The sequence below is a fragment of the Gobius niger genome (assembly GCF_951799975.1).
Source record: "Gobius niger genome assembly, chromosome: 2".
Classification (NCBI taxonomy): domain Eukaryota; kingdom Metazoa; phylum Chordata; class Actinopteri; order Gobiiformes; family Gobiidae; genus Gobius; species Gobius niger.
The window spans coordinates 28,584,941-28,656,266 of NC_136853.1; the positions used below are offsets into that span (position 1 = coordinate 28,584,941).

A 71,326-nucleotide genomic window follows, 5' to 3' on the forward strand; every position below is an offset into this window, starting at 1 on the left:
GCTTCTCAAAAGTCTTGACTCTTTACATGAAATCAAGGTATGTTTAAGTGTCACCGTCTGTTGTCTCAAATCGTTCTCTTCCCTGTTCGTTGTTCCATGGGTCAGATCATGTGTTTGATGCTAATTGCACTGGGCTATTGATTTGTCGGACCTTTGTTTAACCAGGAAAGTCCCACTGAGATTAGAATCTCTTTTAGAGGGGAGTTCTGGCTCCAGAGGGACCCTAATGTACATGTTTAGGTCTATAGATGGTCTCGAATAGACCTGCAGTACAGTGGTGGACTGCATGATGTCTCCACTGGACACAAACTGTGTAAACCAGAAAAAACAATTACTAAGTAATTACTCAAACATATGAAAATGATCTATAATTACCATAAATAAAGTCTAAAATTGTACATGCACTTGAGGAAATGTCAGTAAATGTACTCCTCGCCTGAGCAGTTCTTCAGAGCAGTGTATGAGCTCCTCTGAACATGAACTAAAGTTTTCAATCTTCTTTCTTATCCCTAGACTGGCGACTTGGTCATCCAGAGCAAAGCATTATGGGAGCTACCACGGCTGTATGAAGAAGCCAGCTCTCTGGTGAAGAACAGCAGGAAGAGACGACGGCGACAAACCCAGAGATATAAAAAACAAGCCAAAGCTGCGATGAAGTAAACCCTGAAACCAGGAAAAAACTGCAATGCAACAAAACATCACTTTATTATTAAGAGTGTATTTATTTGGACTTTTCCATGCCAATGAGGAGAAAGCTATTGGGCGACCAGTGTATCATTCTTTGACCTGTGAATGTTTACAGTGCAATAGTGAAGCTTAATGGGCGGCATTGCACATGTTTTAATTTTTATATTTTATTATTTATTTCCTACGTTTCTACGTTTTTGTTTAATTTATGAATTAACGCTGAATCGTACTGTGTTTACTTGCAGCTGATTATTTATTCATATATTGTATTTATTACACCAAGTATCAAATTTTGTAATAAATTAGAACTGTATTTTAACCTGCTCCATGTTTTCAGTCCTAAAATGTTGACTTTACCGTTAGCTTTTGGGTTTTCAAGGCTCTATCTCTTTTTACCAACCATAGGCATGGGTTGGATAAGTTATGATTAAAGGTGCATTATGAAATTATGCAAATTATGCAGTGGCCTTTAAGACCTTCTAGACGTTCTTTTTTGGAAGGTTTGACTAAGAAGCTAAAGGAGTTGTTCCATGGTTTTCCCCCCACCCTTTATACTGTTTTAGCTAATGTTAGTCTATGGAAAATAATTGCAAGTACCCGCAAACATCAGATCAGATTTCCATGGTAACGGTGAATTAACGCTCAATAGATCCTGGAGCGTTACAGAGGTCACTGTGACAATACCACCCAAACAGCCGCTCGGCCACTGAAAGGTCAAATACGCATCAATATAATGTTCTATATCATAATTATTTCCCCCCGCAGAAAAAGTTCCACAAGTACAGCCGCCTTCAGCTAATCCATTTTCTGGCCCGGAATTGCTGCAGTTCCACATAGCATTGCTAGATGCGCCATCTTTGAAACAGAGTGCTAACTTTGTCCCACAGTGGGAGAGACTAGCTCCACTCACCCCATGGAACAAACATTTACCATGACAGCCATATTAAATGAAAAGAATTTTCCCTAAGTAATTTATTTAGATTGGTCATATTTACAAGTGAAGCCTTTTCCACTGCCAATGAAATCCTATTCGGTCACCTCACATTACTACTGTCTATTTCATGATCAAATATCTATATGACGGTGTAATGGCATGTCGGGCTCCTGCATCGAGGCTGCCTCACTGTGAAGGAGCTTTTCATCTGAGTGAAGCTGGCCCTTTAAACGTAAATTCATATTCAAAACATGTCAATAGTTTGTGCCACATTTGTGCTGTTATTGTTTTTGAGATATTGATGATTCTTTTTCAGTCAGTGGTGTCCATGCAGAGGAGGACGTGCGTGAATCCTTCAAGGCTCTAACATTTGTCATAGTTTTAAAACAGAACCGGCACAAACGAGATGGGTCTGAACGCAGCCGATGGAGGGGCACTTTTCCATGGGAAATGTCACCTCAGCAGGACAACACAAGCTTAAACTAATCCAAACTTAAGATAGCCCTAACCTTAAGGATAGTGGAGTTTACAAAAGGCATTTTATTGAAATGAATTTAAATAAATGTGACGCCATTTCATGTGGAGGTCTGGAGCTCCACTGATCACATGACTCTCCATCAGCTGCGTTTAGACTCTCTTGGCACAAATGTAAATCTGTACAGCACAAAACAGCACACATGTAGACCAAACGGTTGACTCAATTTTTAGCGGTTTTGGAGCTTGATAAGGGGCACGGTGACCTCAGATCTGATAAAATAATCATTAATATCTCAAAAACGATAACAGAACAAACGTAACAGCACATAACAGCACACACGCATCATATGCAAAATGAGTGTTGTTGGGTGCAGAGAAGGAAATGATTTCAGAAAGGCCCACCAATAACATTCCTTATACGTAAAACTGATAAACATCTAACCGACCTGCTGGTAAGGTGTTTAAGTGTTGCAGAAAATAAAACCTCAGTGTAAATTTAGTTCTATGGAAGTGTTATGTTCTAAATGCCAAAAAAAAACCACAGACTTATAATAGCAAATAACTATATGCATCAAAATGTTTACTTTCCACATAGCAGGGGTGGGCCGAGATACAAATCCCACAAGATTTCGACAAGATTTCGACATAATTAGATAACAGATTTTGTTCATACTATATGTTTCCCTTTGTATTATCAGTAACAAAATGAACAAGCTAATAAGGATGAGGATAATAAGGATTTTCACAATATCAGTGTCATTGACAATCCCTCATATTTCTGTTCTTTATCAATTCTCTAATTGTTTCTTAAGAAAGAAAAGAATAGGCTGTTATATTTGAACAGGGCTAATAATGGTGCAAATTAGTGATATAATCGCTTTGGGAAAATAGCATCAGATTTGATGCCTAAAGGTCAGAACACACTACACGGTTTGAGTGCCCTATGTTTTCTCGAGCCGTGACTATAGTCGAAGGCCGGCGTGTCTCGTAGTGTGAGGGGGTCACAACTGGACTCGGCAGAAAGACGCAACTACACTCCAGCTGGAGGAAATCAAATATGTTTGATTTTTAAGGCTGATTTTGGACGCACAGGAGAAACGTGGCTGATTTTACCGTCCCAAACGTAACACACAGACTGCAGCGGCCAATGACAGAGTGGAATAAAGGCAGAAAAACACCTGCCTTTTCATGTCTCTGTCATAAACAACTATTTTCAAGGCCACAGTTAGCCCCACATGAAACGGCACATTCTATCACCAAAAGAACGAGAGCCACCTTTTCCAGCTACAATTCAACTGCAAACAGAGTTTAGCTGCGGCATCGAGTTTGGAGATGAACTATTCATCTACTTCCCTCCACTAGCCTCTCTATGCTGTCTCTGTCCATCTCCTTTTCTTGTTAAATTTACTGAAATATGCTGCTTCGTGTCGGCGACTTCTATCTTCTATAGACAAGTTGAAGGCTCGTAGCCTGCAGCACTGAACTGTGTTGTGCCAACAGTGATCACATGACACTGTTGACCAATCGGGACACGCACGTGTTTCCCATGCTCACCAACAGAGGCTGATCTGAGGTCAGTTTTTTGAAGCCAGGAGGAGGACAGACACTACTGACAGCTACAGGATAGCTTAAAGCTACACTAAGCTATGTCTTTTTGATGTTTTTGTCAGTAGGTGTCAGTAGTGAACCCTGCTCTGAGGCCGGTCTACTTCTGCAGTACAAAGTTAACTCTCTGTTTGTGACAGTGGTGCATCTAGCGATGCAATGTGGGAATGCAACCATGCCGGTCAGCGAAAGGGGATCGTTTAGAGTAGCTTTAAGGCAGCTTAAAGTAAGCTATGTGTAGTGAGTTGGGGTTTAGCGCCCTGCAGTTAACCAATCAGATGTAGGGGGAGCCCTTCACCCGTGCCTGACCTCTCCATGCAGCACTCGGGCTAGGCATGCAGTGGACGAGTTGTTTACATGTTGTTCATGTTGTGTTGGAGCGTCAAGCCGGCGGCTGGAGCGTAAAGCCAGCCACTGAGTTGTAGTCAACTTCCATGGTGCATTGTGGGTAAGCTAGTGCAATGGCGTTTGTGCTGAAAGTATTGGGTGGTTGCTAATAGGACAGATGCTCGAGGTCCCGGAATGGCTCACCAGAGCAACATGTCATCTGGTATAGCAGTAGTCTGTGCTATAGTCGCCTTCCCGTCATATAGCTTCTGTTTTACATTTAATGTACTGTTTTAGGGTCCTAATAGTGTGCCCACCTCCCCTTTGATTGTACCTTTTTGTTTCTGCTGTGATAACTTTTACTCCTTTTACAACTCATGTTTCTACAACAATGTTTCTACAAACTGTCATCTGGACCGTTGGACTGTCTAGAAATGACTGAACCTATGAACTGAAAGCCTCCTAAATATGAATTTAACTAAATCTAACTTAACTTAAGGAGAATAAATCTCTGTTTCTTAACTTGCCTTTGTCCTGTTAATTTTAGACGTGTGTGTAATAGCACACTAAATATGTCACAATTACATGAAAAGGGGCCCATTCACAGAATAGAGTTCCTCTTAAGTATAGGAAGTAGGATATTCTGCCATGTTCACTATTACATATTTACTTTTAAACTCAATCACTGACTGTTAGACTGAGTCTGATGTCATGAATTTCTTTTCAACTCTTTCAGGACAAGTTTCACACATACATGCTCGCACACACACACACACACACACACACACACACACATACATGCTCGCACACACACACACACACACACACACACACACACACACACACACACACACACACACACACACACACACACACACACACACACACACACACACACACACACACACACACACACACACTGAGCCTTTGTCTCATTATCTGCAGTGCATTTGTGTTTACAATTAATTGCTTTTGTTGAGAGATAATTAAATATTTCTTTGCTTCAATTGGACCTTTATGTAATAAGATACTGTTGTGTGAGAATTCTAATTTTCACAGAGGTAACCCATCTGCAGTTACTTGTTGTACGATGCTCCAAAGCTACATCTTCACAAAACCAGCCCCCCGCCCCCTCCTCAACCACAGGCTGATGTGATGTCACATCCTGTCATGTCTTCTGGTAAATGCTATAGAGCCCACTTTACAGTAACGTCGAGCCGTACCCACACCCATAGGTCTACAACTCAGCTTGAACTTCTTAGAAAGTGCTCTGTGCTTTCCAACTGCCACTGCAGGTCACAGCTCATTAAAGACTTGGCTTAAAACTGAGTGAGAAAATAAAATAACATTTAAACATTTAAACAACAACTTTAAACAACAACATTTAAAGTTCAATATATTGAGGCAGGAAAATAATATTGAAGACCACTTTATGCCAGTTAAACTATAACAATGGAAATCACTGTAATCTCTTGTTTTATCATATTTCACATGTCACATATAATGAGATCAAACCCAATCGACTTTGATAAATGTGTTCATGTATCACAATAGGATAAAAATAAGAAAAATGAGAATGAATGTACTGAAATAAAAAGGGGGAATAAGAGTCTAAAAAATGTTTATCTTTTGAATGAAAAGTCGATATAGTAATAATAGTGACCGGCCAAGAGGATCATATAAACACCCCAACATGGCAACCAATCATTTTAGTAGATCATATAATGCAGAGATCCTGCATAGAATATGAAAATGAAACCCTCTCATGGTGTGCAGCAGTTGCACTTCTGCAGAACAACGATGGAAAGTATGATAACATGCAGCTCTGTGACCGTCACCCACCGCCTCCTTTGTGCTCAGTGTGATTAGGCAGGTTTCAGGCTGAGTCAGCATGTTGCACGCTGCACAGAGGGGAAATATAATGTGCTAATGCAAAATTAATACATTCTATATGCAAATGGTTGGCTTATAGATGATATCATTTTTAAAGTTCCCTATTGACCACATGAAATTATCAATAGCTCAGGCGGCTCTTCAGCACAGCCCTGCACGTTTTACACAAACAAAATGGAAAATTACAAAGTAGAGAATTTGTCTGGTTAGGGTTAACTCCGGACTAAACAAGAATAGGTCAAAATTATAGGAATATAATTAAACTCAGATAAAATTAAGCCAATAGAGGACATACAGGTGACTATATGCGAATAATTTTGTCTTATCTTTTTGAAAAAACTGTAATCATTGCTTGCATATTTATGGCTGAAAATTAGTTTTCATCATCATCATCATCATCATCATCATCATCATCATCATCATCATCATCATCATCATAATCCCACCACCATCACCACATCTTTTAGAGTCAATCTTGGATGTTGATCTTGGCTACAGCCAGGACATGGCACAATAACTCTCTGCTGTCATCTTGTGGACACTAAATGACAACAGCCAGGCGAGCCAGGTAGAAAATGCTCTGAGGAACAAAGTGAGAACCCCAAACTTTTTTTTTTTTTTACTGTTTACTGTTTATATCATCTGATAAAAAGAAATAATTTAATCATGATCTGATTCATCCCATTATGATCTGTCTAGGGAGACTGTCGTATATTGTGATTCAGTGCGTCTCTGTTTAATGCAGCTGTATGACCGGGCTCAGGACTGCCTTATCGTGCAAGGCGGAACGTCAAAAAGACCTCACTAAGCTTCAAGCAGTTTTTCACTCAATCTGCTTTTTATCTCACTTGATTTTCATTATGTTTCTTGGCACATTGTATGTCCCTTTGTTCATAAACATGTGTGTTCTTACAAAACACATCTGATTATCATGAAAAGTGCATCACTTCAAGGTTTCTTCAGCTGGCTCAGTTAGTTCATTTGTTTCCCCTCATTGCTGTATATTTTACTCTACACTATTAAACCTGGAGGATATTTCCTACATGTTGTGTCTTGTTCTATATGTAGTTCTAGGGAGAGAGACAAAAAACATTAGTAAACATTTTATTTAAAACAACAATTATTTTTGCAGCAGATCAAAAGTTAATGACCCTTCAAAAAGTCAAACCTGTGCAAAAATGTGGATTCAATGTCATTTAGTCAAACAATAAGGCCACTTGTTGTTGTATCATGTGTGTTGGTCTAGCTTTGCACATTCTTGAGTTATCCTTATAGGATATTGTAGGTTTCAGTATTTGATAGCATTAACTTTATAACTGTATAACTTGGGTCAAACGTTTTGGATATTCGTCCACAATGGTCTCACAATAGTTGGCAGGAATTTTGGTCCATTCCTCCAAACAGAACTGGTGGTCATTGTCCATTTAGAAGACCCATCTGTGCCCAGCTTTCACTTCCTGGCTGATATCTTGAAAAATGCGACACCGCCACCTTTCTTATTTTTTCTGTTACTATAATAAAAATCCAAGCCTTTGGTTTGTTCAAAATTTGTCTTGAGACTTGTCTTGAGATTTCAGGATCAATGCCAAACTCTTTGCTATCAGTACATTCATTCTAAATTAATTCCATGCAGTTTGTTCACTATTTTCAGCATTGCAATTCTGATCAAAAGTATTGAAAGAGAAATCCTCATTCATTATCTAAACGGAAATCAAAAACAAGAAAATCAATCATATGAATTACGTTGACATTTTCCCCATAACTACCATTAATTTGTTGTGAAGCCTAGGCGTTAATTCAACCTGGCAGACCAATTTCAGCATCATCTACCTCCAGCCAATGATCGCTTCCGTGAGGGCCACACCTCCACCTCAGCCCATCAGCGTAAAAGAGCTGCCGCACCTCCGTGGCAGCCAATCATCTACCTCGGTCCTGCTTTTAAGCCTCTAGCAATCATGGTTCGTTCGCTTCCCAGCTGTGCTGCGACCCGCCTCCACCCCATCTTCCATTTTTTATTTCATGTTTTCCATGTCCACATAGATTGAATTTTGTGTTGCTAGTTAGATGTTAATTTAGATAAATCCCTTTACCCCCCAGTTTGTTGGATTTGGGGTCCTTTTGCTCATTTTTAAATTATTTTTGGTCTGACTCCCATATCTTCTTGTTGCATGTGACTGTAGTTCTACTTTTTGCCATCTTTCAACTGGTTTAAAACGTTTGATCGGGACTGTATCAATGCAGAGCAGTAAATGACAGATTGGAGTGCGTGAGAAAGACAGTTGCCTGATGAAGAGCGGTGCTGGAAATAAACTGACCTCTGACCTGCCAAATCTGACACCATCTGAACACACACTTTTTTCCGCTTGCCCTGAACCCAGAGACTCCCAGCTCCAGATCCGAGACACAATGCCACGGCTCGTTTTTTAAGTGAGATCTCGTATCCTTTGTGTGACTGCTGTGATTTAGTTTGTTTGGTTTGTGTAAAATACAATAGTGGCACAATGATTAGCATATGTGGCATTAACATAAAATATATATAGAAAAATAAATAATCATATGCCAACGCCCTGTTCAAGAAGGGCCAAAGTCACCTCCACCCTCTGAGGAGGCTGAGGTACTTTGGAGCGAGCCGGCCTCTGCTCAGGACTTTTTATGATTCTGTGGTAGCCTCTCCACTACGCTGTCGTGTGCTGGGCCCCGAGCAGCACAGAGCGGGACAAGAACAGACTGAGGAAGCTGGTCAGGAGGGCCAGCTCCGTCCTAGGCTGCCCCCTGGACTCTGTGGAGGAGGGTATTAGTCAAGCTCACCTCCATCATGGACAACACCTCCCACCCACTGCATGGAACTGTAGAGGAGCTGAGCAGCTCTTTCAGTGGCAGACTGAGGCACTGTCAAACTGAACCCTGCTGTAAAGTAATAACCTCTTTGCAAAACTGTATGTGCAATAATCTCTGTATCTGTGTCACTTTATCAACCACTTGCACTATGACTGTAAACCTGCAGTGCTAATACGGACCTTTTTTTATTTATTTTTTTATCGTTGACATTTTTTGCCCCCTAAAGTTTTTGTTACTCATTGTATATAAGAGACCTCTATTTACAATGTCATTGTTTGCACATTTCCTGTCTATCCTACAGTGTGTTTTTTTTTTAGAGCTGAATGAAACAAGTGAATTTCTCCATTGATATGATTATTTATATTTTCTATTCTATATATATTTTTATGAAGGTCTAATGGACTAGTTTTCTTTCAGGGGGCACACTCCCTTGATTCTCCTCAGTTTTGCCCCTGCAGCTCTCAGATTCAGTCTATAAGAATTCACCCTGACTGCTCTGTGCCAGGTGAGAGAGAGAGAGAGTTCATCAGCAACAGTAAAGTCATAAGAACTCATGCAAATTAGCCATGTGGTAATGTTTTGTTTCTGAACGAAAACAAAAGTTTGCAAAGCTGTCTGCTCCCACTCTATCCTGTTTAATCTGCGCCTCTGCTGTCAATGAGCAGAGGCGCAGGTTAAACAGTGTGGGTTGGGTAAGAGAGGACATTCCCGTCCCTGGACTTCACAGGAGGAAACACAGGCTGCCACATTTGTGCTGGTTTCTGAAAGAAGAGAAAACGGAAAACACTGTGCAAATGCTCAATTTGTAGTGGTGGTGGTGGGCGTATGACAATCCGGCACGCTTTCTAGCGGTAATAACAATGATTAAACACACAAATGACAAAAGGCAATTAGCTACGATCATATAAAGTAAACTATAATGATATTTTTTAATATATATTTAATAAAAATATAATAGGTTCTTCTGTAAAACTGACAGGAGTGTGGTCTGACCTGGGTCCAACAGCCCTCGTCACTCCTTGTTTTGTTTTTCAGCTGAAACTAGAAGTGCCTCCATATTCAGAAAACCTAACTGTATAAATATAAAAACATCATAAATAACAATTTACTGTTAATACAATATTAAAGTCTGTCCCTCGTTTGATGTGAATTCCTCCCATCTCTTTGTCTTCATCAGGGTAGCAGCTGCAGTTTATAGCTTTCGCCTCTATAATTAGCAGACCTGTCCTTCCTGCTAATCTGACAAAGCCTAATATGGAACTCATCTAATCCAATCATACAATGGCTTTAGTTACTGTGGGTGTTCCGTTTATTTAATATATTTTCAATATTAATCTGGATAGTGAATCTGTTCTGTAGCAGACAGACAGACAGCGAGACAGATCACCAACAACCACCAACAAGATGAAATGAAATGCAGATTAAATCATCTGCATAAATGAAATGAAGGTTTTACATGTCACAGATTGGGGATGCTCATCCGCACATATAAACCAGTGCCGTCATGGTAACTGCTTGTGTGAGCCCTGAGCAGGTGCCGCTTTCAAAATCAAATTTACATTTCAGTGGAATTTAATCAGGTTGCACAACCAAATCTGAAACTCAGAGGAACAGACGCATGAGAGCACACGGACACATCGGTTTAATCAAGTCATTAAAAATTACAAAACATTTTAGTTAAACAATAAAAAACGTTTTTATTGTTAATGTTTCACCACAATAAAATTTAACAAAGGTTCACTATAAAAAGTGTCAACTTGGGTTCTGTACAATAAATACAGTACAATGTAAAACGGGTGCATTTATCCATCAAATCATGAATGCAACTTTTCTACATTATATACAACGAAATTCACAATAAAAAAACATCTGGCAAGTTTTACAGAAACACAGCATAGCAGCTATGTTCTGTAAGAAAAACTCCTTGGGGATATTGATCTAACAAAACCTGCAGAGTTAACAAGGCCGGCTGCCTTGATACAGCTGTTTGCAAAATAGCAAATATGTACTGTTTGAGTCTGTTGACATCATTAAGTTAAATTAAAAAGAAATAACACATTTCCTCTTCATTTCGATGACAGCAAATGCTTTCCTTATGTGTTAAACATCTACTTGAGCCTATGTCTACATTTTAAGCAGCTTGCTGTGGGCAAGCACTGTGTAGGAATGCACTTTGGTAGTGTCAACCAAATGCCCTTGGTGTTGGGTCACAACAATAGTGCAGTAAAAAAAAAAAAAAAGAACATGGTAACTGCAATCTGAGGTACAAACATGAAAATGAACATCTACATTTATGCTAACACGAGCTAGAGCACTTCTGCAAAGAGCTTCTTGCAACCTGCAGTTGTGATTACTGCTATAGCTTCTCTGTGGACAGGACAGTGCAGCAGGCAGCTAGCGCTTCAACGCCAGTGGTCAATTGGCTTGTGCCAAACCCAGTCGTCATCATAATCCTCCTTCCGTCTAGAAGGGACAAGTGGCGACGAATGCCTGATATGTTGTCTATACATTGTGCAGCCATGTGACACAACCCTTCTCAGCACACAACACAGGATGAAGAGATTACACCGATTATCGGTGACGCTAAAATCAGGGGTTACTTCTCTGATACAACCTGATTTCCACTTTCAGCTTTGTAAACACTCAGGGTGGCCATTTACAATGAGGGAAAATTGGTTTACAATTGCATGTATTACATCAGAATTGTAAGACATTATAAGACGTTATGAGCTTTCACTGGTTGACTTTTGGGCACAGTTATTTTAGATTCAGATCAGTTTTTAATTACTGTCATTTACCTGAAAGCCATTTTTCTTTTGACTGTTTTATCAGTTTGTTTGTGTGTATGAGAGGGTCAAGTGTACCATAGCCACAAGATACTGAAGGCACAGTTACAACTCAGCACTCTGTCTCTCTTAAAAAAATACAAAAGTAAAAAACAAATAAAAACACACACACGCACACAAACACACACACAAGTTACTTCATAAGAAAACATACACTCAAAAAGAGAAAAGCCCTCCTCCAGAACAGGGCGGAGCTTTCCCTGAGTTGGGCGGAGCAGGTAGTGTTGGTGACAGTTTCCTCTGTGCAGCTCACCTACTGTATATCCTCCATTGTCTGTTTGCTACATTACAATGTTGGCTGAGAATGGCAGACAAAGACTCTTATCTTTCTCCTCGTCTTCATTATGCTGTGTTTGAGGCCAAACTGAGAGCTGTTCACAAAGCTGAACAGCACACGTTCAAGTTAATACTATGGACTACATTAGTCAATATATATTAGATTAATAAATAATAAAATGTTGCAAATAAATACCACTCGCCAACCTCTTCCCAATCACATCAATAAATCCTTATATTTGAGTGATTGCATCGTTCTAGTCCTCATTGAGTTTTTAAATTAAGGTTCTTCTTCAACCTCAGCTCTATTGCTCATATCATCTAGATATTGTAGGTCCAGCTGGTAGAGGCAGTATCTTATAAAACAACAGCATTTACTTAAGATTCTTATTTTTAAAGATGCAATGCCGCACACATATGATTCAACGATTTGTTTCAAATTATATGAAGAAATTCACTTGATTAAAATGTTAATTCTGCATTTTACACATGGACCGAGTAGAGAAAAGGAGAGGATTCTAGAAAACATAAAGTGCAGACAAAACCTAAAGTGTTCTTGGAACCAACATACAGTAGTTCTGTAATTGTGACTACGGCTTGGATTTTAGTACTTCACTTCAATAAATACAGAAATACCTTCTTGCTTAGACAGCTACAGCTCCATTAAATTTGCACATGCACGTGTGACTAAATAGTTAGTGTTGCTACTTACAGTAACCAAATATGTGGATATAAAAATAAACTATAATGATTCAGTAGTCATTTTAGTTCTGCGTGATAATAATGCCCTTGTTTATGTTCAAGTTTAGCAACAATCCAAATGTCATTTCTTGCATTTTTTTCTGGTCGACTTTTAAAATTGTCAAACCATGCCCAAGTTGTTTCCTCACTCGTACTTCGTAATCACATGATTCAATTAGACGTGCTTGGCTTACCAAAAAGCTAACAGTCAATTAATTCTCGCAACAGCAGACTAAATATGGTCAAAGAGGTAAACTGGGTACTAAATTGTGAGTACCACGTAATCAGTAATCTGACTGTTAATTACTATCTCTGTCGATAGTAACCAGGAGTCAGTAATTATCAGCTCATTTTAAAATCCTACCGGAACATGATAGTTTGACTTTAAAATTGCTCCTTTCTAAAAATGGTTTCTGAAAGTCAAAGGTCTGTCCATCCTTGTGCTACAAAGCTAAATGTTACTACAATGTGTTTTCTGTTTAACCAACATTTTTGTGAATTATTGTTGGTCTTTTGAGTGTTTGGTGAAGGTACAAATGTTATGATTTTGGTTTCTATTATTGAAAAATCTTAAAAAAAAAAAAAAAAACTATATAAAAAAAACAACTGTAAGCACCATGTGGTTTAAGCGTCTCTGTGACCTGTAGCTACAGAGTGGTGAGTTGATTGTCTGAGCAGCCGCATAGTTATATTTATCGTTTTTGCTGCTCATCTTCATCACACCTGACGTTAAATTTAGTCTATATGGACCCCATAGTTTCAGGAATACATGTATTCCCAGAAATATAACTATTCAAATATAGTTTCCTTGAATGCACCCCAATGCTGTGCAAACCATTGTAAAATGCTCTTTAAAATTGGCCAAGCCAGATTTACATAGTTCCATCTGGTTGCTCTTAGCCAATTATAAAACTGTATCCCACCACAGCAAGTGGGGTGCAGTCAGTCTCAGCTGACCAGTTTAGGCAGAACAGTCCTGGGTTGGATGTTCCCATTGGCATCTGTAATGGCGGCGAGGTTAGTCCTGGTTTTGGAGGAGGAGGATGTGGCATTGAGTTTAGAGATCGAGGTGACACTCCCGTCAGTGGTTGTTGTCCGTTTTGAAGAGGATGAGGTTTTTTCCCCAGTGGTAGTTCCTGTGGGGGGTTTGGGAAGTCTTCTTCTAAGCCATGGGTGGCGAAGTGCTTGGCTAGGCGTCATCCTGAGTGTGGGGTCCCACTCCAGACACTGCTTCAGGAAGTCCAAAAACAGTTGATCATCACAGCCTTTTAATGCTACACTCCAGTCTTTGCTCGCAGGTGGGCCGCGCACTTTACCCCGACGCGAGCGACCGGCGTTTAGCACAGCTGTGCCATCAGGTAACGTTGTGACAGTGCAGTATCGTGGGTAACCTTTCGACGAAACAAAGTTCTTGGACCTTTTAGAGGCATCAAGGAGTTTTTGACCAGGCATACCCAGGAGTTCAATAATGCAGGCCAGTTGGTCAGCTTCATCCTCACCTGGCAGTAGAGGGTATCCCGTCAAGAGCTCAGCCAGGATGCAACCCAGAGACCACATGTCGATAGGCATGCCATACCTAGATCCTGAGAGCAGTCAACATACATAACTGTCAGGGTAAAAATACACAGGGTACAGTATAGAATATGATTTATACACATACAGTATTCAGTAGCATTGTTCAAAATAAACTAAATATGTATGTTTTCATGTATATTTTTACTTGTATTTTTAATTGAAATGCAACAAATACATTTCTTTTGTGAAGTTAAAATGACTTTTAAGGCACCCCCAGTGGCCATCTCAAGTTCTGTCACTTTAGACAGCGCAGAGCTCACATGTATCAGCATATGGTTGAGATCTGTTTACAGCTAGAATGTTTCCATGCTGTCCAACAGATGCTATTTTTGTGGGCCGAGAAAACACAGTGGCCAAAAATTAGGCAACTCTAAGCCACCTGCTCCATAGAAATAGGGTAGAAGTACATTTGATTTAGCTAATCTTACCGAGTATAACCTCTGGAGCTCTGTAGAACCGCGACTGAATGTAGGTGTAAACTCTCTGATGTTCATAACAACTTGACCCAAAGTCTATAACCTGCACAGAAGAAAAAATACAGTTAATGTGATTTGATCGTACCATCATGATAAAAGTTACCATTCATGGGCTTGCTTACCTTGATACCGCTACGTCCTTGCTGCTTGAGCAATATGTTCTCAGGCTTTAGATCACAGTGGATGATGCGGTTCTTGTGCAGTGCGTCCAGGCATTGCAATATGGAGTGTGCAAACTTCCTGACCAGTGGGAGGCTAAATCCTTGGAATTTATTCTTTTTTATTAGCTCATAAAGGTTCATGCTCAGCAGCTCAAACGTCATACAGATGTGATTCCTGAAGGTGAAATTCTCCAGCATATGAATCACATTCATAGAGGAGTCTTTATCTTGCTTTCTTAGGTGCTCCAGGATGCGAATTTCCTCGGCCGCTTGGCGGTGAAACCGCTTTTCATTGCGGACCATTTTTAAGGCAACGTGGGTCTGTATTTTGTGATCAAAGGCTTTAACCACCTGCAGAAAGAGCACAATAGCAATAATAATTAATTGAATTAGATTATGTTAAGCATTTTAACTGAGATGAAGTACCTGTCCAAAGCTTCCTTTGCCAATCACTTTCAAAACCTCATAACGGTACGCAAGATGATCATGAGGAACGTGAATGTATGACCCTTGATCATCATCGTATCCACCGTTGTTGGCGCCTCCCATCACCCCTGATCGCTTCTTTGCATTTGGACCAACAAAAAACACTGGGGACAGAAATGCATCCACAATTTGTCTCACAGATTAAGTTCAGTGACCGAGCCAAACATTTTTTTGAATAACTTCTATTATAATTTACCTTCAGGGTAACTGAAAATTTCATGGTGTTCAAATGATGACATTTTGGACATAAACTGTTTCATAGCCTGCTCTGAAGTCATGGACACAGGCTTTAGCTTGCCGTCCTGTGATTTGTTAGATGTGGCACTGCCCTGGCGGTGGTGGAGTAGCTCTGAGCTGTGGGTCTGCCTCTCGGACACAGGTAGGCCTGGCCGGGTGGAACCAACAGGTGCCAAGCCATTTGGTTGTGACGTCAAAACGGGCCGCTTGTTGGAGTTGTCTTCATACAGCTGATGTGATGGTGGAGAGAGCTGGACCGCTTCTGACATATTGGCTTTAGAAACCCCCTAAAGATATGTAAACAAAAAACAATACACATTTGTCAGACCAAAACCAAAATGTGTATGTTCCTTCTAAGAAATACAAGATGAACGAGGGAGAGAAACTGTTTCTTTGTAGTCACAGTTTCTAAACACTCCTGGATCATTTTAGTGACAGCGTTTCCAGATGGAGCTCAAGGTTTTCCAGCCCAATAGCCACTTAAAATCCCAGTTAAGATGTATTAATGAATGTGATGAGGGGAGGCGAGAAAGGGAGAGCCTGCTGCTACAAATATAAGTAATATAAGAGTTACATAAAACAAGTATTAACTGTTTCTTAACATTTACCAAGCGTTTGCTCATGTGCAAAGCAAGTAGCAGCAGACTAATTGCAGCATTTTTACACATTGAGCTTTTTTTTTTTTCTTATATCAGATTTGGGGCCCTAATGCAAGCAGCATGAAATGATAAATTAGATGCAACATGCCAACATATTTTGATTGCACCCACTTTGATAAATAACCCCCTGGTGTTCACTGTATGACAAAGGGTATCGAGCTGCATACAACAAAATCAAGTGAGGCTTGGCAGTAGGAAATATACTGAACCACAGATACCTAGGCATCTGTTGATCGACATTTTCATGTTGTTTGCTTTAAAAAATAGAATGAATTGGGGTTTATACAGTCCACAGCAAGTAAAATGCAATGTATTTTAATGCCACTTGTGCTGTCTCCTAAGGTCTTTAAGTGTTGCACTGCCCTCTTGTGGAGAGTCTGTTCTCGACATGTCTGTGTAAAGGAAGTTGTTCGGCCGCCATCTTTGTTGTGTGTAAAGTCATGAACACAAGCAGGAGTTGCTGTCATAGACCGTAAAAATAATTGCTGTAGGTCTGCTTAAGGTGCAAAAATGATCTTCCACAGAGCTCCTGGGAGCATGTGCCTGTAAGTTTTACTGCTGTTGCGTGTTGTGCACCTACAGGCCTTTGTTCGGTGTTGTTGTTATGCTAAACGGCAGCGGTAGTAATGCTAATCTATGCTAATTAGCCGCGGCTAAGCTAGCTGACCTTTTAGTGTATATTTAATTGTTTTTGCAGGTTAATATAACTGCAGCTACTGTTTTCTGTTACAAAAGTTTTAGCAGTTTTTTATTGCAAATACTGACTGCAATTCTGTGTCTTGTTTATTTGCAGTTTTACAAATGCCATTGACTGGAGCAATAAACATGGCCCAGTCATTCAACATTGTCTTCATGTCAAGTCTGTTCGCTTTATCTGCCAACCACTCACTACGTTTAGAGACGGCAGAATACCACCCACGTAACATTTCACCCAAAAAATAGAACAGAATATTAAGCGCGCAGATTTCCCAAAGCATAATTTACATGCATAACACCAATCTGGGGGTCGTTATTGGAATCTCTCAAATAGAGGATATGCATCTGATGTCATAGCATAGCAACAGCATGGTAAAGACAGTTCCACCATGGGAAAACAACAGGGCAAAATTAGTGGCAAGTCTGCAATGCTATTCTTTGATTTGCCACTCAATTTGCAATGTTGAAGGTTCTATTTCCATTTTAGATTAATAATTTGCATACCCTCTATTGGGGAACGCCGAGTGTACCCAGTTTCTCACAATTAAATTGATGTAAAGTTGTTTCCACTTAAATGCACTAACAAAACTATATGTCTGTCAAACAATACATGCGTTTCCAATGACATTACGCAGATCCGGCCACCATTTTGAACACGAAGTACATGCAGTACTACAACAGGTAACAATATCTGTACAGGATTTACTAAAGATCTGCTTCACTCATAAGACTAAATTAACCCATCAAAGAGGAAACAGAAAACCTTTCTCTGGGGTTTTTACAGTTTGTCATGTCAACAGAGTCTGAGTCAGTGTTTAAGCTGCTCAAGACGTTAGCATGCTACCAGTTAGCAACTGTCCTCAACCAACTGTCAATGTCTTCAACACGATAAACACATGTGTGGCTCACATCTATGAACCCTGAGGAAATGCTACAGTAACAGCTCAACTTTGACCTCTGTCACATGTTGTATCCAAGGCTAGGGCTGCGTCTGAAACCATCAAATTGTAGCCTCTAAGCACTAACACTAGCAACTAACTCCTTAACCTGTCATGGGGTCGACTGTTAGATCTCTATGCAGTTAGTGAACTAGAGCTTCAGCAGAATTTGCACAATCCGTCCATCCTTAAACAGGGGAAGGGGAAGTGACATCACCAACAGCTGTTTTTCTTCTTCTGTAAAGTTATTGGTGGAGTGAGGCCAAACAAAAGTGCATGTCGCCCCCTACTGTACAGTGTCCAACAACAACATAGTGTCCAAACATTTAAGGAGAAAAATAAATCCAAATGATCCATACATTTCCCTTTAGTGTTATTTTATTTCAACAGCTGTTCCTTAAAGCTACAGCAGCAAAGTTTTTACTACAAAAACAAAAGCATTTAATCTGTTTACTGAGTTTACTCTTTAACACTGACATGCGACTGAGCTGTGGGGACGACAACATGGATTTTGTCACTTTTATAAAGTTTGGCTTGTGCAGAATCTTAATTTTTAATTATTATTATTTTTATTATTAAATGTGCTCCTGTCAATCAACAGTGGTTGCGCATGAATCACTCCAGGGTGGGGGCGAGGGGGGTGGCTTACCAATTCGGAAGCAACTTGCCATGGCGGACGCTGACGCACATCCGGTTTGGCGCAAGAGCTCTTACTAATCTGCTTGTTTCGGACGCAGCATAGATGTTTGTGGTTCAGGGCTTTCTCTTGGAGAGGTTCAAGTTGAAGCTAAATGCTAACTGGTAGCATGCTAACAGCTAAAAACACCGATTTACTGGTTTCTTCACATAAACGTGCGTCTCTGGGGCCGTGTTTTTACTGTTTTCTTCTTGAGCAATGATCACGAGTACATAAAAATGCCACTGTCGATCAGTGGTCTTTCATTTTCATCCTGAGTAGAGATATTGTTACATGTTGTAGTACTACAAAATTCTACTTCGGAATTCAAAATGGCCACCATAACAACAAAAGTCACATGACTGAAAAGCATGTATACTTTAGCAAGAAGAGCTACAAAGTTTTAGCGCCAAGGGTTTCTTCTTCACACCCTGGCCCTATCGCTCTCTGACCTGCATGTAGAACAAGACAAGTATTCCGACCAGAGATCTCCACCAGAACTACTCTGTTCTTGCAAATGTAGTGAGTGTGTCCTCAGCTCCAGTCAATAAACCAATCAGCTGTTAATGTGCGCCTTGGAGCAGTGTGCTATTCTTAGACTCAGCTGACAGGACAAAAACAAGTGTTTCAAAACAAGAAGGAAGTCAACTGCTTTATTCGACAAAAATGATCATAAAGTGAACATATAGCCAGTGCAGGCTTGCTAAAAATGGACAAAGGTTGTGTTTCAAAGTGTTACCGTCAAAGGGTTGAGGTTGTTGCTGCGTAGAGGAGGCAGGGCGCCGGATGGTGATGCCTGAGGTCCACTGTGACTGGGAGAGTAGACTGGCTCGCCCGCTTTGCCTAAACACAAAGAGTTTGTTTTAAATGAATAAACTCTTTCAGGATTCTGACAGTTTGGCAAGCTGAACTATATGCCAAAAATACAGATTGTCGTGTTTAGTTTTAGTTTGTTTTAGTTTAATGCAACAATTTAAAAATATAGATCATCAGTGGTCTTATTTAGCACTTGCTATTCAATCTTGACTGTTTTTTTTGGTGCCATGATTTCAACACCATAACAATACATTACCCCAATTGTTCCCAACCTTTTGAGTATGATGTACACTTTTGGCCTACTTCAAGTACCCTTCTCCAATTCAATAGTTTTATAGTACTATACAAAAAACAACCAACCAACCAGTCAAAAGAATGTAAGGATGGAATAATAAAACACACAATTGAATATACTTTAAGCATCACAAAACAGAGCAGTGTAGGGCTGCAGACAGATGGCCTCTGCTCCTTCACACTCTTCTTAATCCGAATTTGCAGTAATCCTGCTATTTAGTGTGTGATAAGGCTAACAAATGCCCCGCCGCCCTAAAAAAAGAGACACTCATCAAGCAAAGATATCATGAGCAATAATACAGAGATGTTGAAACTTTGTGTGAACATTTTCTCTTTATGCACATCATGTAGAGTAACTTTTATGCCGTGCCAAACGGGAGGTGTTGAGAAAATTGAGTGGCCATCTATGCAATGTTATTTAGGTCATTCTTTGATATGTTCATTGAGGTGCCATTTCTATTTAGATTTAAATAGAAACAGAATCTGCATAACAGTTGGCGGGCAGGTGCCAATACAACTCTATGGGAGAGAAACAGTTTTTGAAAGAAATTTGCCAAAAAGAAAATGTCCAAATGGATTCCCTGAACATTATTTGACAGTGATAAGATTCACAAACCTGACATATTATTTTTATGGCTGAAAGTGCTTTCTACCAGCATCACGCTGAAGATTGTCTCCACTTTTGGACACTGTTATGAGAAAATTATTAAACCATGATTCATGAAGCTGGGAGAGAGGACTTTGAACTGTGTGACCGTTTTCGTTTCAAGTGATTTGCACCAGGAATTAGAGAAATCAGCAATGAACTCAGCCTACAAATCTGCATTTTGAGCGTTAACATGGAATTTTCAGTAGCTCCACCTCAATGATAAACTACAGACTTTTTAGAATGTTGTGATGTCACGTGAACACAACCTATTGATGAAAACATTACGCAACAATTTGAGCATCTCAGTTCAGAAAAACATAGAAGGCCAAATCAATTACCTTTACGAAAACCCACAATAAATACTATGCAAACTGCCGTCACGTGTGTCAATATGTAAAAACGTCTGGAGCTTCCTTCAACCTTCCATCAGCTAAATGGGCCTCAAAAGGAACACCACCATAATGTTCTCCGCCTATGCATTACACGTTGATAATGTCAAAGAAATCCAAAGCAAGTACAAGTAATTCCCGCAGTGAGCCTGAAGTTGAACTGCAGCATGGTGAATGTGAACTCGACACCAAGCTGGAAATGCCAGAGTGCCAGCGAGCAGACATGGTATGCTGCTCAACAGGACGGGTGAGGAAATCTACAGCAGCATGTTCACAAAATGCTACATGATGCACAGTAGGACCATGCAAAACAGAAATGGAATTGAGAAGTATAGAGTTCGGGAAAGTCTACAGTTACCATGGAGATCGGCCATCTTTGCAGCTGTTAGCATACATTTCCGTTGATTAACATTAGCTAAAAACAGTATAAAAAAGTGGAGAAAAAAGCCGTGGAACAACTCCGTTAGCGGCTGAGTTACTGCTGGTAAATACATCTAACTCACTGTGGTGTCCAATTGTTTTAATGTGAACAATAACTCCAGTATTTTAACTTCTAAAATCTCCATTAGTTTACAATTGCTGCTAATCCCATAATGCTTAGCGATATGACGTCACATTCCCGAACTCTATTCCTGAAATACCATTAAGCGTTTCCCCAGGCTTCTGTTCAGTCAAGCATTAGTCGTAAAGCTTACAGACAAAAACAATTTAAAAAAAAACGCAAGTTATTTGACAAAGCTTCACTGAAAATGGTACCATGACCCACTTACGAGTCCCGACCCAACACTTGAACGTGTAATATCACTTTAAACAGGTAACCAGACGAACTGCGGATAGTTGGGCGTTTATATGGTTCAACTGAGCAGCTGACGGGCATAACTACTACGTACGACATGATAAGACAGGAGCAAAATGACCTCAGACAAGAGATGATCCAAGGCTTTATTTCGGTCTGCCGAGGCTGAGGCCACGGATTGCCAAGCAACCCGAAAACACGCACACACACACACACACACGCGCGCGCGCACCCGCACACCTACAAACACGCGCACACAGGAAACCATAGTAGCAAAACACTGCGCTAACAAACTTGTACAAATGAATCAAAACTAAGACGGCCACTGGCACATGCAAACATACCCCGCACAATGATTACATGCGAGGTGAGCAGAAATAGATGTCTGGAATAGGTCTGGAAGGCAGAAGGCAGTGTGAGCTGTTGTAACTAATCATCTGTTGGTTAGCAGGCTAAAAATACACCCAACAGCCGAGGAAGGCACCGCTCGGTTCATGCGAGCGTGCGAATATCAGGTCTGCAAAACCCCCTCTGCAAATCACTTTACTGTAAAAGGCAATCGTATCTGTTGGCATATTTGAGCTTGGGAGTAAAGTAAGAAAAACACACACACAAGCTAGCAAAGATCTTAGTATCGGCCACTTTCTGTGATCCGAAAAAAAACAACAATAGATCCGTAACGTTACGACGACGAGCGGGCGGGAATGATCAGCGACAGATCTTTAACACATTGCCACAACACAGGCGTCCAGTGCTGGTCGGTAAATGCTGTGCTCACCCGTGTGGATGACCGAGGCTCCGGGCTTCTTGGTTAACATGGCGGCCGCTCCTCTCCTCTAAGCAGAGCCATGGCAGAGCCCCATCGCTGGATTGGCCACCTCCTCTTCCTCCATCCACAGCTCCTCCTCTTCCTCTTCTTCTTCTGGACTTTTTTTTTCTTTCTCTTCCGCTTGCCTTTTTTTCCCCTCGGATCTGACTCTAAAGCGTATGATTTATGAACTTTTAGCTAGTGATGGACAAAATGAAGCCTCATGAACCAATGAGGCTTTTCGGACTCCCGTGTCAGCAACTGGTTCAAACCGTCGCGCTCTACACTGCCATCTGCTGATGATTTTAATGTATTACAATTAATAAAGTATGTTTATTTTCCTTATTTCCGGCGCCCAACTTGAAATAAAATATGGATGTCACCAAGAGCGTTGATAAACAAGGCAACCGTTTAATATAATAGATCCATGAAGGCAACACACAGTTCAGTTCAGTTCAGTTCAGTTGAAGTTTTTTATTCAGCCGTGGTGTTATTACAGACACAATAATAACAACAACAGCAAAAGCAAAATATTCAATGCTGAATAGGAGCATGAGGAAGACATTGTCTTATAAATTTCATGCCCCCTTTTTTTTTCCCTCCAAAATCTGAGCTGGCTCTGAACAGATGGCTCACCGGTTTTTGATGTGTGTTAGCCTATATCAAGGTACAAATAATACTTTACATCTAAATCAATGACTGTTTCAAATTCAACATTGGTTCTTATGTTTCGTTGCTTTCGTATTTTCCAAGTACTTTTTTTTTATACATTTGATTGAATTGAGTGATTGTGTTACATGATTTTTGAACAATGTCCAAAGAATTCCATAAACTGATCCCTTTTACAAGAAACCCCTTTTGTTTTTGTGAAGTGTGTGAAAATGGAACCCAGAAATTGCCCTTTCTTCTGTTGTTACTATCTGTAATTAACACAAATTTGTTTTGAATATGTATTGGCACCAACTTATTTTTTACTCTCCACATAATTTGTAGTATTTTAAATTTGACCAATTCATTAAATTTCAAGGTCTGCAGTTTTATAAACAGTTTGTTTGTGTGATCTTGTGGACCTTTGAGAGTCACAATTCTTATAGCTTTCTTCTGGAGTAAGAACAACCTTTCTGTATAACTGGTGCATGCATTTCCCCACACTTCAATACAGTATGTTATATAAGGAACTATTAAGGCTGAGTATAAAAGCTGTAATGAAGCCTCATCCAACGTGTGTTTAACCTTATATAGGATACCAATATTTTTACTAACTTTACCTTTGATGTGGTCAATATGAGGCTTCCAGCTAAGTTTGCTGTCTAGGATAACCCCCAAAAATTTGATTTCTGAGACACATTCAATATTTACATCTTCAATAACTAGTTTTGTACATGCATTTTTCTTATTTCCAAACACCATATAATTTGTCTTATCCCAGTTTAAGAACAATTTATTATGGGCAACACACAAATAAATGGAACCAAAGAAATATTTCTGACGTTGAACTGAATCAATACAAAGAGAATGAGGTTTTGTCATTTAAAAAAAATATCATCATTATTTTATTATTTTATTCAAAGGAATTAACGCCACCCGCCAAAAAAAACATGTGAGCGTGGCGACCCGGAAGTCGTGAGCTCGGTGTCACAGACAGGCCCAGTTCGTTCAAGCTCGTCATGGCGGCTGGACGTGGCGAGTTCTATCAAAACTTTGCACATGGTCTACTGAAGACGGCTGTCCAGGAGCCCCAGAGCTTGGGACGAGGAAAGCATGGCTCAGCAGTAACAATGAAACGCAAGAACAGGGCCTCACAGAAGAGCCTCAGGTGACAGCGATTATCTGAGTTAAACATTTGAAATTCAAATTGATTGATTTCATTATTTTTTTTAATGTAAGGAATACAAGTAGCACATTAAGCAAACCTGCTCAAACATGCGACCTCGGAAAACTTCAAAAAAGTATTCTTAAACGCCCACAAACAAAGCATCTATTTGAAAGGTAAGCAGCAAGGCGTGTACAGCTCAAGAGCCCCGCCCATTTCTGGTCACGTGCTGTTGTCCCCCGAAGTAAAAAAGCCATTCATATTCAACATTGACTTTACAAAAAAAATGGTTTAAAAGCACAACACAGGCTGATCAGCTGTGTGCTAACTCATGGACATAAAACACACCATTTTAAAATCAAGATTTATCTAAATCTTTACAAACTGGAAAGTTATAAAAGTATTGCACCAAATCTATGAAGTATTTTATGTTTTCTTGTTAAATATCTGCGCGATGGGAGTTAGCACTTAGCTGGTTAGCATGCGTCATACTTTGAGATTTTTACTTCCGGATCGGAGCATTTTTTATCAGAAGTGGACGGAACTGTTGAGCTCTATTCCTATTTAATTTTCATCTTTTTAATCATAAAACAATAACAACAACAAAAATATATGTCTATCTAATATTATTATTATTATAAATTATAATAAAAATCATAATAATTGTTGCATTTATTTTGCAGGCTTCCATCTGAGATTTTAATGAAGATTCTTTCTTATCTTGATGCTACTTCGCTGTACTTCCTAAGCCATGTCAACAAACTATTTAGTCATCTCACAAATGATGAGTAAGTTATCCTCACTGTGGAAATAAAGAAATTCACAATTTCTTCTTACTGCACACCAAATATTGATATATTGGCTTGTTTTGACAAAAATTGTAAATGTTCATCGCCTGCAGAGAATTGCCACTGATACTACACACTGACCATAAGTATAATCCCATTTAGACAGCAACATTAATCACATTTTTCCCCACTCATTTTTTCGAATTTCGAATCAATTTTATTTTTTATAATGAAGTAAATATGTGTAGCTGATTCATGAACTTAGACACTATCCAAACAATCCTCAGCTCAAACAAAAACAAATACTTTCCTCCAATATCATTTAACGCGCAAACATCTCCCATTGTCTCAGTGAAACTGAAAACTAGGTTCAGAAAAAATGGCCTTAAACCTGACCAAGATCCATGACGATTATTAAGATTGACCAAAGTAGAGATTGCGATTTGAATTCAGATTGATTGCCCATTCCTAGCATGTTTGATATTTTAATATGCATAAGTGAATCATTTTGTTCAGTCATTCCAAGGGGTTGAAGATGAATTGAAGCATAGTTGTTTTCAGTTGTACAACACTTTCTTTCTTTTTTTCTAGTCTGTTGTGGTATACTCTTTACATGTCTGAGTTCGGAGTGAATCAGCCATGGTGGATCAATAATCCCAGGCCTAGAGTCATACAGGGTCGAAGCTTGACAGGTCACTGGAAACAAAAGTATTTCAAAGCTCTTGCAGGACAGGAACTGAATAAGTGGAGACATGAGCTTCGAGACATTAACCCATACACCGGTTTACCTCGACAGACTGAGTGGGTCCTCAGGTAATCACTGTTCAATAGTCATTTATAGGTTCTCTAATCTAACTCCTATTGTGTGATAATGACAGTAATTATTATGTGTCATTTTGCATGGCCATTCAATGAGTTCATATACTTTTGTAATTTTGTAGGAATCTGAATGTGTGCTGGGAGCTGAAAGCTCAAGCTGGTGGTGGCCAAGAGGTGATACTTGAGCCAAGCAAAGTGTACTACTTTGAAACGTCTGTCATTCTCCGCTGGAGCAGTGAGAGTTTGCCCTACTTTAACCAAATCAGCAACTTGGAGCTCCATGGATTGAGGAAGGATATGTACATTACGAAAAAGTATGATGCAAATACACGATCCGCACACCCACACCACTGTAAACGCACTGATGTACACTTTGGGCCTGATTCACTCGGCGTTTACACACAAGAAGGTTGATTTAGGAGAAAATGCTAATTATATTGTTCAGCAGGTACTGTCGTATTTATCATGACTATGGACTAAAACTGCCCAAAAAATTAGCACGTTTTTTTATTTTTATTTTTTTTCTTTAGCATGTATTTGAGAAACGGGTATAAACCTTTGCACAAGACAGTAAAGGCAGTTTGTGCACTAATGAGGCATTCAAAACTTTTCAAATCTTTGTATCTAGCTCAGTGGTCCCCAACCACCGGTCTGGGAATCGGTACCGCGCCGTGACGCATTTGCACAGAAATATAAAATCATTTATAAACGACCACCAGTCGCCATAGAAATCCTTTGGACTCGAGTACATCTGGTTTTATTCTAGACAGAATCAGTGCAGCCTGAGATCAATACAGTCTTATATGGTTTTCGTTTGCAAGAAAAAATATCAGTTATATCAATTAATAAACATTAAAAAAGGATCACTGGACTTTCCTGAACTAAATATTCTTGGCTCGGCATCAATGTTGAAAACTCACAAAGTGATCTGATCATATTATGTTAGATAAGTTATTTTTTGCGATGTTTCTCAGTTCCCCTGAGGCTTACGATGTTGTGGGAGGACACATCTTAAAGCACTTAGCTCTTTCCAATGCAAAGAAAACAGAATCATGTATCATTTGCGTTCCCTGAGATATTGTTTTTTATCGTTATCGAGTTAGGTTAGCTGATAAGACTTTATACATGTACTATGGCTTTTAAATGAAACAAAAACACAGCTTCTGCTCATGCAGTAAACTCATTTACATCACATTTGAGGCATTGATAATCAGCACAGTTTCTTATGGTACATCAGGTGCAAATTGCACGCTAATTTTAAGTACTGCTTGCAATTTAGCTCCTGTGTCTGTAATCTTAGGCCTCTCTGGCAGTCTCTAATGCTGAGCCTGGATATAACGGACTGTCCTTGTATGATTGGCAAAGACCGACTCATTAAGCTCCTATTCCTATCGCCAGGATTCATTGTTGGCGTTTGGAGGGTAAGTAGCACTACCTAATTTGTAAATTATTTTAGAATCAGATGTGCTGGTGAAAATGCTTTTTTGTTGATTGGTCTACCCTTGAATACATACTTTTCCTACACTTTTTGTATTTAGGGTCAGAATGTCATTGCCTTTATCATGGTCTGCCTACACTTTCACAGGCTGCTCGAACGAAGCCTGTTTGGATCTCCTGTGAGGTAAGTTTCACCAATCAGATCTAAAGATTTACAAGTTAATAGTGACTTAGCACCCCCTACTGGTCTACCAATGCAAAATACTAATGCACACGCCACATTTATCCGGGCAAATTGGATGAAATGTCCTGCTCGATGACACAACACCATTATTAACTGGCTGTTGCAGGATTTGAGCTGCTTGTCTTCCAGTTGTAAGAGGTCTGATTTTAGCACATATCTGTGATTACACCACAGATATTCTGAATAATTGGTGCAATAATTGTGTTTTTTGTGGTTGTCAAGTGACGATGTCATCACTCTTCTTCCGGGTCCAATGCAACAGTTTGGACCTGGAAGTCGCTTTTTGATGAACATATAGTGTTACAACTGAAGCACAAAAGACGGATCACAGAATTCTTGCTACTGTTAGGGACAGAGGAGGGTAGGTAACTAGTGCCCTATGAATAAATACATTATTTAAAAAAAAATCTATTTCTTCATTAGTGATATTTAGTCTGGGGACCACCAATTCATTTTCTCGTAGGAGAGGTGTGGTTTAAGATCGTCCATAGCCGTTTATTGGGCGCTATGAATGTCTATCATGCGTCTGCACGTCGCCACAGCCAATCGTGTCGTCGTATGAAATGACGTATGATGTACCCGCTATAAACTTTCGAGCTAAACTATTTAGAACAAGGTCTAAATAGGTCTAAATAGGTCTGATCAAAAAATACCATCGCGTCTGCTGCTGTCATGTTTGATCCATAAATAAACTTTTTTTTAAATCCGTAAATAAACTACAAGCTTCTATATCGAAGAGCGCGCCATCGTTTTGCCGCCCCTCCTCGTTCTGTGATTGGTTCCCAAATCCATGCGAAAAGTTCGGCCATGGTCCCCAGGCTGTTGTGCAGTTCGAAATGACACACAGCAGTCTGGCGTTAGCCAGGTTATTTCTTCATTTGATATGGACATGAAATGGCATTGGACAAACCAGATGCATTGTTGCTGAGTTATAGCAAAACTGCTAATTTGCAACACCTGTCCATAGGAGACTTTTACACATTAAACAAAACACATGTAGTGTATGAAAGGGTACACAATATACACATCAACAATATACAATTCATACAGCGTTACCATGTGTGCAGCTTTGATTCAACTTCACCCACTGTTCCAGACCTCTGTTAAAGGGGGGGATATTTCAGGATTTTTATGTAGGGCCTCACTTCCTAGTTATCCAGTGTTGTTGATTTCAGGACATTTTTTTTATTTTTATTCATGCAGTCCTTATATTTGAAGAGTTTAGTGGTGCTACGCTAGTGCTAGGCTAGTAGTAACACCAGACTACCCATATAAATGTCTGTGTTGACTGAATAATGTTTAAAATATAACCATTTTACATTTAAAATTACTTATATTTGAGCAGCATCAGCTTCCTGGTTGTAAGCTATGCAGGGGAGGAGTGATCTGCCAGGTTACCGGATCTACAGTAGTTTGTTTACCTGTGGCCGGAATTACTACACATGAAATTCACAAAGGAGCTTTCTACAAATCAGATATGGCAACGTTTGGAGGACGACCCGATAATTTTGAAGAGGGTTTTAGCCTAGAACCACTAAACTCTTCACATATAAGTACTGCCTGAATAAGAATAGAAGAGGTTTTTAATGCTCTTCACATATAAGGACTGCGTGAATAAAAAAATATCTATATATATATATCTCCAGAAATCAACAACACTCTGGATAACTAGGAAATGAGGCCCTATGTCAAAAATCCTGAAATATCCCTTTAAAGCTGTTCATTTCAGTGTGCAGTTTTAAGTCAATGGGCAGAGAGTTCCACAGAATGGATCCAGTAAAGGAGAAACTGGACTGTCCAAATACAATATATAGCAAATAAACATTTGTAGCAAGAAAATGAAACTCAATTTCTCAATTGAGATTTGATGAAGCATTAGCGCCACTATGGCCACTAGAGCATGCTATTTAGTTCCAAATAAAGAAATATGATATTTTACACAAACCCATACATACAAGTAAGCATTGTTTGTGTATAGTAAATATACAGTGTATTCTATTTAGCACATATTTCCTCCTCTTGCAGCCCATATATGGAGCCTACAGTGAGCCTTCCTCGGGACCAGTCAGACTCTAAATGTGGGCTGCATGGTTACCACCTGCACCTTGTCCTGCACAAAACCGGAGCAGAGATAATGTCTGAACATTTTCCTAACCTTTCCTGCCGCTCAGGTGGGTCACTTTTTTTTTTTTGCAGCATTTGTAATGGTTCTCAACCTTTTTTGTCTCACATAATCCGAAGGCCTTTCATAATACTCCGTTAACCACGGTTAAATGTCTATTTAGCTGTAAAAAATTGTATATAGTGTATAGTGTTAAGAATCCTGCTAAAATATTTTCAAACGGCTTTAAACAGATCACTTCAAAACAATTAGTTTCACACTAACAGTATCACATTTTATTAAATCATAATTCACTGTTATTTTTGCGCAATCGTTGTAATTTTCACATGTTTTAGTTGCGGAAGGTTTAATGGCATTGGGTGTGATCTACAAGAACAACCTTTCTCATCATTGCTCATTGTCTGGAAGCATTAGACTGCCCTGGAAAACAGAGAAACTGGAAGGCGCAATAGAGGTAGAGTTTGTAAAAATTGTCTTACACAACTAGATACAAAGCTGTTTTAAAACATTTAATATACATTTTTGTATGACATAGTCGTCATGTCTGTCATTACTTGTAGAATACCTTGAAGTTATGTCTTACTATCTTTGGACCCTATTGTTTTTTGAATGGCCACCTGTAGTGATACAGTTTTGATGGGTCTCTTCTCTGCTGCTCAGAACTGCTGCTTCATGACACTGACTCTTCTGGATTACTTTCAAAAGCCCTTCTGGTGTGTCTGCGCTCCCATCACCATCACCCGATCCAAAAGATCCTTGTCCTTTGACTACAGTGGAGAGCACTATTTGATGGATTATCACCACCCAGAAGGCCGAGTGAAGATGGAGCTGGTGTGGCTGCAGGAGGAGAGGCAGTTCTTTCTCATTGATTTGACCGTCTATGTCCCCATTGACAAAGTCAACAGATACTTCTGCACAAATTACTAAATCACGTGCTTGTTTTTATGTGTTGATGTTTGGCAAGTTGGACTGTGGTTACCATAATCATTTAAATCAAGCCACTTGTTTCATATTCTACAATATACATTTTCTTTATTCTAACCAGGCGATTTATATGTTTGCAAGACAATGGTTACATTGCAATTCCAGCAATTCCATTGCAATTTCAACTTGTTGATGGCCAAAATAAAGGATAAAGTATTCACTAGTAATGCAATGTTTGTTTTTCAGATTGTATAAGGTCCTGTTTTAAAGTCCTATATGGCTATCAATTGCCTGAACGTTCATGAAATTGATACACATTTTCTATAATTTAGTGCACACTGTTTTCCCAACAAACCTTTCAGTTTACAACATACTTAAGGAGGATCAAATAATTTTCATTCCATTTCTAGAAGTAAAATCAGGTATAGCTCCTTTATGTTTTTCTAGAGATTTTGTTTCTTCTAATTTGGCCTCTATAGCAGTGGATCTCAACTTGTGGTTTACTACTGGTGGTACTTCGGCTTCCTCAGGGGGTGGGTCATCTGCAATTTTAGACTTGATTTCTTTTTAAAGGAATAGGCCACCGTTTTTACATACTGAGATATGCTCTTACCTCACTTTAGCCGTGTTAATATATCCCCGTCTGGTCTTTGTCCGTGCGCTCTGCCAGGCAAACGGAGCACATACGCAGCCTCTCCCACATGTCATATAGCTCCAAAAAAGCTCACGATAGAAGCTACCAAGCTCTTCCACGTGTTCCCTATTTAAATAAAGTTACGTGAAGTGTTTTCATGCGAAGTATATTTACACAGAAATGTAACATGTCGATTTTATAAGCAGATAAAAAGGGGGACTATATTGTGAGGCGTAATGATACGAGGAGTAAAATGTCCGCGCAGTAACTCCTAAAGGTTATTGACGGAAGTAAGCGGGGGAAGTCTTTAGGAATTACTGCGCGGACGCTGTGCTCCTCGTATCATTACGCCTCACAATATAGTCCCCCTTTTTATCTGCTTATAAAATCGACATGCTACGTTTCTGTGTAAATATACTTCGCATGAAAACACTTCACGTAACTTTATTTAAATAGGGAACACGTGGAAGAGCTTGGTAGCTTCTATCGTGAGCTTTTTTGGAGCTATGTGACATGTGGGAGAGGCTGCGTATGTGCTCCGTTTGCATGACAGAGCGCACGGACAAAGACCAGACGGGGATATAGGCTATTAACACGTCTAAAGTGAGGTAAGAACATATCTCAGTATGTAAAAACGGTGGCCTATTCCTTTAAAGCTGTGCGCTGATACTGTGCCAAAGTAGGTGGACTGCTCTGTTGTAATTGCATGACCCAAAATATGGCCATAACAAATTATGGGCAATAAAAATATGATTAAATGTTTGGGTGGTATTAGTGTCTGCGGTGTTACTCCGCCCGTCAGCTGGGGCGCTGTATAAAATGGCACAGTCTACCTGCGTTCGACCTCTGACCTCTTGTTCTTCCGTGTCTGCCTGGTGTGGAGGTGGTGTTTTTATAATAGATCCATGAGCCTAAGGCGCTCGTGAGCAGCTATGGGTCTGGGGGGGTGCGCTTCAGGCGCAGTGCGAGATGGCGGTGCTGTAGGTGGGAGGTGTGGTTCCCCACGGTCCAGTACGCGAAGCATGACGTCCCCACGAGTATGACTCCAAAAGCGAACACGAAGTGAACCATCTCGAACCTACAGAAACAACCATTGCTGCTTTGTTCCTGCGGACGGAACGGAAGCGAAAAGTGTCTGCAAAATGTGTGTGAACTGTGAAACAACGGAGAAGCGGTGTGCCAATGAATGGACTTTGCCCACTTGTTTACTTTTATTTTTTTTCGACACGAACTGAAACAACTGAACTGGAACTGAGGGTTGAAAACCTGAAAATAAATTGGATAAAATTATTGGAACGACTTGCCTTTTCAATGAACGAACCTGTGGTCCTTTTCTTTAATGTGGTACATGTGTTAAGCTAAAGCCTTCCACTCTGTCACATTAGTTCAGTGCAGACACAATTTAGTCATTCTTGTTATTTTAATAAAGATCAGACCACATTTTATGACCAATTTTGCAAGAAATGTAAGAAATTTCAAACAGTGTACTCACTTTTTCCTCCCACTGTAATTTGCCTCCTACAATACCACAATTATGTATTGGATGCAGTACTAATTTCCTTGTGTTCAGCCCAGCCCACCCATAGGTATGATACAGGGGGCGGAGACATGTGAGTGTGAGTCACCTGTGTAATAGAGGTAGAGCTGCTGTGCGTCTGTTAGCACATACACTTTGAGCAGGGAGCAAGTTCTGACAAGGGGCTGCAGGATATCCATTGAAAAGAGACCATGGCGGTGAACAAATGCCTCAAGTATCTACTCTTTTTCTTCAATCTGCTTTTCTGGGTGAGTATACATCACAACAACTCCTTTTCATTTCAATCTTAAATGTAAAATGGCCCCTATGACTGTGACTGTCTCCTGCATTGGAAATTAAGTCAAATGGGAGATGTTAACATCATTTTATCGACACAATCCTAAACAGTCACAACTCCCATTCAATTATTCATTTCTGTGTCAACTTTTCTGGTAAATGTCTAACCGGGTAGGTTTTTGAATCATTTCCGTAGCCGCCTTTTGTTGTAGGGATAGAATGACTTGAGTTTGCTGGAGAACCGGTATGGCAGGTTCCCTCCTTCCTCAAAACAAACATGTGGTCGGTAGTTTTAGGGTGTGGCTGCTCTGTTGCTCAGTCAGCCACATGCATGACTGCTTAAGACTGGTTAATTCTAAATCACAGCCATTGTTTTATAGGAATGCTCAGTGGAAATTGTGATTCATGCATTAGGGTGAATCATGAGTGACTGAAAGTGTAGGCAAAGATGTATACATGGATTTGTAGGCTTATAATAAAACTATCAGCAGCGTAAGAGCAATTGTGTTCAAAAATGCAGATTCAATGATGATTTTTTTTTTTTAAATATCTGAACACTTAGGCAAGAAGAGGCCAGAATAACTTAAATACTTACATACCGTAGTGGAAAAACAAATTGCTCAATAGAAAAGTCTGGTTTATTGAAAGTATGGGAAAAGGTATGAGGCACATGCAGGCAGCCTGGGGAGGCCATCTCTCAGAAACATGACCTCTCAGTCTGACATACAGTAATGGGCATTTCCATAGGAGTGGACCGGAATGGACAGTCAAAAGTGAACCAATCCGCTCCCAAAAGGGGGTCCAAACTGCTCCCGCCCCAGGCCACTTAAGCCATGCGGTCTGGAGCATGCCTCTAGACTTGACATACACAACCTCACGACAACTGCCACTCCGGATTCTGCAGGTGGCATTTCTCACGAGGCTATAGTGACAGAGTTCAATTTGGAAGCGCAGAGGAGCGTTTTTAAAAATATATATTATGTAATGATATGGGACATTTACTGGATAAAACTAATACGGGAAGGTAGCGTGAAAGAGGGGCAAATGCGGTAGTTTCCCGGCCAAAATGGGACACTTGACAGTTACAGTCTGGGGCGGCTTGCAGGCATACCTGTTTGGAGGGTGAAAGGGGAGGGGGGCATGTCACCACTCTGATTTGTTAGTTCTTTAGGGGGTTTCGACAGGACTGGACCGGTTTAGTTCACTTGAAACCTGTTCATTTAGGGAGGGGCAGCCCCTGCAAGTTTTTGTTTCAAGTGCCTTTAGGGTAAAGGGTCTGGGTCGTTATGGGAGTGGCCAAGGACATTTAGAGTGAAATCCATAAGCTTACATACACTTCATAAAAAGACACATTTGCCTTGTTTTTTTCACTGTCAGACATGAAACCTGAATAAGCTTGTATTATTATTTTTTGGGGGGTCAATTAGAATTTAAATTAAAGCCGCAAGCGGCATCGAACGGCCCTCGCGGGCCGTGCCTCCTTTAGCGCCTCTATTGCCGCGTCTATGTAACCGTACCAAGGGCGCCACACTGCATTTTATTGCCCTGATGTGCCATTAATCTTTGTCAGTAAACATCAGAGCTACATTTTTAGCCTCTCCATGTAAGCAATGGCTCAAGCCTGCAGAGGGCGCTAGCGCGCCCGTAATCTTTTTAATTTCACAAGTGGCATCAGATGACCCTAACGGGCCGTATTTCCATGACCACTGTCCACAAGCTCCTGACAGGGGGCGCTAACGCGCTGTAATGTTGTATAATGTGAGATGTATGTGTCAGCCCCATTGGATAACATGGGGGGCCTCGGGGGTCACCATGGCAACACCGTACAAAATACGATATGGGTCTCATTGGCTTTTTGGATCGGGACGCCATCAACTATTTTTGTACCGAATTTCATCCATTTCCGACAAACTAATTTTTTTCCCATAATGCATTTTTTCTTCTGCACCTGGAGGGGGCGCTATCGCGCCCAATGGCACTTTTTCCACATTTGTTGCGTCCAGGGGTGAAAGGTCAACAAAATGTATATTTCCGATTTTTAATCGGAGTTTGTTTGTGCGAATGGGAGCGATTTTTAGTTTTTGATGAATCGCAAAATACTTCGGAAAGATTACGGCTTCGCCGCAAACGAACCATAAAACTTAGCCAAAAAATTTGGATAACTTTTGATGCCCCACATCTGGAGATGAGCTGGAGCGATTTTGAGCTCATTTGGTGAAACGCCCTAGGAGGAGTTCGTTAAAATGCGATGTCAGCGAAAACGCTGACTCAGCATTCTCAGGACTTCCTGTCAAAATGGCGGACTTCCGGTTTGTCAGGGGGCGTGGCCACAATAATATTTTTTTTTTGTCGTCACATGACGAATGTCTGGACCGAATCTCGTCGCTCTACGACAAAGTTTACTTCGGCCCCTCCCCCATTGGCGCAATGTATTTTGATTTTTGTAGGTGGCGCTGTCGCGCCATTTTTTTTTTCCCCGATATGAAACACACATTTAAATTAATTTTTCACCGAACCTGAATTTTGGGCAAAGTTTGGTGAGTTTTCGACAATGTTCAGGGGGTCAAATTCCTGCTCAAAGAGCAGAAGAAGAAGAAAGAAAGAATAATAATAATATTTTTTACAAAAACAATATCGTCGCTTTCGCGACGATATCATAATATACATTTTTGGAAAGCTTTCAACGAACCGCACGCACCCGTGGGGGTCCTGGGTGGATGACGAGCGCTTCGCGCTCGTCATCCACTATATACCCCGATTCACACTATATACCCCCATTCATTTTAAAGCAATAATAAGTATAAAGGGCCCACACCTCTGGTGTGGGCTGTCACTGTTTGACACGGTGAGTTTACGGTTGACATGGGGACAGCGCTTCGCGCTGTTTTTGTGCGCTTCGCGCACTTAGGTTCAGTGCGCTGCGCGCACTGCGCTGTGATTACGATTACAATAGGCCCTTGCGACGGCAGGCCGCTCGGGCCTAAAAATAATTTCTATTTGTCAAATTCCAGAAAAATTAGAGAATTTTCTACACATGTTGTTTTTTTTCCTTTTTATAAAACCAATAGTTTACATACATGTCATTAATATTTGATAGCATTGCTTTTAAACTGTATTACTTGGATCAAATGTTTTGGATTTCCTTCCACAAGCTTCTCACAATAGTTGGCAGGAACTTTGGTCCCTTCCTCCAAACAAAACTGGTGTAACTGAGACGCATTTGTAGGCCACCTTGTGAACACATGCCTTTTCAGCTCTGCCCATACATTTTCAACTGGACTGAGATCAGGACTTTGTGATGACCACTTCAAAGCGTTGACTTTGTTATTCTTAAACCACTTTATGACCAGTTTAGCAGTTTGCTTTGGGTCATTGTCCGTTTAGAAGACCCGTCTGCGCCCGAGCTTTAACTTCCTGGCTGATGTATTGAGATGTTGCTCAAATATTTCCACATAGTGTTCTTTCTTCATGATTCTATTTTCATTCTATTTTGTGAAGTGCACCAGTCCCTCCTGCTGCAAAACAGCCCCACAGCATGATGCTTCCACTCCCGTATTTCACAGTTGGGATGGTGATTCCTCCAAACGTGACGATGGTCATAATGGACTTCTTTTTTTATTTTTTATGTCAGACCCCAGGTTATGTCTCCAAAAAATTTAAGACTTTTTTTATTTGCAAACTCCAAACTGGCTTTTTGATGTTTCTTTTGGAGTAAGGGCTTCTTCCTGGCAGAGTACTCTCTCAGCTCATGTTGGAGCAGAACTTGTTTCACTCTTACCAGGTTCAGCATCTTCACCAGGTCTTTTGCATTTCTTCTTGCTGATATTCACATTTCAGACACAGCACGTTCATCTCTGGGACACAGAACCCACATTCTTTCTGATCTGTATGATGACCGGCCATTTCAATCATTGTTTTAACCAATGATGGTTAAAACAATGATGTTTTACAATTGTTAAATGATGTTTAACAATGAAGGTGTCATGACGACACCTTCAAGGTGTCGTCATGACACCTTAACTTCAAGTGTCTTGAAATTGCACCCATGGATGAATCAGGCTTGTGCTTCCAAGGTCATGAGATTGTCATCTGGGCTTTCCCAAATAGTTTAAAGGTATAGTAATCTTAGTGAATCTAAACTTCTGACTTTGTAAAAAGTAATAAAGAAACTAATTCTAATTGACCTAAAAAAAAAAAGTTAACTCTGGTTTCATGTCTAACAGTGAGAAAACAAATGCAAATGTGTCTGTCAGTGTATGTAATCACATGGTTGTATATAAAAATGTGGTCCTGCATCAAAGCACCTTATATGCTAAATTTAACACTTACAGCAAGAATTGGATCTATTTTCATATTATTTGTATGCACTTTTCATTTGTGCATCTTGGTCATCTTTGCACTTTAAACTAAAGGCAATTGACGCATGTAGTCTTTATTTGGATGTAGCCGTTTCTTCCACGCCTAAACCAGCATCAGTAAGTCTCTATTTTATTTATTTCTTTGAGCAGTTTGCGTGGTTTTCAAGCACCAGGATTTCACTTTTACTGAGGAAAAAAACAAAAACACAACAATGCCCAAAACGAGTAGGCTTATTATTTTAAGCGCCACAGTGAAACCAAAAATACATTTTGTGAAGAGAAAGCTAGCTTTGAATATGCTAGCGAACTACTGACTTCTATATGCCTGACCAACCTGGTGTTTGAAAACCCAACTGCTGAAATAAAGACTGACCAGTGCTGGTAAATCTATTTTATTAAAACATTTACATAGAATTTACATAGAATTTGTTTTGTATTGCTGTTCACAAATGTAAAAGACATAATATAGACTATTTACATTTCTTTTTGTCAATGAGTGTTCTGCCCCGCCTAATGGCCAAATTTAGCATATACAAAAGTGTTTTGACGTGGGACTAAAGCTCAGCGATATCAGGCTGTGGTTGTTTCCTGTCACATGCATATAATGTCTTTACCCACTCCCATAACGACCCAGACCCTTTACCCTAAAGCTGGCACGTATCAGCCCAATTTCTGGTCAACCCGGATGGGCAAGCTATCTTCCATAGCAGAGGCCAGTGCCAAACCAGTCTGACCAGGTATAGGTTTTTGGGACGGATCTCTTGCTGTGGCCAAAGTGCGCTGAATCGTACTATGGTGACGTGAACAGACTGCTGGCCTGTGATTGGCAAACGAGAGATTGGACTGCCCTCACATGAACATGATTTAATATTTTACATCATGGAATGGGATTTTGTCAATATTGGCATTTAACTGCTGCTAGTGCAACTCCAGCTGGTGTTAGCATAACATTTTCCTGTTGCTTACCTTCATTGTTCATGTTTTAGCTGTTGCATTTCTGCTTCGTTAGCCTTGGTACCTCTGAATGATTCCATAACCCCACCAGAAGGCAGCATTTGTCCACATTTGTCGTCAACGTGGCTTACAAAACTTTTAAATGACAATCTGTACTGCGTGCTCCTCTGTGAGGGCGACGCCCACAACCAATGCGGGTGTCTGTGTGTGGTCTGTGGAAACAGAAGCGTGTGCTGGGCAGAGTCGAACTAGTGATAGGTTGATGATACCAAAATTGTGTCACACTGTATCACACTGTGTTGAACTCAACTCTGACGGAGCTCATTTATTCTCGATCAGAAATGTGAACAAAATTGTCAGGACTGAGCTGTTTAACCAGCTGAGAGTGATAATTTAGAAAGAGAAATACTGCCCTGGAAACTGAGAATAGAAATAGAAGTATCAGTGATACAACCATCTAAAAAAGTCACTGACCAATATTAGATAAAGGATAGTGCCTGTGACAATAATAGCTATAATAAAAAGTCCCTGTTTGTTACATAAATCATATTTATTGTTTTAGATTTAGCCAGTAAAGTTGTAAAAAATATCCAAACTTAAATAAAACAACTATAAAAACAAAAAGAAATGTGATCACTTGTGTCTTGTGCCTTTGTGCAGACAAAAAGGCATGATTGATTTGCATGTGCAGACAGGGCATAACCACTAATTTTACTGTTGGGTTGTTTTGTCATTCAAAGCATGTTGTACCTACTCATTATTTCTGTAGTGTAGTAATCCTATAAGTGGGTGTGATTACTCATAAAGCCATTCAATAGTATTTCCTTATGTAGGGAAGTATTCTTAGTGCATTACACAACTTTTGGCTAGAATTGTTGTCAATTAAAAAGTGTCCAAACACTTGCGAGCAGTAGATTCCTTATATGGGATGGACATGTTTGTAGAGTTCTTCATTTCCTGATAAATGCTGTTGTTGATAAATGCTGTTATTGAGGCTGATTAATAACAGAAACCTGCAGCTTCTTCTTCCCTCACTGGCACAGGGAAGGATGCTACTGTCGCTCTTTTCCTATGATTATTCCTTCAGTCTCTCTCTGTGAAATAGACTTCTATCTAGGGCAGCTTCAGCAAATTAGCAATAAGCTCTGTATGTTCTTTTGACGCTGTTCCGAACTGTTCTCGCAGTTTGAGTACAAAAGGTGTGTTAGGAGCAGATGACATCTTGCTATGTTGTTCTGCAGGTTTAAGGCATTAGTGGGAAATTCCGATGTGTTTGAACAGAGAGCAAATAAAAAGAAAACCTGCCGATGGAAAAAGCTGAACAAAGCTGAACACACTGACGGTTACATTTTGTACATGACTATGGCTGCTTCCGTTATTTCCGCTAATACCACAATATGTGCCTCTGGCGGCGGTTGAACATGGGCCTGTATTGTGTCTCTCACTACATGAAACGGGGTGTGTGGATGCAAAATAACTTGTCAGCTAAACAATACTGAAATCCTCTTTGACTAACAAAACAAAGAAGTGTTATCGGTCATCTTGATCATCTTTACCATCTAAAAATATTGCAGAATAAAAAAATAAAGCATTTAAACCAGATCCCTGGCCGTTCCTATCCTGACTAGAACCAGGAAATACGACCATATTAGTCCAGTGCTCAGGTCTCTGTGATGGCTTCCTGTTGTTCAGAAAATAGACTTTAAATTGGCTCTGATTGTGTAACTGACTGTTAATTCCTGACCGTTCTATTTAGCTGTGCATATGATGACTGATTTTTTTTTTTTACCTATTGTAATTTTATGCCGCTCTAAAACACTTAACAATACTTAAATTAAAATTATACTTTTGCCTTGTGTACGAATTGCGCTCTACAAATAATCTTACTGGATTCAATCATGATTATTTAAGGGACTTGCATTATGTGTACCGTAGTCAAACTTTCATTCACTGGCAGAATGCAATACAAAGTAAAACAATGTAATAATAATGAGCTCAACCAGTATTGGCAGATAGTCAAGAGCATTTTATTGCATCTGGAGTAATACATACAGTTTTTGCAGGCAACAGGCTTTACTGGTTTTGTAAGTAAGGTTTTTGCTGTAGGTAATGAGTCAGTCGAGATGGCTTGTCTCTATATGTGTGCCCTGAACTTCAGTACTTTTCACACACTAATAATCAATTAAAATTATACTGCACTTTTTAAAAGTATGCTGAATATGCAAACAGAAATCACTTAGAAGATTGTATTTGAAGGGTTTTGTGGATTTCTTATTTCAACAGTAATTATTTATATAGCCAGAGGATGGTGCCACACGCTCAGTGTTGAAAGTTTGAAACCTCTTCTCTCTCCAGATCAGCGGATGCATCATTTTGGGTGTCTCCATCTACCTGAAGGTCAAAAAGGATAAGAACTCGGTAAGGTTTTTTTTTGTTCAGTGTTTGAAAATCTGTTGTCATTGCCCCTTATTTTGCTGACTCTCTTTCCACAGATAACAAATGATGTGTTTCCTGCTGTAGACCTACTAATCGCTGTGGGCGTCATCATTATGTTGCTGGGCTTCCTGGGCTGCTGTGGAGCAATCAAAGAGAACCGCTGCATGCTCCTGCTGGTCCGTGTCCACTTCCATACGTGAAAAACAGTATTTTTCCTGTAGATTCAAATGTCAAGTGTCAAATGTCAGTAGAAACATTAAAGTAGGGCTGCACAATACTTAATATTGTATGATGAAATGTCCGTATAGAAAGAAGTCACAATATATTGCTTAAAACTTCCATCTGACTGAGATCGACACATAATTTGCAACTCAGCCCAGAGGGAAAAGACCTTTTTAACCACACGGATAAAAGGCACACAGGTTCGAAATTACTGATGAGGCAGAGACGGTCACAATCAGTTTAACAAGATTTATTAAGGATTTCAAGTTCATATGAAAGTATATATATATATATTTTTTATAAAGTATATAAAAGTATTATATTAACTTGAAATGCAGGCAACCTGACACAATAAGTTTGATATAATGAGGCAGGAAAATATTGCAAGACATAATAATTGAAGACCATTTTATGCCACAGAAATTGTGACAATAAAACGTGAAAATTACAGTAATCCTTTGTTATAAATGTAATTAAAATAATTACGCAGGCAATATTTAGCCCAAAAAATATAGTGTTAATGTTGTATGTGGTTTATTGAACGATTAGTTGATCTCATGACAGGTGTAATATGTCTGATAATGCGTCCTATCTGGGTGAAAAATTTGAACATATTTGTCTCATATCTGAGGACACAGATATTTTTGAATTAATAATTTTAAGATCCTTTTCTGATCTCTGTTTGCAGTTCTTCATTTTCTTGCTGCTGATCTTCATCCTCTTGTTGGCAGCAGGCATTTTGGGGGCTATCGGCACAGATACAGTAAGGCGGGACACAGAATCTGGGTTTATGACCTGTGTGGACTGTATGACAGACTTATGATGTGATTTTATGGTTGTTCAGGTCAAAGATTCGATTAAAGAAGAAATGAATAAGTACCTGCCTCTGTCCAGCCAGTCAAGCAGTACCATAGACAACCTCAACCAACTACAAACTGATGTAAGGAAAACTTTATAAGATATTTAGTAGTGTGTAAATACAAGATCAAACTATTTTTTTTAATCTCACAGTGGAGAAATGTATTTGTTATGTCAGCTCTTAATAAACAGTAAACTGCAGACGCAAGAGAAACTGCATGTAATCCACAGTCATGATAAGAAGTCATACTCTAATATTGTAACTAATGATTTGTTTTCTTGATTTTCATTGAGTTGTCTTGTACATGAAATGTGCCATACAAATAAACTTGCCTTGCCTTGCCTTGCCTTGCCTAATATAAAAGCAAAAGGTTATTGGATAATTTAATAAATAATAAATAATATTATCTCTCCCCTCAGCTCCACTGCTGTGGTATCCTTAAAGGACCTGCCGACTGGACCAAAATTCCCGAGTCATGCAGATGCGCCAGCACTGACACCACACCGGACTCCTGTGATTCCAGTGGCATCTATAAGATGGTGAAATAACAGCGAAGCAAACACTTGATAACACTGGGTTACGAAAATAATATGTTGTGTTAATTAATTTATTTATTTTTACTGATTGAGAACTACGCAGAATCTGAAAAATTTTCTTACCAAGTGGATTTTCCAATATTTTTATTCCATGAGTTGATTTTCACTTTCTGCAGTACCGTTAAAACCAACCCTAAGGACGTTACGACCAGACCCAGCCATGGGGCCGCTTTCAACAACAACATTTTTCCGTCATCATGTTTTGCCGTTTCTAAGACGTGAACTTGCGTATCAAATAAAAGCTTTCATGAATTGTCACCAAGACATTATAAAGACGATACTCTTTGACCTTTTGTCGAGGTGTAAAAAATGTACCTGATTGAGCATTACTTGATTGATTACACTGGTTTACAACAAATTCTGTGTCTATTTATACTATAATGCAACTAGAAAATGTAACTCTTTGTCCTTTCTTTTTTTTTTTAGACATGCACAGACCGACTCATAGAGCAGATGAAGGACATGAAGGGAATCGTGTTGGGAATCGCATTCGCCATCGCTCTTCTCCTGGTGAGCTATTACAAATTTGGTATACAGATAATGTATATTTAAACTTAACACTTAAAGAAGAGTCCCTATGGGGGTAATGGGATGATTGGGGGGGTACAACCGGATTTTCAGGGCCATGTTTCTCCGCTCCCCTGAGGCCTAGGAAGTTGTGGGAGTTTTTCTGATTGAGCTCTTTCCAGTGCAAAAAAACAGAAAGTCTCGCCTTTTTATTGGCCGATATTGGCCCTTGTGTTTATCGTTGAGCAACTGTTAAATGGGCATTGATTTTTTTGTTTGCAGATCTTTGGCATGGTCATGTCCATGATCCTGTACTGCCAGATCGGAAAGGAAAGCGCCACCACCACTGCGTAAACTGTTTCCAGGCTTGTACTTAAGTGAACCACCCCTGTATAGCAGTGGACACAGCTATACAGCCCATTTGATACTCTCAAGAATTGTTTTTCTTTTGCTTATTGGATGTTATTTACTATGGGTAAACACAACTTCAATCATGCAGCACGTTTGAAAACTGCTGTAGAGATTTTAAGTATACCTCTTCAATTTTAGGTTAGATTTGGAAACTTGTACGGGTTGTATACTAATACTGAGCTGAACACATACAGTATGCGTAAGAGCCACGTGTAATGAATTGAAAATAATGAGGTGTTGAAATGCTTTGTCATAATCTTGTTACTGATGCTTTAAATTGTTGTGTCAGGATCTGTAAAAAGATTTGTGTTGCTTTTTTTTTTGTTTTTCTTTTCTCTTTTACTTTTTAAATCATCACTGCTGCACTGTATGTGGCTTTTTTCACCTTATTTAAGCTCTCGAAGTTGAAACTCAGGCATATGTTTGTTGAAGATGATTTGAGCTTTATTTGCATATCACAACGCTGAATCATAAAGCCAAGTGTGCAGGACTTGTGCGCTATTGCTGCCGTTGGAGTCTTGTCACTTTTCCAGCTGTCCAAACATAATAAAAGATGAAGATGGTCACCAGGAACTTCCTTGTCCAATGTACACCTTTGGGAACATAAACTGTCTTTGTATAACCGGAACAGAAGTGTGCAGTGGGCTTTGTTATCTACAGACCTTTTGAGCACATTACACATTGTCATGAATTATATCTGCGCATGTTTAGTTGATTTATTTTTCATAGATAAGCGTATAAATAGAGATTAATTGTGAAAAGTAGGATTCCAGGCTTTGGGATAGTGAGTGTTTGAGAAGGAGAAACTCTCACTACACATATGTATTTAAAATAGGTTAATACCGACCCACATAAACGTTTGAATTGTTCTAATACACTAAAGACACAGCCTCTTCCTTTACACTTTTATTCCAGGTCAAATTGATGCAGACAGTGTATAAGGAGTTTTGTCTAAACAATAGCGGAGGATGAAACCACCGCGCGCTGCAGCAGCTGCTCGGTGTCTGTCTGTCGCTGTTAATAATCGCTGTGTTATTGTGTGCTCTACAGTTATTTATATGTGGCAGCCACATTTTCAAGAGCAACCAGCCAACACCACTCTTCTCTATGCACATACGCAGAGGAAGCAAGCCCAACCCTCCGCTATTTTTAGCCCAACAATCAACAACACAATGCGAATAATGACTGTATCCTAACCTCATGGTATTTTTAAGGACTTAAAGGAACAGGCCACCGTTTTTCCATTCTGTGATATGTTCTTACCTGAGCTTAGACGAGTTGATACGTACCTGTCTTTGTGCCCGTGGAAGAGGGCGGTAGCTTCCAACTTCACCCCTGTTTGGAGCTATAGGAATATGCTGGGAGAGGCCAAATGCTAACATCTTTGGTCGTTTTGCGTGACTGAGCGCACACACAAAGACCAGACAGGTACGCATCAACTCGTCTAAGCTCAGGTAAGAACATGTCTCAGTATGGCCTGGGCACCTGATTCCGTGACTGACACACCAAAGGATCATGACATCAACTGACATGTTCATGTACCAGGCCTGTCCATCTATATAAACAACTTAACAACAACATAAAACACTATTTCTATTCTGCACAAGTACTAGGCCTGCTTTAAGACTTCTTAAATGCTCCTAAATTACTTGCAAACAACATAAATGCTGATTTAGGAACAAACAGACTTGTATTTTATTACAAAAATGTTACCATCTTTTTGGACTACCATATTTTTCCAGCGTGATTCTGGGATCAGTCCTGCTGATGTGCTATTTTTACTGCCTACTTTGTAAACATAATCTTGTTGGCATCAGGAATCTAAGGGACAAAGATCAAGTGTGTTTTTTTTCATTATTAGATTATTTCTCTTCCCATATTTTCCCTCCATCCGGTTGTTTATGCTGCTCTTTCTACCCCTGATAATCACATCTAACCGTTTGTAACCCCACACTCCTTCGTTCACATCCCTCTCTCAAACCATATTACCGTCTCTCGCCCGCACTCTCCCTATCTATCATTTATCCTGTATGTGCTTGCACCCTCACATCTCCGCTCCATTGCCCTCAGTACTCTGCTCCTCAGCTGATTCTCCAAACTTGGTCATGTTCTTGGTTCTAAGGCAAACACAGCGAGCTTTAAACAGCATCACTCTCATACACACACAGACACACACACACGAGCACACACAGACTGGACTGGTCCTAATGTTTCTATTCCAGTCAGACTCTCTCAGACACGTGTGATGGCTCGGTTCAAAAGCTACTTGCGGGGACTGGACATCTGTGTCACCGTTTTGCTGTTGGTGAGCATATTGCTAATCGCTACTCAAACAGTAAATGCATGTTTGTGTTGACAGATATGTAAACGTGCTAGGAGTCATTTGCAACACTTTAACCACCAAGACAATATGACATTTGATTTAAGATCCAACTGTCATTCCCTGTTTACTTCTAGCTTCACTTTTTACTTTTTGTTTGGACATTTTATTGTTTTTCTTTTAGTATCTTCACATGCTGGTTTGTTTTGTTTCATTCTGTCTCAGTGCTTTCTCCTGTCTCCTCTCCTCTTACATTGCTTTATATATATTATCCTTTTGTATTAATATGATTAAAATACAGTATAACAACTGCATTTTATTTTGTAGACTCTTTCTCTCTACTGTATTGTCAGCGTATGTTCAGTTCTTCTATTGAGCGGTGGAAATATGTCATGAATGTGCGGACATGTACCTTCACCTATTTGTAGAACAATATGTCATTTGGACCTTGGATGCTTCAATGGAAAATACCACTGTGGATGAGGAATGTAAATATACCGAGCAAGTTCTGGAGATGTTCAGAGATTTATCTTAATACAACGCAAATGACAATGGACAGTTAAATCGGATTCCTGCGGCATTCTGCCAGAAATCGTCATATTGTGGTTCAGTGGTATTTCTATTTAATGCAGCACTATGCAAAAATCCAGACAATACGAACATACAGCAGCAAGACAAGTGAAAGTACAAGCGACAATACAAGCAAGTAAACCTTGTGTGAAGTGTATGTGTCAAAGTGTGAGGGGTGTTGCGTTTATAACATTGATGTATTTGAGGCTGTGGTGATGGCGTTAGCTCGGGATATTCAGTGTAGTACGTCACAGTGATCACGGAATATAATAGATGCGATGTAGAATGTTGCATTGAAGGCTGAGATGGTAGAATAATCCTGATAGTAAAGCAGAGACCGCAGTAATGACAGTGGCAGCAGGTTAGCAACAACAATAACGGCAGGAAAGACAGTAGCGGAGTATAGGAGATGTGTAATATGTTATGTATTTTTATATTATTACTATTATTCCTTCCACCTATTAAACTTTCATCAATATTACTTGTTTCCAATAAGGTGATAATAAGTCTGAAGATTTAAGACTTGCACGTTTGAATTGTGCATGCACCTCATTTTCTTTTTTTTTTTGTCTGTGTGTTTAGTTAGGTGCATTAAAAACTATGGTGTTGTGCGTCAAAAACAGCATGTAGTGCATTGAAATGTGAGGTACATGCACACAGAGTTTGGACTTTAGCTTAAAGAGAAAAAGTACGAAGAAAAGACAATAACAACAACTAAAAGTCAGTATCATGAATATATATCAGTACATTCTTCCTCGATACAGCCACTGCCCACAATTCTGCCACTGATTCTAGCGACGAGTGCCAATAAACCGGTAATGGAGGTAAATAGCACCACTGCCATTACAATTAAATACCAAATACCACCTTAAATCATCATCACCATCGCTGCTACCCAACCAAGATTCCATCACATCAGCTGCAACACAATAATAAAGTATTTACATAATTAGCCAATGAGCACTGACTGAAAATAAGGAAGAGGGGGGTGGGCTACAGACTCGTTTCTATTGGTCTGTCTCTTCATGCTCTGAGTGACACGTGGATGTAACCAATCACAGGGTGTTACTGGTTACACTTTACACCCTTGATACATTGTACCTACCAAATACAATGTACAATGTGATGCAACTATAGGTATTAACTTGTTTAGTAGGTACACAATGGAATAATGTGTATTAGTAGTTTGGAGCTATATTAGAGTCTTATGTCTTATTACATAATGTACCTCCATTGTGTATGTAACCCTTAGGTGTAAGTCATGACACACTGTTACAGGACATTAACCTGGCTAACACCAGGCTGCTGTGTGCGCTCGAATTATTTCGAACTGCACAACAGCCTGGGGACCATGGCCCAAATTTTCCGGTGGATTTGGGAACCAATCACAGAGCGAGGAGGGACGGCAAGACGATGACGCGCTATTCGATATACGGAAGCTTGTAGTTTATTTACAGCTAAAAAAAAAGTTTATATACGGATCCAACATGACAGCAGCAGACAAGATGGTATTTTTCGATCAAGCTTTAGACCTTGTTCTAAATAATTTAGCTCAAAACTTTACAGCGGGTACGTCATATGTCATCTCATACGATGATACGATTGGCCATGGCTACGTGCAGACGCATGATAGACTTCTTTTTTTTTTTTTTATATCGCCCAATAAACGAGTATGGACGATCGTAAACCACACCTCTCCTACGAGAAAATGAATTGGTGGTCCCCAGACTAAATATCACTTGTGATTTTAGTCTGGTGTTAGCCAGGCCAGCAGGACATTACATTGTACTAAATTTGGCAGGTACAATGTATTAAGGATAGTGTAAAGTAAAGCGTTACCCTCTGTAACAGCGCGTTGGTGACGTCTTCAAACATAAAAACTTATTGCTGATGTTTCCTGTCTGTATGCAGATGTCAGGGATGCTGATGATCTGTGTGGGATTTTCTTCCATTGACAGCAACAAACCTGTTGAAAAGGTAACCCCCCCTTATTGTAAAGTAATATACACATAGTCATTTTGCTCAATCCATGTGTCCAGTGTCTGTGTATTGAATCTCAGTTACACTTGGTCAGACACCAGGTCAGTGACATGAATTCATACTTTTGTACTTTTGTAATAATTGAACATTGAAAGTCAAGTAATTGTTAGTAAAGAGAAATGGAGTTAAAAATAAACAAACAAAAATGTATTAAACTGTTGAGAAAGAAATCTCCAAAAAGATTTCTTCTTCAAATGCTGGGATTGATTTTTTGGTATTGATTGGATTCACAAACCTGCCACCTTCATCTTAAGGCTGAAATCGTTTTTTTCTTTTACCACATTTGGGCACCTTTATGAGAATGTAATCAGACCTTTGTTCATACGTGCCGACATAGAAGACACTGAACATTGGAACCGGTTTTGTTTCATGTGGATCCTACTGTAATGACAAAAATATTAGCCAGTTACCTTAGTTGCCAACATGGAATTCTTACCTGAATGTTGTGATGTCACGAAACCACAACCTCATCATGGCCTTCTGACACATGATGCAGCCGAACAGATGTGAACAGGCCCATGTTACAGAAGAGAGCACTTAAAGGTTAACTTCTTCTACACCATTTTCATCATTGTAGCATCTTATATAAGTCACACTAGATCTACAACAGCCCTGTTCATATCTGTCATGATTCATATTTTATATACATATGCCCTATTATTATTTTCATATATGCGTATATTTGTCAGTATTTATTTCTTTACTTCGAGCAGACGTTCTGTCTAATGCAGAATTCTCATTGCTTCCTTCTTCACCGATCGCTTTTCTGACAAACTGGAATGCAATATTGCCTCTGCCTTTTTATTGAGAATAAAGAACACACTGTGTTTTGCGTCACGTTATTGTCATCATGGTGTCTGGCTTAAAGTATAAATTCCTCAGAGTAGGTTGCACATTCAAGATAAGATAAGATGGTACTTTATTGATCTCACAGATGGAGAAATTGCATTCGATGAGAGAGCATCCGGCAGCAGCACCCATTCAGTGCGCACCACTCTTTTTTTTTTTTGTTTCTTTGGTGAAAGATCGTTGTGTCGCGGTCAACAGTGTCAAATTTACACTGGGATATTTGCAAGTATGATTACTTCATATCATGGCGAGAACTGTCTTTCGCACATCGACAGCCATTCCAAACATAGGGATGGATAGATAGATAGATAGATAGATAGATAGATAGATAGATAGATAGATAGATAGATAGATAGATAGATAGATAGATAGATAGATAGATAGATAGAGACGGCATCTCGTCATAGAAGGGGGCGTGGCTTCGAAGAGGGGGAAAATAGAATCTTTAGAGAAACACAATTTTCCCTCTTTTTAGCCATTTTCTGGTGGAATATCAACTTATTTATCACATAAATAAAGTCAAGTGTAAATCGAGCCCATATGGATATTTTCTCACAGCAGATTGTTCAGTAGAAGTGAAAAAATGGCAGTTGTAGCTAGCGCTAGCTAACCGTTAGCATTAGCCCGATGCTAACATGTAGCATGAAGTTAGCATTCTCTGTTATTCATGTATTTATGGGCTGTTGAACCACTTTGCTCCTCCCCATGTCTTTGTATCTTTATTTAGTAGAAACTATTCATAATTCAGCATTTGTTGTTTTTGAATAATTAGAGAAAATTTTCATTTTTTCAAAATTGTTTTCCCCCTTAACTGTTTTCAAAAATGACCATGTATGGGCGATTCCAGAGATGCCGTCTGTGTCTATCTCTGGATTCATATATGGTCATGTTTGAAAACTGTTAAGAGAAAAATCTATCTCATCTTTCTTTAATTATTCAAAAACTGCTTTAACAAATGCTGAAATATGAATTTAGTTTTCTACTAAATAAAGATACAAAGACATGGAGAGGAGCAAAGTGGTTCAACAGCCCAAAAATACGTAAATAATGGAGAATGCTTCATGTTAGCATCGGGCTAATGCTAACTGTTAGCTAGCGCTAGCTACAACTGCCGTTTTTTCACTTCTACTGAACAATCTGCTGTGAGAAAATATCCATATGGGCCCGATTTACACTTGACCCTATTTATGTGATAAATAAGTTCATATTCTACCAGAAAATGGCTAAAAAGAGTGGAAAATTGTGTTTCTCTAAAGATTCTATTTTCCCCCTCGGTGAAGCCACGCCCCCTTCAATGACGAGATGCCGTCTGTATATATTAACCTTATTCCGGACGTTCGCGAGGGCGCCACCATGAATTGTGCCCGCCCCTTTTCTCCTATCTGTTAACATGGGACTGGAGAAATCCAAATCAAATCAGTCACTACACGAAAACAAAGCCGTTTTTCGGCCGCGCAGAGAAACGGTGCAGTGTTGACTTGTTGGTGCAAATGAACATTTTCCTCGTTCTCCGTTTAAATGAACGGGCCTCGGCTCGACCGGAAGTGTCTGTACAACGGAAGTGCCGAGACAACGCAAAAAGTGGCAAAAGTGGGCGGGGCGGAATAAGGTGAATATGTCTATGGAACTTGATCATTTTTGTGCCTCTCCAGTTGTTGGACCAGCTGTCCAGCGGTGACGGCCTGCTCGTCCTGCAGGTGCTGGGGCCCATCACAGTGGTCCTGTCCTTGATGGGCCTGTGCGCCGCCTCTCTGAACATCAAGCCTCTGCTCCTGCTGGTAACATGCTCATGCGCCTGGACGTCACACATTCGCCTTTCACGAAATAACCAGTGTCTATCCTGTAGTTCGCAGCTCTCACCTTTGTGGAGTTTGTGGCTCTGATAGTAGTCGCGTCACCACTGATAGAGATACAAGCCAAGGTAACTGCAATTTTACTGATACAGTAATTAGACCACAAGTGTCATCAAAATGGAAAAGATATGTTCTATAATGCAGGTTTAGAAAATGTAGAGGCAATCCATGTGTGTAATGTAATGTAATGTAAAAATAGTCGTTGAGCTGCTTATTCTTACACATTTTCTTTATAATTGTCATTGTTTTATTTTTCTGCTGCTACATGGGCTTCTTCATGTGGTTCTCGGGGTCATGCAATGATTATTTTCATTCATGCTTTTGTAAATTATTTAACTCAGGTGTTTTTTCAGGTTTAGACATGATTTAAGGGGTTAAGATGTACTTTATTGATTACATAAAATTTACACCCAGTTAAGACAAAAGTCCAGTTTAGGTCTATTTGGACCTTTGGACTCAGTTTAGTCCTGATTTTATGTTGATCTAGGCCTGGTAGTGAAGGTCAACTATTTTATGAGGTGGTACTTGACGTGAAAAGTTTGAGAAACACTACATCTACAGCACTTTTATGGAAGATTCTTTGTGTCATCAGAATGTGAATTCTAAAGCTCGTGAAGTTTCTGCTTTGATTTTTTTTTTAACACTGACATAACATGTTTCAGAATTTCAGACACTGAATGTTCAACACATAATTCAAAGTGTTTCAAATTCAGAATAAAAAAAAAAATCACATTGAAAATATACACGGTATTGTTTTTGAGTATTTCAAATTCTACAGTTTAAATTCAGAGTGAAAAATTTGCTGTAGGAAAAAAAAAGATGTTAAAAGATTGAAAGCATAAATTTCACAGACATTTTGATGACACAAAAGATCTTCCATTACTTTGGGTTCCATGGCTCCTTGTAAATGTACGTTATGCACAAACTGGACCATAAATAATCTAAGCGGGCCTTTCTGTTTCAAAATAATTTATATGCTGTCAGCATATTGGTATAGCCAGGCTCTTTGATCATGCTTCACTTCATCAATGATACCACCCTAAAGCTAATGATTTCCATACATTACAAACAATGAAAAAGCAAAGGAACAAAATAGCCAAAAAAGTCTTTTCCTTTTCTCCAGTACATGTTGAAGTATTCCATCTGTTCCCACTGAGTACTTAATGTACTGAGGTAACTCAGAGCACAGAGGGACTGTCCTCTGTCAGTGAGCCTAGTTAATCCTACTAATCATTACAGCCATGAATCCAAATTATTCCTGTGTGTCTTTTTGTTTGAGCAGATGGACAGTGAAGTAGAGGAGGTGTTTTTGAATGTGACCCCACTCCATAAGGCGGAAACATATATTAAGCAGGAGCTGAGCAAACTGCAGGCCTCTGTAAGCATCGCTTGATTTAACAAAGCAGATATTTAAGTGCATTTGGTTGTGATAAATACCTAAAGTGAGGTGCTATGGGCGTGTCCACAGGACTCATGTTGTGGATTAAGGAGTTTTGAGGACTGGGAGGACAAACTCCCTGTTTCCTGTCTCTGCATACCTCCCACTCATTTCCCTCCTGGTTCACAGCAAAGGTAAACCTGCTTTTGTCTTTGCCCATGCTTGGATAAAAGAAAATGTTACATCCAGCTTAAAACTGATATCAAAACAGTATTTACTTCTGTGAGAAGCCGAAAAGGAAGATGATGATGTGTGTGCATCTATTTGTGTTATTGAAGTATTTCTGTTTGGCAGCACTAGTCCCAGCTCAGTGGACTCCTGTGTATTAGCTGTGAGCGAGACCTCTTTGGTCGCAAACAAATCCTGGGTATATTCCAAGGTAAGCAAACAGGAAATAAATACATTGAGAAAAAACGTCTATAACACAGTATCACTTTTTGGGTTCATTTTGTCAGACACTAGGGTTAGAGATGTTGAAAATCTTTTACGTTTACATGTTTCAGCCGCCATCTGCAGGCCGTCATCAGAAGTGACCCAAAAAGTGATGCTGTAACACAAGTAGACACAATGAACGTTACAAAGTGTATAACACAGGTTAACGGCACAGTTGTACAAACTGGACACAATTTGACTTAGACATGTGTCACATACTGTTGTTGAAAACTTTATATGAATGTGTAAACACTGGTTAATATGTTTAACTCTTGAGTTAAAAATATAACTTTTGTCTTTTATCAGCCTTGTGGCCCCATCTTAAAGAGCTATCTGAGCTTCCCCATCAAACTACGAATAGGAATCATATCTGCTGTCACCACCATCACAGTATGTACAGTTGATGTCTTACCATGAACACAATGTACCTTTCACACTGTTAGTTGTAGTTAAGGGGCTTACTGCTCCCAACAAGACTACTTGATACTACAAAACAAACCAGACTTTGCACAACAATTAGTGTCATGAGCAAGGCTGGGCTGGCTGAAAAAATCTGCCCGGGACTTTTTAGGTAAAAAAAAATCAATCATATTCAATGCAATAGTCCAAGCCATTAGAAAAACAATAAGCCCTTGTACAAAAAACAAACTCTTTTCATTTATATTGGCAAATATGATGTGGGGCATGAGTATTGTTATATCCGAGACGCCCATTGGACATTATACACAAAATTATCTGGGAACCATAACTCGAGGAAGCCTGCTAACAGATGGGAAAGGCGTCTGATACCTCTGGTGGAGGAATTGTGTTATTGCATCCAAATTATGATGAGAATGTCTGAAAAAAATGCCGTTTCTGTTGTGGGCCTGTGTGGCGCAGTACAAGCCTGTTCACTCAGTCTGGCCTGACCGACCCAAAGTACATCAGCTCCCAATGGCAAGTCCAGCCCTGCATGAGTACCCCCTCAAGTATTTCACATAGATTTATGTTTTATCTTTACAGTGTGCTGCAGGTTTATAGCATCGGTTTACATACCATACCTCTGGACCTGTAGCATGAAGTTCTCTTAAAATAGATTATTCAAATTCAAAATAATCTATAATCCCATATAAATCTGTATACATTTCTGACAATTTGAGCTATAATAAAATAATCCAAAGTTTCACACACCAATTAGTGTTTGACAGAAAGCTCTCATTTCCTTCCTGCAAGTGAAACCTGTGAAGAATTTGGATGTACATTGTGATTGACTCTTTTCCTTTATTATGCCAGTAAGGGTGTGAACAAAAACTGCAGCTCTACAGAAGAACAACAATATTGCGTGTGTGTTTCAGATTGCAGCCATCGCTCTGTCTCTGGCGCTGGGTTTGGAGCAACACTGTAAGAGTCCTGTGGTGGAGAGCACAGTGGATGACTACAACAGAGTGAAATATCAGCCTCAACCCTATCTTATGAACGCCTGAACGCCTGATTCATCAAATAACTCATCTGTAGTGGGTTCCAAAACTTTTAACAATAATTTCTACTTTATTATGGAGCAGTCTGATACTGACTGTCATGCATTTCTTTGCTATTGGTGAAACAAACAAAGAAACCCCCCGGGTGCAAATTTTCGATGTAGTTTGAATGGAAACCATGCTCTGTGGGGGCTGCGAGCACCAACGGGGGGTTGCGACTAAAAGAGGTTGGGAAAACTGTATTAAGCTTATTCAGAATTCCAAATACCACGGCTGATCTAGCTGTTGTAAAGCATTAACATCGACAGTTGCTATCACTGCTTATTACAGCGACACCAACACTGAAACGCTGCTGTTCTAAGATCCCTGCAATTAACTAACCACTACTGTGTCCGTGTCCAGCTTTTCTTCATCTTTACAACAAGAACTTTCACTCAATTCCATTCATTCATTCTGTTAATACTTGTACAACACAAACTGATGCTAGGCCTATAGGTATTTTTCTCCCCCTACATGTTCCAGCAATGTTTTAATGTGTAGAATGAGCCCTGACCTGTTCACTACAACTGCCTCAAATCCTGCACTGTCACTCAAAAAGGTGTCACTTCGGGTCCGACGACCTTAATATAGAAGGTGCAGTTACACGTATGACCTGAGGTGGCAGTAGTGAGCATAAAATGGCCAACTTGCATCTAGTCTCTTTAACTATTATTGTTTCATGTTTTTATGATAATCCAGTCTGAGATTAGTCTTTTCTTTTTTGGTGCGATAATGGCGCAGATAGTCTTGTGACCAGAGGGTCAGTGGTTCAAATCCTGCAGGTGCTCACTGTTGTTGTGTCTTTGGGCAAGACACTTCACCCACCTTGCCTCCAGCGTCTGACCCTGGAGTGTGAATGGGTCAGTGTTTCCTTGGTGCAAAGCGCTTTGAGTGCCTTTGAGTGTGTAAATGGGACCATTTTTACACAAAGTTCACTACAGCAATGATGTGCTATTTGGGAGAGTCGAGAGGGCCGCGCCATTTTTGGGCCGGCACAAAAAGTTGCAATCAATAACAACTCTCACAGTTACTGGTCTAAAGTTAGTCAGCGATAAAGGACTTTCAGTGACTTTTACTTACTTTTATGGCTTTTATGGGCTCTCTACAGTTACAATGTTAATTTTCGCTTGTGAATGACAAGAGGAGAGTGTGAGCGTTTGAGGGGGAGTGCGTAGTGTTCGTTTTGTGCATGTGCATCTGTACACTCCACTTCGCACCCTGCTGTACAGTGTTCATTTTTCCAATACATGCGTACGCATTTGAGGGGTGGCGAGCGCTTGCACTCATTTGGTGCTTGTTTCAATGTTTCATGCACATTTGTGTTTGTTTCTCGGCAGTGCATAACCAGAGGAGTGCACAAGTGAGTGTTTGAGGGCAACTGCTTCATGCTTGTTTTGTGCTGCTGTGCAATTATACGAGGGCCTTTACCAGCCTGAATAGCACCAAGATTTCAATGAGCCAACATAATGTTTTTAAAGTAACATGCTGCCATCGACTGTCCATCAGTAACTCACTGTGAGTTTATCTTGAACTGATTTGTGAGACACTGCAATTCCCTAAAGCAAGAGGGAGACCAGCAGCCTCTGGAGTGTTCACTCGGAAGTCACGTGTCACTTGTGTGCATATAGCCAGAGTGTTTTTAAAGTATTTTATTGAAAATAAAAATAATTTGAAATGTTTCAGTATCAGACTTAACATTGAAATATATAGAGGGGTGATACTTCCCAAACTTACTAGTCATTTAACAGATAAATAGTATTAGTGACATGTAAATTAGTGAGTGTGGTACATTTTCAACACGACCCATCAGTAACTGTTGAGACTGTTGACATTACTGAGAGGTCTGTTTAGGGAGTTGGGAGGTACTGGTCATTATGAGGAGCTATTTTAAGACATGGGGGAGGACAGCGTCAACAAACTCCCAGAACCACTTTATACTGCAGAACTGCACCAGGAAACAGTGGTTTATACAGTATACATTGTAAATAGAGGAATCATTGTTATGAAAATAAGAAATCGTTGTGTATGCTGTTTCATAAATAAAAAAATAAAAAAAGATTTGCCGCATTTTTCATGCCCAAAAATCTAAAACTTTTCTATACTCAACCTTTTGTGTTTTTCTGTCAGTGAGCACTTCTACTTTGCCAAGAGAATCCCTCCGCCTCACATATGTGGCACATCATAATGCTCAAAGCCGGCGTCCATAGTAATATTGCACAGGTACGCCTTAGGCCAGGGTGTCCAAACTACGGCCCGCAGCCCACTTTTAATTGGCCCGCTGCAAATTCTAAAAATATAATAGATTTTTTTTATTTTTTTTACTTTAAGCATATTCAATTCAAAAGCATAACATCTTAATGAATTTGCTAACTTTAATACAATATAGGTGAAGTTATATATCTGACCTCTATTGAGTGCGGCACATGTTGTACCCATATTTTTCTGTATGTGGCCCTCTGTGAAAAAAAGTTTGGACACCCCTGCCTTAGGGTGTCTACACTCTGAAATGCTATCTTTTCTTTTCCTTTTTAGTGTAAACAAGTGTAAATAAATTACACGTTTGTGGTCTAAAATAAAACCGTGTGTGTAATTGTCCAAAAGGTTATTATAGAACACTAGGTATAACAAAAGAAGTGTTTGAATACCTGGTCCTGGTATTTAAAGCCACACCGCGTATAATTTTACCCAATAACTAAAATTTAAATACAGGCATTTATTTATTACTGATATTTTCATCATTGAAAAATACCTCATAAATATACAAACCTGTGCTTTTGCTGTGAGCTCACCTCTCCACAGACACGACTGACATTATCTGGAGTGGGCACATCTCCAGGTCGTCTCCATGGAGATGCCGGCTTTGGTCAGCAGAATTTGAGATTTAAATAGGCTAGGTTCTCATCCAGATCCATTCTTTGATTACCCGCTGCAGTAATAGCATTTTCTGTGTTGAGCTTGTCATTAGGAGCATGTTTTGTACTGATGGCACCAGTATAGTCCAAAATGTTACGCAGTGTGCCTTTAAAAAAAAAAAAAAAATGTCATACCTAGTGTCTTTTTAAAACAACCTTTTAGACATTTTCTGAAACAAGAAGACATAATGAATGCAATAAAAGAATTACATGTGTGTACTGCTCTTCATAGCAGTGAATTGCAATTTGGATGTTTTTGCGGTGGAAGTCTGTAAAAGTAGAGCACCATGATCATGGGGCAATCTGACAAGTGGATCACGCCACAACCACGCACACCAGAGGAGGAAGTGCACACACATTTATCAGCAGAAACAGTGAGACCAGTTCAGAGAAACAGTTGGTTCTCAGTGACTCTGGCTCCACATGGCCGGATTACCATTAGTTTTATCATTTCATTAAAAAATGTATGTTACGTTTCCACGGTTCTTGTAAATAGGCTGTATCAATTCTAAAACCATTGGGAGGATGCATTGTACAGCAGATAACATGAAATGCAAGTTTGTTCTTCTGAAAGTTCATTATTCAGTAATCGACCACATGAGGATCAATCAAACACCAACGCAAACAATCAATTCCTCAACTTGGCCGTAGTAGCTGGTAGACAAAGCAGTAATGGTTGCTGATGCAGGGGTTTGCCGCTCAGACAGGTGCAGCTTCCTAAAATGAAAAAATAGCTCCATCGTTTCACGCATAGGGGACATCATGCTTCATGTAGCCTACTGGCCCATGGGGATCCACACTTCCTACCCACAGTACAGCCATCTAGCATTGTGCCTGAAGCGCACCTCAGATCCACAGCTGCACCAAACACAGGGCTAAGATTAGTGTGATTATTGATGAATAGGTACACTACAGAGTTCTTAAATATTTACCTGCTCTATTGTACAGTAACCACTCCAGACTCTGATCAACCTTCAGCTGAGCCCACGTAAGAAAGATAATAAAGCCCCTGAGGCTAAACCGCCTCCACACCAGGCAGACAGACGGAAGAACAAGGGGGCAGAGGCCAACCGCAGGCAGGCTGTGCCAGCACCCCAGCTAATACTACACAGACTGGTGGCTAACCGGCTAGCAGCACCTGAAATGAAGACTACATATCAAACGACCTGCTTCGGTGGTCCTTAACGTTTTTAAGTGACCGGAGGACTTAACGGTGGGTCCAAAGTTTCAAGCTTGAGGCTTTAGGGAATTCTTCCAATAACGATATAACATTCGTAACGGTTTATGTCTCTCAGAAAAAGAGCTGCATCATTAGCAAGTTGTGAAATTTGTATTTCTCTATAAATTGGAAAATACAAATGCCCTTCAATTTTATATTGACAATTGACAATATTCATAAATAATTCAATAACCAAATGAAAGATAAAAGGACTTAAAGGACATCCTTGCCGAACACCGTACGATTTAGTAAACCTTTGGTAGAGTTAAAATTAACAATAACAAAGCTATTGATACCATATCAATCAAAAACATATATATCAATCAAATGTGTAAAAGAGTTTCCAAATTGACATCAATGAAGAATTCTTCAATAAATTGGTGGAAACGTTTTTAGAAATTTACAAATATGAATGTGTCAGATTAATCCAATAAATCTAATACAAAGCCTTTAACCCCTTGATGCCTGAATTTATTTCCAATTGTACAAAAAATATATTACCAGTGTTTTAAGGTTTATTAAACATTGACAGAGCAGGAAAGATTTTCAACCTGAAATGTGTCAATTATAATAGAATAAAAACAGCAATAGAAGAAGAAAAAACAAAACATCTATAAAACAGATTTATAAAACAACGTTAAAGCTTGTAGAATTAAAGATATTTCATGTTTTTGTGCTACTCTTCTTAGCTGCGTATGGTCTTCGGTGCCTGAGCTGGTCTCCAGTGGAGGAGGCCTGCGTAATGAAGAGGAGAAGAACTGTCCTTCAGGATATTCTGGAGGGTCTGCACTGTGACCATGTCCCGCCTCTCACTCAGAGATTGGATGTGTTTTTGCTTTCAAGCTGATGCTACATTCTTGCAGGAAGAGGGATGTTGTGAATCATTGCTGTGATTTTGTTTCAACATTATCAATTCAACATTTTTATTTAATATTTCATTTTGTCGATATTAGCATTTTGCCGCTGTTAGCGCAACTTTAGCTGGTGCTAGCATAACATTTGCAAGTTGCTTACCTTCATAGTTTGTATTTTAGATACAGGATTCAAGATTTTTGAAATTATATTTCTCTCATCCTTGATTGTGGAGCAGGTGGAGGGGCAAGAGCGGTGGGAGGGAAGGCAGAGAGTTCAGCTTCCCGATGGCCTTGTGTACTTTATGAAAGTCTTCTTCAGTCGCCCGTAGATTCCACGGTCTCCTCCCTGTAGGCATTACCTTGAAGAGACTGTGTGAGGGGTGCGAAGGGTCCATGGCGATTTTGATGGCTTTGCGGGTGTGACGGGTGGAGTACATGTCCTAAACCTCTTATCCGTCACCTTACAGTCTATAGGCCAGAGCAGGGGTGGCCAACCAGTCGGAGACCAAGAGCCGAAATTTTCAACCTTGATCCTGTGAAGAGCCACAAAGGCACCGACCATTAGCGAGATCCCGGGGCGGTACTTTATTGTGATTAAATAGAATGTGACCATTTTATTTAATCACAATAAACTATAACTTTATGCCTTTTTCTTTTTTTTTTTATAATTGTGTTAGATTGAATGGTTTTACTCCTCAACAAGATTGAAATACATGTATATTAAATGACATTTTGTGTTTGTTTGTATGTGGGGCCCTGCCCACTGAGCCCCCTCCTCTGATTCGCCCCTGGCCTGTGCGCTCAGTGCCTGCAGCTTTGTCCTGACTGGACTGTGCAAAGAACGCACTCTAGGCTGCACAAAGTTCATGAACTTTCTGTTTTAAGTTGCATCTGTTACAGTTATAGCACGTGTGAAAGAAAAGTCATGACTTTGCGTATTTCCGCGTTACGATGTCGCGCTTCGCATCATACGCTTAATAAGAGCTCCGCTTTTTTCCATTTCTTTCTTTGATCTTTTTCTGTGAATATGTGGCCAAATTACATAAAATAAAGAGTAGCTGATCAGAAATCTGAAAAGCACAGAAGCTGATCCTAGTGCCACGATCTGCCTGCCTGTTGTTCAACCTACATCCCGCTGTGAGTGAGGCTGCACGGGCTCCTTTTACACACTGCCTCGAAAAGGAGAGAGATACGGACTCTCATTCATGTAGAGATGGAAACATGGTCTGTTGGACGATGTTACAGTTTTTGGGAAATATTTACCAATTATTTTGCAAAGAGCCGCATTGTATTAAACATCTCCAATCATGCAAAGAGCCGCACTCTGATTGGCCAAGAGCCGCATGCGGCTTGAGAGCCGCGGGTTGGCCACCCCTGGGCCAGAGCAACACCTCATTTGAAAGCCCAGACCTACAAAACTCATCTAAATGGATCTTTTTAAAGCCGTTGTTGTTGGTCTTGTCGTCACTTTTACGTGTTTTTTCATTGCTTTTTTGTCACATTTTGGTGGCTCTTCTGTTGCTTTTTTGTTGCGTTTGACACTTTTTCAACACTATTTTATTTGTCATGTTTTTGTCACTTTTTGCTTTTTTATGACATTTTTGTCGTTCTTTTGTTGCGTTTTCATCCTCGTTTTGTCACATTTTTGCCACTTTTTCATTACTTTTTGTCATGTTTTGGCCTCTCCTTTGTTGCTTTTTCATCCTTGTTTTTGTCGCCATTTTTTAATTTGGATGATGCCAAACTGGAGAAGATGTGCTCAGTTCAGGTGGGAGTTAAGAGGTTAAAGCAGTACTAAGTAACTCTTGCCCCTAGAGGCCATAAGCGCAACTGCAGGTGTCATAGCAAGTTACGATTTTTTAACTTTTTAATTGTCTTGGAGAGTAAATACTACGCTGACAGGAAAGACGAAGGGAGTGAGGGATATTGTACATCCAATTATACAATGGAACTAAGATCTTCTCTGCTGCTCAGGCAGTGCTGGCACCGTGCCACACAGTAATTTTTTGTCTGGCAAGTTCAAAGAAAGTGATCAAATCTATGATCTTACATAAACATAAAAACGTTTTATTTTCAACATCTAAAGGTGGTTCAACTTACCCCACTCCCCCCTACTGACAGGAATTGACAACAGTCCCCTCCCACGCTTCTTCCTGTCAAAATTCTGTGTCAATCTGTGGTTTAGGTGGTTTAGGTATGAACCTGGGCAGAACAAATGATGCACTACAATGTCATTTAATTTGTGTTTCAAAAAGGCAGCCCGATTTAGTCCCCACTCACTGGACATAAGGGGCCAGATCTTGTGACTGGCGCAGTACATGCGCAACTCTAAACGCAACATAGTACATGCACAATCTTGCATGTGGCGCAGCTTTTGCGCTCTAGGCTGCGCCACTAGGGAGAGGGCGTTTTTTAAGAAAAAGAGGCCGACTGAGGCGTCGTTCATTACAAGCAGCACTCGCGCTACTCTTCTGTGGCAACTAGGGATGCACCGATACCACTTTTTCTAAAATCAATACGAGTACTTGGATTTAAGTACTCGCTGATACCGAATACCGATACGAGTACAAGGCATTTTCTTCAACATTCTTACTTTTTTCACAGCAGATTGTTTTGTAATTAGTTGATTTAAGTAAAGTAGGCTATACATTTAAGAGCAGTTATATTAGAATTGTGCTGATGCCATTTATTTATTTATTTTATTTTCATTCAATATAATTTTTAATTTTTATTGCACTGTCATCATAGACAGAAAAGCCCATGTCCAAAAGCTCCCCAATGCCTGTGCTTTATTCATGTATGTTTTTTTATTTAACAATAGTATTGAGATGTTACTTAAATGGTCTCTTTTCGTCTTTACTTCAGCTCAGTGCAGATTTTCTCGTGTGTTTTGTAGTAACTTAGCGAGCAGCTACAGCGTTTTTATTGTTCTGCTGCAGCTCATTTTCGCTCAATATAAACATGCTGTATCTCTTTATTTTGGATTTTCTGAGGACTTTTTAGTCGCTGGGTTAGTTTTTCAGATGAATAAACCCCTGGGCATAAAACGGCGAATGGCCAAAACTGCTAGACGCGAGTTAGCAACGTTAGCCTGTATGTCGTAAACACTGCAGACGCTGCAGCACTAACAACATTAAGCTCTGGTTAAATCCAGCACATACTCTGATTTAGAGAGCACAGTCTGTAATAAAGTCAGCTCTATGTGGAATATTGTATTTCCACTAAAGAATTCCCAGTTTGTTGCTTCTTCTCTCTTCAGCTGAGAGGTGCGCCTCGTAGGTGCGCTGGCCGCACGTCAAATGGTATCGGTTTCTGGTATCGGGACCACATGAATGAGTACGAGTATGAGTACAAGCATGTGGTATCGGCTCGATACCCGATACTGGTATCGGTATCGGTGCATCCCTAGTGGCAACTGTTTCATTCTGTTCCGTTTACTCAGTCTTAAACCATACAGAATGGACGTAATCGTTTGTAATCTCAACTTTATTTGTAGACATGCGGGAACACACGTACATGCTACTGCAGCCTGCTCTTAGACCCGGTGTCACACTCAAAGTGGTCCCCCTAGGAACATAACAGTACATTGCTATTGACACATCCTTTCTCTTTTTTTTTTTTTTTTTTTTTTTACAGTGCAACTGCAGTCAGTAATAAAACAGTAAACAACCGTCACTTACAGTAGTCTTTCAGATATGCAGGTGTTTTAACCTGACGACCCGACCTAGTAACCGTGGTATCACCAGCTTTCTCAGTGGTTACTACCATCTGTGCTTTGGTCAAAGTCTCTGTGTGAGTGGGTGGAGTAGGTGGGCTGTGGTTGTGCCTGAGATGGCGACGATTACGCCTCAGGACACTACCTGACTCCAGCTCAACCTCATACGATCTTGGGCTCACAGTCTTGAGTACTTTTGCAACTTTCCAGGTTTTGCAAGGATCGAACGGTTGGACTCGCACACTGTCCCCTGGTTTGAGACAGTCCAAGTCCTTTGCTGTACGGTTGTAGTATTTCTCCTGTCTGTGTTTGTTGTTGATAAGTCCTTGTTTGTTGTTAGTCACTTCTGGCTCCAACAGTGACTCTTTTGTAGGCAGAAGCGTCCGGGTTCTCCTACTCAAAAGTCTCTGGGCTGGGCTTGTGTCAAGACCTTGGCTTGGAGTATTTCGATGATCCAGTATAGCCAAGTATGGGTCTTGTCCTGCAGCTGCGGCTTTCTGCATGAGCCGTTTTGCTGTTTTGACTGCAGACTCAGCTTTTCCGTTGCTTTGTGGGTATCCCGGTGAAGATGTTCGATGCTCGAATTCCCACTTTTCACTGAACTTTTTAAACTCCTGTGACGAATACTGAGGTCCATTATCGGAAATCAGCACATCCGGTATTCCTTGACGAGCGAAATGTGCTTTCAGCTTGTGGATTACTGTGGTGCTCTTGGTGTCTGGGAGATAGTCGACTTCCCAGAAGTTTGAATAATAGTCCACAGTTACCATGTAGTCCTTGTTATGCCATAAAAACAGATCACTTCCTACTTTGGACCACGGTCTGTAGGAAACATCATGGGGCTGTAAAGTCTCTTTTTGTTGTTTGGGGTCAACTGACCTGCAGATGTCACATTTGGATATGAAAGTCTTTATCTGTTCATTCATGCCCTGCCAGTACACACACTCACGTGCTCGTCTGAGGCATCCTTCGACTCCCAGGTTTGATGAGTGTATACGGCAGGTGAGGTCGGCTCTGAGCGTGTCAGGGATAACTGCTCTTTCTCCCCTGAACACAATGCCATCCTGGAAGCTCAGCTCGTCCTGAAATGCAAAATAATGTTGTATGTCCAGAATAATGTCTCTTTTGTGCTTAGGCCAACCTTTTTTGATCAGCTCTATCACTCTTTGTAACTTTGCGTCCTCTTTTGTCGCATCCCGGATTGCGGACAGTCTCTCTGCAGAAATCGGTAGGTAGGTTAGCATGTTAACAGTCTCTAGTTCAGACTCTGTGTCGCCCTGCGTACTGTCAGATAAGTATGCTCTGCTCAGCGTGTCTGCTAACAGCATGTCTCTACCTGGTACGTAAGTCACGTCAATGTCATATTTCTGCAGCCTGAGTAACATTCTCTGTAGTCTCTTTGGCGCACTAAGTAGTGGCTTTCTCACTATATTCTCAAGGGGTTTATGGTCACTCTGCACTGTCACCTTTCTACCATACGTATACTGGTGGAACTTTTCCATCCCAAATACAATGGCTAAACATTCCTTTTCTATTTGGGCGTAACCCCTTTCGGTGGGAGTTAGCGCTCTGCTCGCGAAGGCTACAGGTTTACCTTTCTGAGTCAGGGCAGCACCTAGACCTGTCTCTGAAGCATCACACTGCAGCGTTAACTCCTCGGACTGGTCATAGTATTTCAGTAGTGGTGCGTCACTTATTTTGTCTTTCAGTCTGTTAAAAGCTGTCTCCTGCACCTCAGTCCACTCCCACATATTGTCCTTGTGTGTAAGTTGTCTCAAAACTTCACAGTCATCTGAAAGGTGAGCACAAAACTTTGACAAGTAGTTCAGCATCCCTACAAGTCTCTGTACACCTTTAACGTCTGTGGGCCTGGGCAAGTCTTTAATCGCCCGTACCTTCTCCGGGTCAATCCGAAGGCCCTCTGAAGTTAGTAAATGTCCAATGTAAGGGACTGACTCTCTCCTTAGCTTAAACTTGTCCGCATTCAACTTAATGTCCTTTTGCCTGCATCTCAGAAGAAAATGTCTCAGATTCTCATTGTGTCTCTCATTTGCCTTTTCCTGTGTGTCTCCCTCACCTGTGATAAGTATATCATCTGCGATGACATAGGCCCCTGGCAAACCCTCCAGTGCCTGCATCAGCTTCCTTTGGAAGATTTCTGGAGCTGGGCTGATACCCATAGGCATCCTGAGCCATCGGTACCGCCCAAACGGGGTCGAAAACGTGGTGAGATAGCTTGACTCCTCGTCCAGTTTAACATGCCAAAACCCATGTTTTACATCACAAACTGTGAATACCTTGGCCTTTGAGAGCTCCGGTAAGATGTCATCGATAGTGGGTAGAGGGAAATGACTCCTCTTCAGCGCCTTGTTCAGTGGTTTGGGGTCAATGCAGATCCTTGGCTTTCCATTTGGCTTAGTCACCGACACCATGCTGCTTATCCAGTCTGTACTGCGCTCAACTGGTGCAATGATGCCTCTCTTCTCCAAGTCTTTTAGCTCTTCCTTGAGCGGTGCCATCAGAGCAACAGGCACTCTGCGCTTCGGGAGTTTCACTGGTGGGACACTTTTGTCTATTTCAATCTTGTACTCTCCTTCGAGGCACCCTACACCAGTGAAAACATCTCTGAACTCAGTCTTTATCTGGTCCATGTTCGACAGCTGCTCACTTCTTTCTCCTGTATGCTCAGGACACTGCTTAGTCACTATGCTGTCTATTGCCAGGATGTTCTCATACTGTACTTTAATCAACTTCATGGCCTCACTAGCTTTTCTCCCTAGCAAGGGGATCCTGTCATCCTGGTCTACCACTTGGAACTCCAGCCTGTACAGCTTTTCATTTCTAGGATTTCTGAGCTTAACTTTACACTTTCCCAGCGGTTTCAGTCTTGTCTTGTTGTACATCACTAGTACTTTCTCTGTCTTGTCAAGTTGTGTGTCTGGACTTAGCATGTGCACAGGTATCACATTACAAGTAGCGCCACAGTCTATTTGGAAGTCAATCAGCTTTTTATTCAACACCATACCTGCGAAAAGCTGTTGGTTTTATTTATGCTTGTTTTTCTCATGCATGTTACCACAAAAGTTGCAGTCGATCTCCTCCTTCTTGTCTCTCCTTGGACTCCATTTCACAGCATGTATTTCTTCCAGTGTCTTTCCTTGTATTGTTTTGCTGTTTTCTCTTGAAAGTTCTGCAGCTCTGCATATTTGCATGCACTTATCCAGCGTTAAGTTTTCCTCTCTTAGCAGTCTTTCTCTCATAGCAGAGCTATTTGTACCACAATGCGATCTCTTATTAATGAGTCTTTTATGTCACCAAAGTTGCATGTGCTGGCCAAAACTCTCAGATCTGTAACATATTTGTCTATATTCTCGTCTTGTCCTTGGTTCCTCACAAAAAACTTGTATCTCTCAACAGTCTCATTAAGTTTTGGATTACAGTGATCATCGAACAGCGCCATCATAGAACTCACTGTCCTCCTGGCCGTCGTCCTGCCACTCTCCAGCGTGGTCAAAAGCTCCCTTCCTCTCTCTCCGAGGAGGTAGTTGAACAACTTTACTTTTGTTGTTTCCTCCGCGCTGGGCAGAGTGAGGTCCGTGTACAATGTGAACTCCTCTTTCCAACTTTTCCATGTCTTCGCCAAGTTGGCAGAGTCCAACACCAGTGTGGGTGGCGGCTTCAGACCTTCCATCTTGAAGTCCACTTCTCTCGGTTCCTCACTGTCACTGTTTGTAGTTGGCCCTGACATCGGCCGTCTCTCGTTCGCGCTCCCGGGCTAGGCTAACAGCTAGCGGCACTTTTCTTACGTGGCAAAACTCTTCGCCTCGGGTACTTTCATGACCGCTGCCACCATGTTTCATTCTGTTCCGTTTACTCAGTCTTAAACTATACAGAATGGACGTAATCGTTTGTAATCTCAACTTTATTTGTAGACATGCGGGAACACACGTACATGCTACTGCAGCCTGCTCTTAGACCCGGTGTCACACTCAAAGTGGTCCCCCTAGGAACATAACAGTACATTGCTATTGACACAGCAACCTTCACATTATGTTCCTCTTTACATCGCACTGCCTTGTCTTCTTCCTTAGCATCGAAGTCAAATTGAAAACAAAAGTGAAATTGCCTTGAAAAGTCTGTTTGAGTGTAGGTTATGCACGGGCTTACTTTGATTGAGTAGATCAACGCGCACATGCCTAACACCAAAACAACAACAGTTTTCCATAAATAAACCACACACGCATTCAAGCGCCACAACACCATGTCTAATCTGTGTCAGTCTTTCCTTCGTGTGTCGGTCTTTACCTCCTGATGATGCTCCTTGTGTAGCCACAGCTCAGTCCAAAAGAAAGAAGCGCATTTAACAGGGAAAGCATAGCATAGGCATAGCAACAGTTTTTTTTTTTTTCATATTCATCCGCTCCAAGAATCCTGCAGCATAGCAGAAATGTTCCAAAATGCAACAATTTTCTTGCAACTGCTGCATGACTCTGCAACTCCTCCGCAGCCGATATAACAGTTTCTGATCAATTAAATCCTGTACATTTTGTAACCTTGCGCATTCGAACAGTGTCCAACGTGAGGCTGCACAACATTGCGATGCGAGTCTTTCCCCCCCTCCTGTCCCGCCCACTTTTTGCGCCAGGTATGACACTGAAGATTGCAAGGAGCGCCCCCGTCTGCGTACTCATCTTCTCTACAGCCTGCGCTATGAACCACAAGATCTGGCCCATGATCTTCTGCTGCTGCTTGTCTCTGTGTTGCCCTCTTGCCTGGCTCATTCATATTTCAGCTGCTCGTAAGTTGTTTACCACAGTCTTTATAGACTGCATCTGGGTAAACATGGCTTGACCTGGATAGAGAAAAACTGATTAGGCCTATAAAAGAATCCATTTCTCCTGTCACAAGTGCAGCCTTGACCATTGTAATACAGGAAATCACCATCAATCAAAGACAGTCACAGACAATGCAAGTATTATGTGATCGAAATAGATGGATATTCTAAATATCTCTTGAGACAATTTTTTAAAAGCTATAAAATGCTTTTGGTGATTGTGAAATGTATATAGCTGAAAAGTTTGCCATAACAATTTTGTTTCTTTTGTCAGACGTGATTGGGCGCGTTCACTGCGATATGGCTGTTTTATGATGTGCAACCAACTGCCTTTAGAGGTTGCCTGACTGATTGAATGATTTCTGAATGATCACATGCTGACCCAATGACTAAATAGAGTCTACGTACCTGTGTGTAATCTAATGTCAGTTCAAATACAACTGCTCTGTGATGGTGGCATTTTTTAAAAGAAAACCATAATAAGTCCCGTTTTCTGTTTGCCAGAAGCCTCCATGTGGCAGAAAACAGGACTTATTATGGTTTTCTTTTTTCAAAAATGACTTGTTCTAGCAGTGTACGACTAATAGTTGTTCTGTGTACAATTTCCCCCACCTGAGCTGTAGCTCTCCGCTGTTCATCCAGGGTCATCATAGGCTTCTTGGTCACAGCTCTGGTCAGTGCTCTCCTTGTTTGGTCAGTAAGTTGAGGAGGACGGCCGGGTCTTGGTAGGTTTGCAGTGATGCCATACTCTGTCCATTCCTGGATGGTGAGATGTTCAAAGCTTTGGAAATCTTTTTATAACTTAACCCAGCTTTAAACTTCTCAATAACGTTATCCCGGACCTGTCTAGTGTGTTCCTGGAGTTCATGATGCTTCTACTTCCCAATAGTCTCTTAACAGACCTCTGAGACCATCACAGAGCAGCTGTATTTGAACTGACATTAGATTACACACAGGTAGCCTCTATTTAGTCATTGGGTCAACATGTGATCATTCAGAAATCATCAGGCAACTTCTGAAGCCAATTGGTTGCACTAAAAGGAAAGGGAGGCCTTTACTTTTGCACATCACACTTTTCAGTTTTTTATTCATAAAAAAAAAAAAAATCAAAATCATGTATATATTTCATTTCACTTCACGATTGTGTCACTTAATGTTTGTTTTACACGTAAAATTTAAATTAAATATATTTATGTTTATGATGCTTAGTAAAGCAAAATGTCAAAAAGTTAAAGGGGGGCCCATACTTATGCAGACCACTGTAAGTGCTGTATTTGTCATTGGGCAATCGTACAACAAAATTGTGTTCAGGTGTTAGTCCTGAGCCGCTGCGGCTGAGAAAAATGTCACTCACCGCTCTGGGCTAACCTGACCAACTTATTGCATGTGATGCATTCAGTGCAAAACTACTGTGGTTTTAGTTTGTCCAAAATTATGGACAACATATTATTCATGGTGCAAAACTAATATTGTGCTGTGCTGTGGCCTTTTAGCGTTTATGAGAAACAAATAACAAAAAAATAATATATCTTAACTGCACCTACTTTTTGCACCACTTTAGCATGCTCTACTGTATTTTGCATGTGCGCAAATTTGATAAATCTGGCCCAAAGTGTTCTGCAAAATTAATATAACCCAGACTCACTGTGACTCATGGCATAAACTAATATTAAAAGATAACACTTTGTTTTGTTCTTGAACAGTGAGGGGTCGATCTCTGGAATGAACTAGAGGAGGACCTGAAATGTAACTTGTTTGTAACTTTTCTAGCTCTGCCAGACATTATTATTGCAAGACATTTTTTGTTTTTGTTTTCTTTTGTATAAATTAGACAAAGTCTGTAGTTTTGTTCCATGACTCATGCAGACATAACATTGTAAATAGAAGTATCTATTTTGTGCCGCAAACCAATGTCTATAACAAAAAACAAAAGGATATAATGAATGAAAGTGAGAAAGGGGTAAGTGTTACAGTGTAACAGTTTGTTCACATTATCTCAACCAGTGCAAATGTGTTGCTGTAAAAGACATTACATTGATCAAAGCAGAAACACAAACTATATACACAACTTTCACATGAATGTGGTTTGCCAAAAAAAAAAGTGATAACCTTTTCACACAAGTGTTCTACAGGAAGTTTCCTGTTGTGGTTTTAACGTTACACCACATGACCACACTTTTGTGATGAGAAAAGTTAAAAAAGCATCTTGGATTATTGAAGCTCCTTCTCCTCAGATACAGGACGTGTACTAAAAGTACTGTGAGAAAAATGCTCCAGCATTATGCAGGACTCGAGTCATCCCGCACATTCAATCTTCTCCTTCAGAGAGACGTCTACGGAGCCTAAAACATTAGCCTAAAGGAGAGCTTGTTTGTATTGTTCTGATATTTGTATTTGTAAATTCATATTTTTATTCAGCACTAAGGAAAAACTATTTTTGTTGTTTTTGGTGCCTTATACTTGAAGAAGAACTAAGTAACTTGTTTACCTTAATAAATCCTTTTCGCAGTCCCTCTGGGGGTAATACAAGTGTTAATAGGATGAATCGGGGGGTCTTGATTGAATAGCAGTAACCACTGTCCCTGAAAGGGTTTCCATAAAGGGGCTAGATGCAAGTTGGTCATTTTATACTCACTACTGCCACTTCAGGTCATACGTGTAACCGCAGCTTCTATATTAAGCTCGTGACAGCACTTGAGACCCGAAGTAACACCTTTGTGAGTGACAGTGCAGGATTTTAGAGGCAGTTGTGGTGTCGCTCTCTCCATTTTTACAAGTCCTTATCTGCGTGTCCTTTGGATTTATCCTTGTTTTATGTTTTGGGTTAATTATTTTTAAGTACCTCAGGTCACATAAAAATACCTATAATTTGTACTTTTTACCTTGAAGGCCTAGATTTGTGATGATTAAAAGTATCTGGTGGTGCCTCAGTTTAAGGCTAAAATAATTATGTAAATCACGGCTCATGAGCCAATGATGTGCCTTTGAGGAAGCTTTACAGTGACAGTGATGATCTCTCAAACACACAATGGATGGGGCTTTGTTTGGAATAAAAAAAATAGGTGTTTTGAAGACAAAGGTCAAAGGCCACTGTGGGAAATTGATGATTTTTAGCTAATGTTATATTTTATAATGCTATTGAATGTTTTTTATGAGTTTAATCTATGTGCTTTAAATTTCAGTTGAAACCAATCTTTTCACACGCACATTGCCGTAACAATACCCCATTTCTTGCTCTTGCATTCTTTTGCTCAAACCTGTGGAGACGTTCGGTGCCCTCACCGGAGTTGTGAAAAATAACTTCAAATAAGGCAGGAAGACACTTCTAGTGGCAAACTGCTGAGAGAAAGGCTTGATGACCTTGGCCCGAGCTCCTGATATATATTTGTAAGAGCGCAGTTAGACGGTGCCGTTTCCCGGGACTGCCCCGTTTGGGCACCGTGTATATTGGTAGGGACTTTAGCATTCAGATAACCTGTGTTTAGAAATTGTAATTGTTATCGGGAATAAATCTTCTTTGACTAAAGCTACTGAATTCTGGTGGTTTCTCCTCGGACCTTGGGATCAACGAACACGC

At 40.2% G+C, this 71,326-nt stretch overlaps 6 protein-coding genes across 6 annotated transcripts in view; 5 read left to right on the forward strand and 1 right to left on the reverse strand.

The window, feature by feature from the left end:
• The window catches only part of ifng1 (interferon gamma 1), a 2,456-nt gene extending 1,531 nt beyond the window's left edge, over nt 1-925 (forward strand). The window contains exons 3-4 of the mRNA XM_079551401.1: nt 1-37; nt 514-925. The exon at nt 1-37 is cut by the window's left edge and continues 227 nt beyond it. Coding sequence (XP_079407527.1) covers nt 1-37; nt 514-660 — 184 coding nt within the window. The 3' untranslated portion in view covers nt 661-925. The remainder of the gene's footprint in view (nt 38-513) is intronic.
• A 12,173-nt stretch (nt 926-13,098) lies between these two features.
• On the reverse strand, nt 13,099-22,413 carry dyrk2 (dual-specificity tyrosine-(Y)-phosphorylation regulated kinase 2). Its single transcript, XM_079551526.1, has 7 exons — nt 22,251-22,413; nt 19,268-19,371; nt 15,519-15,846; nt 15,263-15,426; nt 14,798-15,187; nt 14,628-14,718; nt 13,099-14,207 (listed from the first exon to the last, which is right to left on the reverse strand). The coding sequence occupies exons 1-7, from the start codon at nt 22,288-22,290 to the stop codon at nt 13,573-13,575; spliced, it is 1,752 nt and encodes a 583-aa protein (XP_079407652.1). The 5' UTR covers nt 22,291-22,413; the 3' UTR covers nt 13,099-13,572.
• Nucleotides 22,414-23,933: 1,520 nt separating this feature from the next.
• Nucleotides 23,934-30,545, forward strand: LOC306959421 (F-box only protein 15-like). Its single transcript, XM_079551532.1, has 10 exons — nt 23,934-24,096; nt 24,168-24,269; nt 24,777-24,881; nt 25,473-25,694; nt 25,823-26,014; nt 27,001-27,121; nt 27,239-27,321; nt 29,407-29,552; nt 29,839-29,957; nt 30,164-30,545. Exons 1-10 carry the CDS (start codon nt 23,948-23,950, stop codon nt 30,428-30,430), a joined length of 1,506 nt encoding a protein of 501 aa, XP_079407658.1. The 5' UTR covers nt 23,934-23,947; the 3' UTR covers nt 30,431-30,545.
• A 2,104-nt stretch (nt 30,546-32,649) lies between these two features.
• LOC306959403 (tetraspanin-8-like) lies at nt 32,650-43,225 on the forward strand. The gene is made up of 8 exons (XM_079551503.1): nt 32,650-32,846; nt 40,542-40,604; nt 40,679-40,798; nt 41,533-41,607; nt 41,689-41,784; nt 42,123-42,242; nt 42,726-42,809; nt 43,089-43,225. The coding sequence occupies exons 1-8, from the start codon at nt 32,790-32,792 to the stop codon at nt 43,158-43,160; spliced, it is 687 nt and encodes a 228-aa protein (XP_079407629.1). The 5' UTR covers nt 32,650-32,789; the 3' UTR covers nt 43,161-43,225.
• A 2,227-nt stretch (nt 43,226-45,452) lies between these two features.
• LOC306959425 (uncharacterized protein) lies at nt 45,453-54,192 on the forward strand. The gene is made up of 9 exons (XM_079551536.1): nt 45,453-45,522; nt 48,019-48,084; nt 50,649-50,774; nt 50,843-50,917; nt 52,132-52,227; nt 52,318-52,421; nt 52,582-52,666; nt 53,026-53,109; nt 54,054-54,192. The coding sequence occupies exons 1-9, from the start codon at nt 45,463-45,465 to the stop codon at nt 54,180-54,182; spliced, it is 825 nt and encodes a 274-aa protein (XP_079407662.1). The 5' UTR covers nt 45,453-45,462; the 3' UTR covers nt 54,183-54,192.
• A 15,496-nt stretch (nt 54,193-69,688) lies between these two features.
• Nucleotides 69,689-71,326, forward strand: part of LOC306959339 (uncharacterized protein) — a gene marked incomplete at its 5' end in the record, with an annotated part of 7,522 nt that continues 5,884 nt past the window's right edge. Inside the window, one exon of the mRNA XM_079551427.1 lies at nt 69,689-69,709. Coding sequence (XP_079407553.1) covers nt 69,689-69,709 — 21 coding nt within the window. The remainder of the gene's footprint in view (nt 69,710-71,326) is intronic.

Excerpts from the sequence above, each read along its gene's own strand:
- dyrk2 (XM_079551526.1), bottom strand. The coding sequence starts at position 22,290 with ATGTTAACCAAGAAGCCCGGAGCCTCGGTCATCCACACGG. Across the intron at positions 15,847-19,267 it reads ACAACCTCAACCCTTTGACG|GGGGTTTCTAAAGCCAATAT; the intron begins GTAACACTTTGA and ends ACATATCTTTAG. Across the intron at positions 14,719-14,797 it reads AAGGACGTAGCGGTATCAAG|GTTATAGACTTTGGGTCAAG; the intron begins GTAAGCAAGCCC and ends TCTTCTGTGCAG.
- LOC306959403 (XM_079551503.1), top strand. The coding sequence starts at position 32,790 with ATGGCGGTGAACAAATGCCTCAAGTATCTACTCTTTTTCTTCAATCTG. Across the intron at positions 41,608-41,688 it reads GGGCTATCGGCACAGATACA|GTCAAAGATTCGATTAAAGA; the intron begins GTAAGGCGGGAC and ends ATGGTTGTTCAG. Across the intron at positions 42,810-43,088 it reads TCGCCATCGCTCTTCTCCTG|ATCTTTGGCATGGTCATGTC; the intron begins GTGAGCTATTAC and ends TTTTGTTTGCAG.
- LOC306959421 (XM_079551532.1), top strand. The coding sequence starts at position 23,948 with ATGGCGGCTGGACGTGGCGAGTTCTATCAAAACTTTGCACATGGTCTA. Across the intron at positions 29,553-29,838 it reads TAACCTTTCCTGCCGCTCAG|TTGCGGAAGGTTTAATGGCA; the intron begins GTGGGTCACTTT and ends CACATGTTTTAG. Across the intron at positions 29,958-30,163 it reads AACTGGAAGGCGCAATAGAG|AACTGCTGCTTCATGACACT; the intron begins GTAGAGTTTGTA and ends TCTGCTGCTCAG.
- LOC306959425 (XM_079551536.1), top strand. The coding sequence starts at position 45,463 with ATGGCTCGGTTCAAAAGCTACTTGCGGGGACTGGACATCTGTGTCACC. Across the intron at positions 50,775-50,842 it reads TCAAGCCTCTGCTCCTGCTG|TTCGCAGCTCTCACCTTTGT; the intron begins GTAACATGCTCA and ends TCTATCCTGTAG. Across the intron at positions 52,667-53,025 it reads AATCCTGGGTATATTCCAAG|CCTTGTGGCCCCATCTTAAA; the intron begins GTAAGCAAACAG and ends GTCTTTTATCAG.